The following is a 72,089-nucleotide window of genomic DNA, read 5'->3' on the forward strand; positions in this document are numbered from 1 at the left end:
CTCCATATTAGTTTCTTCATCATTAAGCTATGAATGAGTTGTATGACTTTCAAAACCTCTAGATAAGTTGACTGGCTCTCCATAATATTCTTATTGACAGTATGATGGGGATATTCCATATGTTAATAAATGTCACTCCACAGGCTCTAATAACCCACATTGAATTCACATAATTCTTGCATGGGCATCTTGTTCGCCCGCAATTATTAACATAAAATTTCTTCACCTCTAAAAATTGGGATACTCCTTCTCTATACTTGATCGATAATTTATTTCTAAGTTTGATCCATTCTTTATTCATCCTTAAAAATGAAATTTTTCTGGCCAACTTGTAAATCCAACACAATTTATTACATGTACTATTTTAGTCAAAGAGTTATGGTTAACTTATAGTTTATAAGTAGACAATTTATCGTCAACTGTTTGAGTCTAGAGTTGATAACAATTCTAAGGTTGCTCGAAGTAATTGATAGTTTTATATGGTAATATTTAGGGGGTTGAACTCATAAGTAATAGAAACATGCAATAGAAAGATACAAATAAAAAACCATCCGAAAAATGAATAATATTGCATAAACAATTTGCTAACTTTCTTGTGTGTGTGCGTGTTTTTTAAACAACAAATGGGACACAAACAAATTTAAACCTTCAAGTCAAAATGAAGGTATTTCATTTTGACTCAAAATGAACCAAGTTTGATAATAAATAAATCAAAAGAGTCTTCAAGTCAAAAGGAGTATTATGGTAAACAAATATATTATATGGAATCATTTAAATACACAAAAGTAAATTGAAGTAACACGAATAATAAAGTTGAATATCAGGGGATCGAATCCCAAGCAGAAGCGTTTGATCGCCTTGCAATTTTGTTTTCGATTTTACGTAAATCAAATACGGTATAACAATAATAACATAATAGATTAACAATCAAGATTAGCATGCATTTAAGATAAGAAAAGAGGGAAGAGCTAAAACTTAAAGAAAAGAGGGAAGAGCTAAAACTTACCTTTGTAGATATCCAAATTCTTTACGATTCCCTCCGCATCTTCTCTGAAATGTCTCTTCAATGATCAAGGGACACCACCATGAGTGAAATCTTGTTATTTTCTAGGATCCCAAGAATTGGATGTGTGGTCTCCAAAACTTGGAAAAGGAAGGAGAAATGGTAGAGAAAAGAAGAAAGATTTTGAGAAAAGTAGTAGGAGACTAGGATTCAAAAATTTCAATTTAACTGTGTCACAAATAAGAACCATGAAGAGCTATTTATAGAGAGGAAGGGTGACCTCATTCTCCTAGTCCTTTCCTATTCCTACTCTAATTCTAATTTAATTAAATAACTTTTAATTAATTAATTAGTCCAATAACTAAATAACCATATATATTAAATCCAATTTAATATATATAATTAATTAATTAATAAATAAATATCACATATTTATTTATATCTACTTATCAAAAATTAATTAACTAATTAACCATTAATTAATCAATTAAACGAATATATTAAATCATGTTTAATATATAATTAATTAACATATAATTATCACATATGTATATGTATACATCTCTTTAATACTTGAATCTTATTCAAATATTTTTCTCTCATAATTATAGACCACATCTATAATTAACCATATTATATTAATCTCATTAACATGCAATTGATTTGAACCATTCAAATTATTTCTCTTATATATCCTTTATTGAGCTAACAATGGGACCTTATGGACCAACAGATTAGAAACTCAAATAATATAAGATTAATAATTAAACTCTTTAATTAAATTAATCAATTTTCATTAATTACCGATCACTCCACTAAAAAAGAATAGTTGCACTCTTCGCATTGTAGATTTATTTCTGTGTCCATGGATATAACCAATCAATAGTGAGTCAACTCTCCACAAATTGCTCATAACTATAGCTGGGTTAAAATACCGTTTTACCCTTGTAGTTACATTTAACTCCTTAAATATCAATGATCTCTCTAATGAACAAATAATTTATAGTCCAACTATAAACTAACATCTCGGGTTAGTGAAAGGTCGAGACCTCAATGTTCAAGATCTGGAATCAACTATTAAGGGAGCAATTTAACTACTTTCCCTAAGGTCAGGAAATGAGTGATGTATAGCTGTGTTCCCAGCTCCCTACTCGAACAAGTCCCCAAAATGGTAGGCTTGTTGAGTCGGCTAACAAGGTCACTCTCACCCATATAAATTAAAGGCTTGCCCTCACAGGCAAGAGTTCAAAACTCACTAAGATCAAGTCATCTATGGTCATCCTAGTGAAATGTAAGTCTCTTCTAGTAACGGTGTTATATAAAGAGATTATTCATTTCGCAGTTTGATCTTATACAAACTCTTTGTATAGAATACCCTCGCTCGCATGTCTCCACATGAACAATCATGATCAAATCATTTATAACATTTTACAACACTTGTGACATCTATAAAGCATGTCATATTCATAGTGTCACAAGGATAAGGTACCCAACCTTATCCATCTACTATATACCGTTTAAGTTATCACTTAAATGTGATCCACCTGTATGTCTCCACATACATGTTTAAGTTTCATAAAATAACCTTGGATCTTAGTTTATTGGATTAAATTAATGCAATCTAAACATTAATAAAATACTTCTTATTTTATTAGATATATAATTTGTCTTTACAAACTACAATATACACTCGATTTAGGACATTAACTCCAACAGAATATGTGATGCAACAGTTTTAAAGTTGGGTAAAATAATCCTAAATGGAAAAAACAACTCTCCTAAAGTTGAGAAAACACTCTTTAATTAAGTAAGAACATACGAACATCTAAGGGGGAGTTTGGCACGGAGGTTTGGAATCTTAAACCTAGGAATGTTAAGCCTGAGGGATTAGGTTGGGAGGTTTAGGTAGCCTTCTGTGTTTGGAGTGCAAGTTCTAGAAGTCTGGGTTTAAGAAACATGTGTTTGGAGTGCAGGCTTAAGTAGTCTGGAATGAAGTGCAAATTTATAAATATTTAGTTTGTGAAATATTTTCTTATATGTAATCACCATTTACATTTTAGATTAGTTTAAATTTGTCATCTTAATTATTTTAATATAGTTAAGTTTTAAATAAACTAAAAAATTTAGAATGATATTAAAAAAAATTGAAATAGAGATTTTGACTAAAATTATAAGTTTATTTGATCTATTGTTTTAATAATTTGATATATTAATCTTACTAGATTTTGAAATAAAATTTCATAGACTTTTGTCACTTTAACTAATTTAAAAATGATCAATCTTTTTTTTTACCATAATACGTTGACTTAAAATTTAAATAAACTAGTATTTTAATATTAAATTTAATGATTGAAAAACTTTACTTTTTTTCTTATCAAGTTACATTTGAGGAATAAAAAATCATAAATTTTAAGTTTTAGTTTTTATTTGGTCGTTAAGTTATTTTAAACAATTTTAATCTTTACGTTTAGAAAATAATACTAAGTCTTCGAGCTATTTAAATTGATCAACAAAAAAATTAAAATGTTATTAAATTAATTTAGAACTTTCAATAATATATAGTTCTACACATATAACCTAAATAAATATAATTATACAATTGCAGTCTATTGGCGTGTTTGGAATGACTTAGAAAAAAAATCTTTTAAAAATTCATTTTTAATTATTATTATTATTATTTTTAATAAAAGCTCATTAAAATAAAAAACCATACTTGTATTGCATTTCTTTCTTAAAAGTGTTTTTATATACAAATTTATCTAGTTTGTTATATACTAAGAGTATTTTTATTAATGTTTTTCAAGGTTGGTTGGTGGCAGTCGCCAGAGGTGGTCAATGGAATTGGTGGCTGGAATTTTGCTAGTGTGGGGGAAGGGGGATTGTCAAAGGTTGATCAATAGTGGTCGGAATTGGCCAATGGCGACTGGAGATTGGCCGACGACGATCATCAAGGTGGCGGCCAGAGTTGGCCGGTGGCGGTCAGAGTTAGCCGATGACGATCGCAGGAGGTGGCGACCAGAGTTGGCCGGTGGTAGTCATCGGAGGTGACAGCTGGAGTTGGTCGGCATCGGTCGTTGGAGGTGGTGCCAATGTTGGCCGACGGCATTCGCCAGAGTTGGCTCGCGACGGTGGTCGGAGGGTGGTAGCCGGAGTTGGCCGACGGTGATCGTTGGAGGGAGGTGGTCGGAGTTGGCTGACGTACTTTCTAGATTAAATTAGAGGGAAAAAAAAAAAGAAAAAAGAAAAAGGGAGGGGGGCACTAACCCATGGGTAAGAATGTAGGAAGCTTCCTAAATCCATGTCCTAAACAAGTGTTGGGCTTACGATGCCTAACTCATCCAATCCCAACTCTTGAAACAAACACCCCTTTAAAGGCTTCTTACAATTCTCACAAGTGGCTATAAATGAATGACTAGTTAGATTCCAAATGACTAAATGAAATACTAATTAAATAAAAATTAGCAACTAAATATCAATACAAGGTACAAGATAATTAAACAAAACCTTTACAAGAAACAAGATAATTAGACTAAATTTCAAAACAAGAAACAAGATAACTATAGCTATGAATAGTAAAAAAAATCACAAGGAAACAAATTCTAAACAAGAAACAAGGTAATGTTTTAAACATTAAACGAATCGGCGAAAGGATCGGAGAGCTACCAGAGATTACGACAATGACGACTTCGATACCAAACGGTCGGAGATGATCACGATGGGAGTGGAGAATAACAGATGTTTGGGGCGACGAAGACAGTAGGGACCATAGAGAGACGACGGCAGTGACAGGTCTGCAAAGTGAGTTTTGGGAGAAAAATGAACCCTAAATCGAGTTGAAGAAAATGGAGACTATCTCCCGATGGGTACACTGACTCTTCGAGAGTTAACACCAGCTCGAGTCAGACATCTAATTTCTTTGATTTGAATTATCCGAATGATGTCTTATATTATATAAAAAAAAGATGAACAATCAAATCGATTTCTCGATTCAATAGAAGCCCAAAGAAATGAATAGGATCCCAAATAACGAGAGATATGTAAAAAACAGGTCTGATCACGCCTATTCTCAATCCTAAATGGAATAGTTGGACGTAGGCATCCATATGTTAACATAGTATCTATTTAAATACGCTCGGATGAACCCTTCTCATAATTTGAATGTATATAACCTCAGCGAATAAATTAAATCGTCGAGAGAAAATAATCTCAGATGCACATTTCAAAACAAACTCCTAATGGTACCTATACAGCGTTGGGAGTTAGACATAACTCCCGATGCTTATTGTACACCATCGGGAAGGACTCTCTCTGCCGACCCTCTATCTCCCAAGGCCCAATTTTTTCTTCTCTTTTTCTTGTACTGTTTGATGACCACCTTCAAGTAAGCAACTCTGATGATCAACTCCGGACTTTGACAACCGCCTCCGATGAAAAACTCTGGCAACCAACTCCAATACCACCTTTATGTGACCAATTTAAGGCTTCGATAGTCGTATCCGACTACAAACTCCAGTAAAAATTATCTTCGAGAATCACTTTTGACTATTATAAGATTGACGACGGTTAAATTATGTTGTAGGATTAGGTAAATAATAGTATTTGGTCTTATATTAAGTGCGATATTTATTCATAGAAATTTGTAAAATATATTTTTATTTAATTGAATTCACATATCAAATTAGTGTTAAGAATATTTGAAAAAGTATGTATGTAGTTGAAAAGTAGGTAACACATAACAAAAGGAAACCATAAAATGGAGATTTTTTCCTTGAACATTTTTAGCAAGAATTATTGAAAAATGAATATTTGTTCTCTAACAATCTTCCAAATTTGGAGGAATTGAAAGTGAAATTGTTGAAGAAATGTGGTGACATTCCATGCTAAGATGATGGGGTCATTCAATTAAAAAAACAAATATGACAGAATAAAAATACAAAGTAACAACAGAAAGAAGGATAAAGAGTAGAAGAAGATGATGAAATTCATAGAGAAAAATTAAGAATCAAAAGTTTTAATTTCTTTTTGGTTTCTTGTTTTATTTAACCCTGGTTCTACAAGAAAGGTAATGGATCAATTGTTGTTCGCTAAAAAAACATGTAAAGGAAAAAAATTGTCATCCATATTTTATTCAAATAAAGATGGGTAGAATTATTGGAAAAAAAAAGTTTTAAAACAAAAATAGTAATAAAAAAAAGAGATTATTTAGAATTAAAAAAAATTACACTAGATAGTCAGACATATAAATTTAACTTTGCATTTCAAACAAAGATATGTGAACTAAGAGGTGGTTTTATCTTTTATAAAACACTTTGATACAGTAAAATAATGTATTGTTTTGAAACAAAATGTTGTGTGGAATATAAAATCGAATAAACTATCTAAAAGTCGTGGCATGTTCAATACAATTAGTCGACTATTTTCTCGTGTTCAATAGTTAATTTTCAATAGTTGATGATGAAAAGATAAATTTCTCTCTCTCTCTCTTTTTTCCCAAGGTATCTAGCACGTTGATGATTATAAAATTTGAAGGATTTAACATTAACTATTGGATTTAGAGTAAAAAGAATGGATAGTTGAGATTAAATGGAGAGAGAAAGTAAAGAAGATTAAATTTAGGGGAAAAAAGGGGAATAAAAATTTGGTTAGGATTGGGAATCACTTCTTTTTTCCATATTTTTATTTTTTTCCCATTTATTATATATAAAAAAATCAATTATTTGAAATGCCATGTGTTGCAACCTCATTTGATTGTGAATGTTCTCACAATTCTCATTTTCTCTTTGTTTTTCTTTTCATCTCTCATCAACAATATTGCCACATGTCATCTTAGGGATGGACCACTCTTGCCATGTCACTGCCATATCATCGACCACATTGAACTTTCTACCAATTTTTTTTTAAGCCTCATATATTTTTCGTTTGAACTCCAATTCGAGCAATTCAAGATGCATTGTTATCCGTCGAACTCTACAACAGAACACTTTGAAATACTTAAATCATCAATAAATAAAGGTTTGTTATTATCAAAATATATAATAAGATTGAAGCTCATAAAATTAGCTAAATCAACTTTTTTTCATTATTTTTTTTATATGAACACTTACCACGAAAGCTTAAAATCATCAAATCAGACTCACTATCTTATTACTAACATGTATTTATATACACAAAATTAGTAAATACTAGAAAAAGAATTGCACAATCTACTTCTAAATTATGGGTTTATTGCAATTACATTCTAAAATTTTAAGTTGATCTTGACTTTACGTGGTTTATTGAATTTTTTATTAAAAAAATATTATATATCTTGAAAGACCTTTATATTTAAAACTTTAGGGGCTCAACTTCAAAATTAAAAAAATAAAAATAAGAAGGAGTTGATTTCTTAATAGCTAAGATATGCTATTAGACAATTTCTCTAAAATGTTAGGATAAATTTTGTAATTTAAGGGGCATACTTGGTTTTGGAAATGAAACTTAAATGGAAGAAAAAAAAATAATTTATAAATCTAATATCTGTGATTGTATTAATTAAAATTACAAATTGATATTCTATCCATTTAAATTCTGATTTTTTATAAATAAATTAATTTAGACTATTTATTAGGGATTGAAAAATAATTATATTTGATTTTATTTAAAATAAACTCAAATCAAAATTAGGTAATCCTTTTTAAATAAGTAAAGAAAATAGAAGAAAATAAGCAAATGAAAGTTATGCATCAACCATTTTAAAATTTTAATAGGTAGTCTAAACCACAATATTAAATTTATGTTAATATGTCAACATTCCTTCAATATTTCCATTACATCATAAAAAAAAAAATATGAAACATAAAAAAATAATAATGTAAACAATAAACATGTTAATTTATTTAAAAATCGTAAAATATTTATTTGTTAATTTAATCTATTTTTTATATAACTTTTCACGATATTTTTTAAAATAAAAAATAATAATAATAACTATTTATACAAAATAGTAAAATTTAATTATAGATTTTTATTCGTTTCTATATATATATATATATATATTTTTTTTTTTTTTTTACTATTTTGATAAAGAGTTTGATATTTTTCAATCTTGAAAATTTTTCTAATTTTTTTATCCACCAACCTTGATAATTTTCATAAAATTAAGAGGGAAAAAGAAGAGTGAGGGGGGATGCACCAAACATGTTCATGTGAAGCAGGATAGTCCCTACAGTTGGAGGGATGGGGCCCATTTAATGGACAATCATTGTGGTGATGGGACAATGATTGAGGATACTTACCCCTTACTTTGGGGTCCCTTTTATCACTTTGTGGGCCCTTGGTTTGGTTATGTTCAATAAATGGGAGCAACTATTTTGGAATTTTAGGGCTTCCATTTTCATATTTATATATCAATATCTCTGTGCCAACTCTTTGATATTTTTAGGATGATTAGGTTTTAAGTAAGTCTTTCCAAATGAAAAATGGAGTTTGAGTCGGTTCGGTTTAGTTCGATTTTGATATATTAAATAAATAAAAGAAAAGTAGTTTATTTTTATTAATTCATCTTTAATAGAAATGTTAAAGTCTAGTTCACGAGTATTCTAGTTTGTATCTAAAAGATTTTTAAGGACATATTTGATAGACAAATTTAGATTTTGTTTTCGAATTTTTTTTTTTGGATTTTTATGTTTTCAGTGTGTAAAAATTTAAAATATGGAACTATATTAAAAAAGATACAAATATTAACAAATATAGTATTTCATATTGTAAATTCTATTGTTGTAGTTAAATTAAAATATATATTATAAATTATATGATTTTATTTAATAATAATTATACAAAATTTTCAACATAAAACAAGTTTATAAATAAATTATCAATAGTTTATGTTCAACTTAATTTTTAGTTAGTAACTACAATTAATTTTAAGATTTATAAATATATTGTCAAACACATTTTGAACAATCGTTTAAATTGGAATTTAATTTATGAATATGATAACAAACATATATTTGAAAATATGAAATACAACTCTGTTTTTATTAAATTTCCTATTAGGGTCGGCAAAAATTACCGTGGGTTGGATCCCTGATCGGGGTGGGGAATCTTCAATTTGACCGAAGATGAGGTCAAATTAAGGACACAAAACGGGTCCCTAACTGGGGACAGGAAGGGTATCATTTTCTCGTCTTTGTCCTCGACCTCATCCCGAATTTTATTATTTTATACACACTCATATATAACATAATTAACTTTTTTTAAAACTTTTTTTTTAATTTCATTTTATAATATAATTAACTTTTAATATATATATATAATATATATATTAAAAGTTATATATATATATATATATATATATATATATATATATAATATAATTAGCTTTATATAAATATAAAACAGTAGCTAAGCCATTGTTTCTATTTTTTTAACTTTGTTTAATTTTATTTAAATAAATAAAACAACAATAATATTTTTTTTTGTCTAAAATATGTACACTTTTAATATAAATATAAAATTTTAATTGATTTTAAATAAACAAATAATTTAAAATTAAAACATAAAAGGAGAATTTTTTTCCATGGGACTCGATCCCTGAACGGTGATTCCCTGACCCCGACTCCCCTAAATAGGGAATGGGGTGAGGATGGGGATTACAAATCCCTATGGGATGGGGACGGGGGTGCATCCCCGACCCTATTTCATATTTCAAATTTTCTATCAAACAGACCTTAAACTTTAGAAAGTTTTCTATAAATCTCTTTAATTTTGGGTTTAGTATGTCATTGATATATTAAAATATATATATATATATATATAGTTATCTAATCTATTAAATATAAAATTAATTTTTATGTCAACTAGAATCCTAAATTCTTAATTTTGTATCTCGGAGATATATAGGTTTTTTAATAAAAATATTGAATGGGTCAATGACTTATTAAATACAAAATTTAAAGACACTTATTAGACACAAAATCGAAAGTATATTAACCAATTAAATGTTATACGAGCATAATTCAATAAACATAAATAATATTCCTTTGATCAAAAGGTCCAAGATTTAAATCTTCCATAAATACAAGACTTATTGAAATTCAATAACTTACTAAATTGTAAATTCAAAACTTATTATAAGTCATTTAAAATGGACTAAAATTGACACAAATTTAGAGGTTCATACATTAAGCATGTAATTTAACCTAAATTATTTAGGTTAATCTATTGTTTAAATAATTTTCTCTTATTTATCATACTATTTTTTTTCTAGGTTAACCTAAACCCCCTAGCATTGAAAGATTTTTTTTATACCAAAAGCTAGGAGGTAAAATTTGTTCGATTTTACAATAGAATTCCTAAATTTGCCTTTAGGTCTGATTTTATTTATTTATTCTCTTTAATTCAAAAATTGATGTCAAATTTTCTTATTTGATTTTTTTTTTACTACAACAATTGAGAATATGAAGATTTAAACCTCCAATTTAAAATAAAGAGTATTTATAGAATATAAAGATTTAAATCTCGAAACATTTCAATTAATTAAAAAACTTTTTTTTTTTTTTTTAAATTTAGCGCAAGGAACACATAATTGATGTTGGAATTAGTTTGTTAGTTTTTTTTTTTTTTTTTTTTTTTGTCTCGATAAGTTCTCAAAATCATTTAAAATAAATACTCAAGTAACCTAAATTTGTTGGTGCACAGGCCTCGAATATTCACTTGACTCATTCCTTTGGTTCAAACACATTGCTAGAGTTGATATGCAAGAACACTTATATCACTATGGACCGAGCTAAGTACATTTTGATGCTAAGTTAGTACGTGAAGTATTTAGTTCGGATAAACATATAGAAAATTGTGTACTCCTTGAAGATGTTGGTATGAGGCTAAAGTCTCACTCCAACTTTTGCTTGGGGATATGTGCAATATCCACAGTGTCATAATAGATATTGTTCTCAAGTTTGTAGAGTATCAAGGCGAGCTCGATTCAATTATTTTTCTTTTGGTGAAACTTCATGAGCTCGACTGGTCGATCTGGATTATGAGGGATTGGACTTTCCCATTCGAGATGCGTCAACCATGATGTCGGGTTCGATATCCTTTTAGGCTTGGGCATTACCTGTAGCAACCCTCAACAAAAATATTAATTCAATCAAATAAAAATTTAATATCAAAATATGTTCGAACAATCAACTTGAGCATGTTAAGGTGAGTTTAGCTCAATAATAATTAGATGACCTTTATCTCTGGAGATTGAATATCGATGCCACATCTCCACTATTGTTCTACTATAAAACTTGAGCATGCCCTACACAATAATTTAAACAAAATCAAATTATTTAAATCATGAAATATGTATCAGACCTAATAATTATCTTGCACATGGTTCAAATAGAAAATTAAAAGAAAAAAAAAAAAAGCAAATAGAGACATGAAATTGATTGAGATAAGTTTGATATGATTTAATCCGTTTGAACGCTCATTAAGGATATCAAATCGGAAAAACAATTTTCTTTTCCTTCTCACCGATCTCACTCTTGTCAGTCTCGTTCTTCCTTTTCCTCACTGGTTTCACTCTTCCTTTCCTCAAGGTCTTGTTAGATGCCTAAAATCAACAATCGCTTTCCTCGGAGTTGCTCGTTTGAATTCATCGTGTCGGAGAAGAAGAAGATGCAATGGAAGAAATAGAAGAAGAAGTCGGGAGAAAGGAAGAGGAAAAAGAAACAGAAAAAAGAGGAAAAAAACATGGAGAAGAAAATGAGAAAGCAAGGTAATGTTGTAATTTCACGTGATCATGACATCATCAAATGGTCATTTTACATTTTTTTCCAAATTTGGGTCATTTGGCATTTTGGGCCTTTAAAATGAACCTTTTGGGCAATTATCTCAAACATCAAACATGGGAGACTGGAGATTTGACAATCTTTATTAGATATACGGGACAATGTGTTATTTTCCTAATTGCCATTGTTTTTTTCTTTTTTAAGAAACACTCGTCATTAATTTTGAGATGAAATTTTATGTTTATCTAATATTGTATTAGAATCTATGAAGTTCAAAAGGGTATTCAACCCAAAAGAAAGAAATCCAATATTGTACTGTCACATTGGGAAGATGGAAAGTGTTGGAGTTAATGCCCTAAATCTCGTGAGTCCTGTAATTTGTATTTGTAATATACAAATGATTTATTTATTTAATAAAATATGAGATATTTTTATTCGACATTTAGTGGCATTAACTCACAAAGCCAATAAACTAACATCCAAGGTTATCTTCTATAGCTTAAATATGTATGTAGAGACATACAGGTGAATCATGTTTAAGTGATAACCGAAATAGTCTGTAGTAGATGGATAATGTTGGATACCTTATCCTGGTGACACTACGAATACGACCCGTTTTGTAGATGTTACTATTATTGTAGAGTACTACAAATGATCTGATCCTGATCATTCATGTAGAGACATGTGAGCGGAGTGTTTTATAAAAAAAGGGTTTGTATAAGACCAGACCACGAAATGAATAGTCTCATTATATAACATCGTTAATAATAGAGACTTACATTTCACTAAGATGACCATAGGTGACATGACTTCAATCCTGAGTAAGTTGTGAACTCCTGCCTATGAAGGCGGTCCTTTCATTTTCATGGGTGAGAGTGGCCAGATCGTCAACTAAATATGGCTACTATTTTGGGGATTCGTCTAATTGAGGAGCTAGGAACACAGCTGAATAAGACGGAATTCACTCCTTCCCTAAGTCTGGATAAGTAGATAAATTACTCCCTAAAGCATTGATTCCGAGGCTTGAACAATGTAGCATTGAACCCTTTCTTTGCCCAAGAGAAGTTTGGTCATAGTTGAACTATGACTTATTGTTCATTTAATAGATCAATGGTACTTAAGGAATTAGATGTAACTACAGAGGCAAAACAGTAATTTTGGTCCAGTTGTACTTATGAGCAATTTGTGAAGGATCATCACACTATTGACTAGTTATATCCAATGGACACAGAAATATATCTGTAGTGTAAAGAGTGCAGCTGTCGGTCTTTAGTGCAGTGACCAGCAATTAATCGATGTTGGATAATTTAATTAAATGAGTTTTATTAATTATTCAAGTACCATTAGAGCTTCAATCTACAGGTCCATGAAGTCCCCTCTGTAGCTCAACAGGGATTATTGAGAATTAATTTTGAATTAATTTGAATTGTTCAAATTAATTTAAGGAATTAATTATATATGATATAATTAGTTTAACTTAATTATATGTGATATAATTAGTATATGTATTTGATACATCATAATATAAAGTTTATTTGAGATGAATTAAATATTTGAATATGATTCAAGTACGAATTATATGGATGAGATTTATATAATTAAAATTAGTATAAATGTAATTTACATTAAATATCATACATTATTGAGAGAAATGCAAACTATAGGTTATATTGTATTTGATACATTATAAAAACTATAGGTTATGTATTATATTTGATATAACGTGTATATATATATTAAAAATAAATTAATGTTTCAAAATTATTTTTAGGAGGGAGTTGTAACTCTCTCTTCCCTTGTTCTCTAAATTTATCGTGCTAGTAGGAGATCAACTTTACAATCCAATTCATCTTCTTCATGGAGAGGGTCTCTATGAGTTTTACTGTTTGATCTCCCCTGAAAAATCCACTTCTCAATACTCTCTCTCTCAAAAGAACACAAAGCCCTCACCTTATGTGATTCTCATCCCCTACAGAGAATATAGAGGTCTCACTTGTGGTGGTGTCTTCATTTTGGTTTGATTTTCGAGGAAGGTTTATGACCGGATCGAGAAGGAATTTCGTGAAGACTTTTAGTTTCAAGGGTAAGTAATTGTTTCTAACACTAACTATTCTCTTTTCTTTGCATGTTGTAAAATTATTTAATGTTGATGCATTTTTTTTGTTCTATAAATTTTGCACTTCTGTGAAAATTGGAAACTAGGACCAATCCCGCTTCCGCAGTGGACCTCACGATTCCTTCAGAAAGACCTCACAGTTTTATGTTTTCATTATATCAAATAAAATGCATATATATATATATATTTAAAAATATATAATATTCTATAAATTATATGATAATGCAAAACTATACTGATGTAATATTTTGACGTAAAAATTTGTTAAATAAATAAATTTTTTTTATATTTAACATAATATTTATTGGATAACCACAACTAGTTTTATATAGCTTATAAATATATTATATAAAATACATTTTAAACCATTGTTTAAATTGATATTCTTTTCTTTTCTTTTTTTGCAAAGATATTGAATATCGTCAAAATGAACATATCTCAAATGACATAGTGACTGTACTATCAACCTCAATATCATATATATGAAAATATGAAATACAACTTGAATTTCATTAAATATCTTGTTTTGAAATTTTTGTTTTCTAGATTGCCTACCAAACAAGTTTTAAATATTAAATTTATACAATCCTAATGGTTCTTAAATCTACTATAACTTCGGTAAGAACTAGCTTGAAACCACGTGTTGAACGTGTTTAATAAATTTTAAAATATAATTTTAATTCTATTAAAAAGTTTGAAATGCGACTTTATTGAATAATTTGATTTAGATGTGAATTTACGAGTATTGCATGAATTGTTATTATAAATGTCATTAGAAGTTGGGAGTTTTTTCAAGGAAAATTAAACTTATCCTTTCCTTATACGAATTTTATCACTTTGCAAATGCATTTTGGAAATAGTTATTATTGTTGTAAATTCGATGAGCACAACTGAAATACAGATATCGATAAAATATAATATTAAAATAGAATATAATATAATAATAAAATAAATAAATATTAACATAATATATAAATAAATAAATATGAAATAAGATATTTCTCTAAAATCTCCACTTCCTCCAATTTTCATGGATTTTACCGACTGTGTGTCTTTCAAAACCCACCAAATGTCACTATTTATAGGCAATTTAACAAATAAGAGGTAGATTACATGGACACTAAGAATGAGATTTTACAAGATATGTGACTATATGTATGGAGTGTAGAGAGAGTGAATTGGGCTTTTTTATACTAAGAATGAGTATCTATTTTACACATAATTTGTGATATTTATAATACTCCCCCTTAGATACCCATTATAGATACATATGAAATATGCTTTGTTAAAATCTTACTAAGAAAAGAAACTCATTGGGAAAAGAATCCTAGTGAAAGAAAATGAATACATATTTCATATAATCTATTTTTTTTTAAAACAAAAAATACAATATATTTACTCCCTCATGAAAATATTACTTGAGATCTCTGAGTCGCTGCATTCTAAAATTATGCACTAATTTTTCAAAGGTTGCGATACGTAATGCCTTTATAAATAAGTCTGTCAGATTATCTTTCAAATAAATTTGTTGTACAGAGATATCATCATTTTCTTCAATATCACGAGTGTAGTTAGCTTTGGTGAAATATGTTTTGTTCTATCTCCTTTAATATATCCTCCTTTAATTTGGGATATGCATGTTGTGTTGTCTTCGTATAATATTGTTGGAGGATTTTTATTACAAGACAAACTACGTGGTTCATGAATATGTTGAATCATTGATCTTAGCCATACAAATTCTCGTCTAGCCTCGTGAATTTCAAGAATTTCAGCATGATTTGAGGAAGTGGCCATCATTGTTTGTTTCACCAATCGTCATGATATGGTAGTTCCTCCACATTTGAACAGATAACCTCTTTGAGATCTAGCTTTTTCTTGATCAGATAAATATCCAGAATTAGCATAACCAACTAGATCAAAATTCAATTTATTTGAATAAAACAAACTCATGTCGATCGTTCCTCGGAAATAACGAAGTATATGCTTAATTTCGTTCCAATGTCTTTTTGTTGGAGAATAACTATTTCTAACTAATAAATTTACTAAAAATGCAATATCTGTTCTTATATTATTAGTAAAATACATAAGTGCACCAATTGCACTAATATATGGTACTTATGGACTAAGAAATTCTTCATTATCATCTCGAGGTCGAAATATATCTTTCTTCACATCTGAACAAACTTCCATTGGTATGTTTAATGAATGTGCTTTGTCCATATAAATTCTTCTCAAAAATTTTTTTGTATTAGTTAACTGATGAACAAATATCCCATCTGCTAAATGTTTAATTTGCAAACCTAGGCAAAACTTTGTTTTTTAAAGATATTTCATCTCAAATTCTTTCTTAAAATATTCTATTGCCTTTGAAAGCTCTTCAGGAGTCAAATTATATTTAAATCATCAACATATACGGTAATAATAGCAAATCCTGACTATGATTTCTTTATAAAAACATATAGACATATTGGATTGTTTTGATATCCTTCTTTCAATAAATATCTACTCAAGCGATTGTACCACATTCATCCTTATTGTTTTATTCCATATAGAGATCTCTTTAACTTTATTGAATACAATTTTCGTTAATTTGATTTATATGTTTCAGATACCTTAAATCCTTCTGGGATTCTCATATGAATATCATTATCAAGAGATTCATATAAATCTGTCATGACTACATCCATAAGATGCATGTCCAGATTTTCATACACATCTAGAACAATTAAATATCTTAATGGAATTGCATCTACCACGGAGAATACGTTTCATCATAATCAATACCAGGTCTTTGTGAAAAACCTTGTGCAACTGGTCTTGCTTTATATCCTGTGACTACATTATTTTCATTTCTTTTCCTCACAAATACCCATTTGTATCCCATAAGTTTGACACCTTCTGGTGTTCAGACTATTAGTCCAAAAACTTGACATTTTGAAAGTGAGTTTAATTTTGTCTCGATTGCTTCTTCCCGTTGAAGCCAATTTTTTCGATGTCGACATTCTTCAATAGATTTTGGTTCAGGATCTTCACTTTCATATATAATATAAAGAGCAACATTATACGTAAAAATGTTGTCAACAACTACATTAGTTTGATTCCATTTTTTTTCTGTCATAACATAGTTTATTGAAATCTAATTATTATTTTTAGGTATTTCACCTTCCTCGTTAATTATATCAAGGATTTCTTTGACTATTTATTAGTTTTCTTTTTCGAGGATTTCCATCTTTGGAACCATTGGTCTACCAAGCTTTTGATGTGTTTAGGACTCATTAGTGACAACTTGCTGTGTTGGGATGTCAATTTTCGATGGAACATTTGCGGCTGGTATATGCGACTTAATTATTTTCTCTGCATCCTATAAATGCATCTGATAACTGATTTGTTATATTTTGTAAATGAATTATCTTCTAAACTTCAAGTTCACATTGATCTATATGGAGATCCAAATGAGACAATAACGACGCATTCCATGTAATTTCTTTTTCCAACTTCTTAATTCTTTCCCCTAATGTTGGAAAAATTATCTCATTAAAATGACAATCAATAAATCGTGCAGTAAATATATCATCTGTCAGGGGTTCCAAGATATTTGATAATCGATGGGGAATCATATCTAATATATATTCATAACCTCCTTTGAGAACCCATCTTAATGAAGGGAAACTCAACAAAAGGAGTTCCTTGAGCGGAAGCGGATCATCCAAATTTCATTGTGACTAAATGCATACATTTATAGTCATTCAAACAAATTATGTAATCAAAGTAAATTACAACATGCTTTTAAAATAAAACAAAGGGTTGAGAGATTATACCTTTGAAGAACTATCTTCAAGTAATCCCTCGATCCAACTTATCCATGAACGCTCTGAACAAGTCACGAACATTCCTCTCAAACAAACATGAAACAGCAACTCGATCCTCGAACTAATAGGGACACTACTACTCGGATTCCTCAATATGCTTAGGGTGAGAACCCAAGAGTGGTGGGCTCTGACTATTTTGGATAAGAGGATGTTGGTGAGTTTGAAGGAGGAGGACAATCGAAGAAGTACTATCGCATAGGAACTTCTCGATCGTTTAGGCTATCACATAACTAAAGACTTCCAATCATGTAGACTATCGTTTAGATAACTCTATCATCACATAGACAAAAAGCCTATCGTATAGTAACTGTGTTTGCCAAAATGTGAAGCGGGCCTTCGAATTAGCCTTCATCCACACCTTATATGCATTACGAACATTTCACGATGCATCAGGGGTTGAGACTTAAGGACAATTCTCAAACATGACAATTTTGAGGTCGTTTACCATGAAAAATGTTTTAATAGATTCTTTCCAAGTCATGTAATTAAAATCGGTCAAAGTAGAAAAGGCAACTAATGGAAAATCAATGTTTGACATTTTTCTTAAAAAAACAAACATATTGATCTATGTTAGATTTTAGCATAACTCTTAAAAAAAAAACAAATCCAATCAGGTTTAGAAAAATCTAAATGAACCTCATATTATATCTAATCTTGCAATGATGCTTCAGTAATTTAGGACAAAAGCCACCGAAGGGTAGTCAATTTCTCCCTTCACTGAATTGAGACACTCTCAACTAATCATTACACTAGAATACTTTTTTCCTATAACGATCAGTCATAATTGATTTGGTCAAGAAATCATTAACTTGCTTAACAATTTCCCGTATTAGCCAACCTAAGAGAAAAACCGATTGGAGCAAAAACTAAAGCAACCCTATCCATTTCTAGAGTTTGCCTTGATATTGACCAATTGCACAAACCATCCGAAACGGGACACTCCTAGGACGCCTCGAGGCCGTGCAAGAAGGTCTCATGGTGCAAACCAATGAAAGAGACCACAGGACATGTTGACATACATCCTTCTCCCACTTACTACAAATACTCTCTCCATTCACCTTGATATTGACCCATGCAAACACCATCCGAGGGGAACGCTCCCAGGGTGCCACGAGGCCAAGCATGAGTCTCACGGTGTGAACATTAAGGGAGAAATATGAGTGGAAAAATGACATATCATATATATCTTTTCCTCCCACTGAGTATTTTAACAATCTAGGCTTTAATTTACTTAGAAAAATACGGCTAAATTATTTTTACTAAGTGATTATTTAAGTTTGTCCAAAAGTCACACTTACTTTGGAAAGTTAAATAATTTTTTTTTTTATTAACATTCATTAAACACTTTAACAAATATTAATCAACAATTGCATGCTTGTAGCAAATCTATCTAATTCACATTTCTAGGTAGGTTTCCAGGTAGGGGTGTTCCATTTCTGACAGCTTAAATATCCCAGCCTAACCAAAACCCGCCTTAGACAAAAGGTCCTTTATAGATACAAATTTAACCTTTTATTGAAATCAATTTAATCCTATAAACCGATTTAAAATATTAGTCTAATTTTTAATCTCATTAGAAATTTGTGAGCTTAGGTTTATCTCAATCATATTTTAAAACTATTTTTAAAAATGATTTTACCTAAGTTTGCAAGTAACTCTTGGTTATTGATTTTAATTCTAATTTCATTAATTATAACTCTTATAAAGAATGAAACAATTAAAACCATTCACATTGCTAGCTAGATATACATAAGGTATTTATAACTTTTATAAATAAACCTAAATGTCATGCTTCATGCAATGTTCATTCATTACTAATATATATAACTTTTATATAACAAGTAATGAACTAAGCATATATTCCATGCTAACATACAAACTTATATTATAACATTTATAATAAAGATGATACAAGGATATGCTTTAATGCATGCATATATTCTATGATGCATGAGCAAGCTTTAAATAATTTAAATCATGCAAACTAATATATTATAACACTTATAATATAAAGATGATGCATAAAAATAAATACAAAACCTATGGTGGGTTATAAAACTATATGACATACATTATGGCATATAATAATTAAAGTTGATGGACCGGGACAATTTGTCTCAAAACCAAAAGGAGTCAACCGGTTCATGAACCGCCCGCCTTGAAGCCTCATCACTTGATCGTGTAGTAAATCCTTTGATCTTCGAGTAACGCATGTCGAGTATAAATGATCGTGTAGCAATGATCGCATGGCTTAGGACTATGTGATGAGCATGAAAGTCCACACAATCATGCAACGCGCTTCAAACAAACATATGTCATGCGATGAGCATGATAGCCTACACAATTGTTTAGCAAGCGTCGAGTATCGTATGTCATGCAATCGTGTAGCTACTGACTATGTGATGAGCATGATGGCCTACACGATCAAGTAAACTCTTTACACAATCGCATAACATTAGTTATGTGATCTTCAGCAAATACTACACGATTGAGTAGAACATTTCTACATGATCACATAGCCAAATTAAACGATCGTCTAGCTTGAGTTATAGGATGCAACCATCGTTTCGTCTTCTCCCTCGAAGCGAACATCAACTCTTTGTGTCTGAAACTTCTTCACGATTGACTCAAAACACAAATAAATACAGACTCGATTGCAAGATTAATGCCCAAAATGCAAGGACCCTTACAATTAACTTTTGTAAAAGTAAAGGAAAGCAATAAACAGAGAAAATTATCCTGAAACATCCATCAACTACATCCACAAAACAGTTAACACTTAAACGCATTGCAGAAGGTTAAAACTCACCAAAACTATAAACAAAATTCAATACAGCAATGGAATTTGGAAATCAGAATAACCCAACTCTGATACCAATTGAAGGGAAACTCGATATGAGGAGTTCCTTGAGTGAAAGCAGATCGTCCAAATTTCATTGTGATTGAACACATACATTTACAGTCATTCAAACAGATTATGCAATCAAAGTAAATTACAACATGCTTTTCAAATAAAACAAAGGGTTGAGAAATTATACCTTTGAAGACCGTTCTTCAAGTAATCCCTTGATCCAACTGGTTCACGAACGCTTCGAACAAGTCACGAACATTCCTCTTGAACAAAAAGCAAACAGCAACTCAGTCCTCGAACTAACAGGGACACTACCACTCGGATTCCTCAGTATGCTCAGGATGAGAACCTAGAAGTGGTGGGCTCTGACTATTTTGGATAAAAGAATGCTGGTGAGTTGGGAGGAGGACGACGATCGAAGAAGCACTATCGCATAGGAACTTCTCGATCGTTTAGGCTATCACATAGCTAAAGACTTCCAATCGTGTAGACTATCGTTTAGATAAGTCTATTATCACATAGACAAAAAGGCTATCGTATAGGAACTGTGCTTCTCGTGTAGACTATCGTATAGTATTCTTTGCATTCTTTTGTCTTTGTTGTCTCTTCGTTGTCTTAATCCTTTTTTTTAAAATGCAAAACTCGTTTTCATTTTATTCCAATTACCAGAAAATTTCCATAACCACCCACTAAGATAGTTTTTGAGAAAAAGGATTATTATCCAAAATAATAAATAATATAAATAAATATGATAACTAACTTATCATATTATATTTATAACCTATAACTTTAATATTGCATCACATACAATAGAAACTATAGTTCATTTTCTCTATTTTATGACATTTAATATAAATCATATTTATATTAATTAACAACTATTTGAATCTCATTCAAATATTTATTCCTCCAATTAATGCATCAAATACATTATATCAATTACATCATATATAATTAAATTTTCTTTTATTAATTTGAACAATTCAAATTAACCCAAAAATTGATTCTCAACGTAATTCTTTTGAGCTACTAAGGGGACCTTATGGATCTGTAGCTTGAAGCTCCAACTGTACGTGAATAACTAATTAAACTCTTTAATTACATTATGCACCATCCGTTAACTATTGGACACTCCATTAAAGACCGACAGTTGCACTCTTCGCACTACATATATATTTCTGTGTCTATTGGATATAACCAATCAACAGTGTGACAACCCTTCACAAATTGCTCGTAAGTACAGCTGCCCCGTAGTTACATCTAACTCCTTAAGTACCATTAATTCCTCAGATGAACAATAAGTCATAGTCTCACTATGACTGAGTCCTCTCTTATCAAGAGAGGGTGTGGCCACTATGTTCAAGACCCGGAATCAGCGCTCAAGGGAGCAATTTATCTACTTACCCTTGCATCAGGGAATGAGTGAATTTCGTCTTGTGAAATTGAGTTCCCAGCTCCCCAATCAGACGAATCCCCAAAATGGTAGGCTTATTGAGTTGGCAATCTGGTCACTCTCACTCATACAAATCAAAGGACCGCCTTGATGAGCATGAGTTCACAATTCATTCAGGATTCAGATCATGTCACCTATGGTCATCCTAGTGAAATGTAAGTTTCTATTATCAACAGTGTTATATAAAGAGACTAATCATTTCGTGGTTCGGTCTTATACAAACTCTTTGTAGAGGATACCCCCGCTCGTATGTCTCCACATGAATGATCAGGATCAGATCATTTGTAGCATTTTATAACATTTGTAACACCTACAAAGCGGGTCGTATCCGTAGTGTCACTAGGATAAGGTACCCAACCTTATCCATCTACTACAGACCATTTAGGTTATTGTTTAAACAAGATCCACATGTATGTCTCTACATACTTGTTTAAATTTATATAAAATAACCTTGGATCTTAGTTTATTGGATTGAGTATATGCTTATAAAATAACACTTATTTTATTAATAACAATATGTTTATACAGAGTTTACAAACTACGAGATTACAAGGAGATTTAGGACACCATTTCCAACACTTAGTGCATTGTGTGGAACAATTGGAACATATACTATATATCCAAAAATTCTCATATGAGAAATATTTGGCTCATGGCCATAAGCTAATTGTAATGGCGAGTACTTATTATAAACTATTGGCCTAATGCGTACAAGTGATGCTGCATGCAAAATAGCATGTCCCCATACAAATGTAGGAAGCTTAGCTCTCATAAGTAATGGTCAAGTAATTAACTGCAAAGGTTTTATGAATGATTCTGCTAAACCGATTTGTGTATGAACATGAGCTACAAGATGTTCAACACTTATGCCAATAGACGTACAATAATTATTCAAAAGCTTTGAATACAAATTCACCAGCATTATCAAGACAAATGGTCTTAATTGTATAATCAGAAAATTGTGGTTTTAACTTAATTATTTGAGCAAGTAATCTTGCAAATGCAAGATTTCGATTTGATAATAAGTAAGCGTGTGACCTTGTTGGATGCGTAATATCATAAAATATCTAAGTGGTCCACTTGGCAGGTTAATAGATCCATATAATCACAATGAATTCGTTGTAAAAATGTAGGTGATTCAGTCCCCATTTTAGCTGATGATGGTCTAATGATTATTTTGCCTTGAGAGCAAGCATCACATGATAATTCATTAGATTGAAGAATCGTTTGGCTCTTCAATTGATGTCCATTTGAATTCTCAATAATTCTTCTAATCATTATAGACCTTGTATGACCTAATCTGACATGTCAAGTTGTAAATATGTCTGAATTCATGAACTCCAGGTTCATTGTTGCATATGTTTCAATTACTCGTATATGAGTATAATATAATCCAAAAGATAAAGCAGACAACTCTTCTAGTATATATTTTTCCTATGAGACAATAGATATGATATAAAGATACTCCATATTACTCTTTCTATTAGTCTCAATATGATAACTATTGCAATGTATATCTTTAAAACTAAGTAGATTTCTCTTTGGTTGACTAGAGAACAATGTATTGTCAATTGTAAATTTTGTTCCTCTAGGCAAAATAATATTTGCTTTTCCAAAACCTTAAATCAGGTTTGCAAAACCTGATATCGTATTGACTTTTGCTTCTAGCATTGTCAGTTTGGAAAATTATTTTATACTTGTAAGTATTGTATGTGTGGCTGCATTGTCTACCAGACATAGATCTTCTTTACCCAATTCATAGTCATCCAACATATGAAAATGATCTAGGTTTCTTTATTTGGGATATACAAAGGTTAACATCTACTAAGAGGAAAAAAACATGAAGATGAATAAAAAAAATTAAATCTAGATATTTTCAATGTCAAAGGAAACACTTGATGTTCCATCAATTATGACGATTTTCTCTTTAAGGGATTCAAAGAAATCCGCCACATCCAAATTTTTCATATGGGATGGGTCAAATATGTCATTATCCTGTTATGCAAAATTTGCTTCCATATTTTTTCTTTCTTTTTCATTCAGGGAGGCTTGATAAAGATTAACTAAATGTTTTGACGTACGACAAGTATATGACCAATGCCCAGTCATTCCGCTTCGGAAGCATTTATTTTCAATAATTTTTGAACTTTTATCTTGTGGAGTTTTTCCTTTGTGATCATCATTTTGTGTGGTTCTTTTGAAATTTGAATGATTCGAACGACCACGACGAAAATAATAATTATTTCTTCCTCTGTCACGTGACTATATATATGGAGTGTAAAGGGAATGACATTTAGCTTTTTGACACTAAAAATGGACATCTATTTACACTTAATTTGTGGTATTTATAACAATCAGGTATTTATAAGAAATGAAGTAGCCTAATTTTGTAAATGAATGTAAAAAACTTATATACTTCTTTCACTTATAATCCACAATTATTAGTACATGTAGATTTCCATTACCTTTTTTAGTTTAATATTTAAATGTTAATTAATCGTTTTTTTGATAATTTGTAAATTAAGAAATTAAATAATGACAACAAATAGTAGTTCGAAAATGAATTAGGGGACAAACTATATTAGAATAACGTACGGATATAATAGTTCAAAAACAATTCTAAATAAATAATTGGAAAAAAAATAATTTTAGTCCCTGAGTTTCTAAGAATAGGTGCAGTTGGTCTTTATAGTTTCAATTTAGCCAATTTAGTCCTCCAATTTTGAAAAATAGGTTTAAGAGGTCCCTATTATAATAATTAAGTATTTTTATATTATTAAAATATTTTTAAATTAGAAAAAAATGGAAAAAAAAAAGTCTCTCTCGCCTCGATTCCCTCCCTCAGCCTCCATTATTATAGTAAGGTGAGAGAGATTTTTCTTTTCTTTTTCAATTTTTCTAATTCAAAAATATTTTAATAATATAAAAAAATACTTAATCATTATTGTAGGGGCCTTTTAAATCTATTTTTTTAAAAAAATGGAGAGTTTAAATTGGCTAAATTAAAACTATAATGATCAATCGCACATATTCTTAAAAATTTAAAGACTAAAAAGGTATTTTTTTTCCTAAATAATTTAGTAAAATGATAAATAAAACAATAGAAATAGCATTTCTCATTGTTGTGATTTTAATATATTAAAACTTAAAAATTAGGTACATTTTTAAGAGAGTATCATCTCCAAACTCTTTTTTCTTTTTTTCGGTATCTTCATGTTTTTTTTTTCTTAAACTATAAATGATCAATGTTACATGAAGATGAAGTTCAGGTTAATAAGTAATTCAATAAAAAAAAAATTAAAAAAAAAAAAGATAGACAATGGATAATAAAGAGGAGAAATTAATCTCAACCCAATAAAACTCAAATGTTTGTTAAGAAAAGGTTGAAGTATATTTGTAATACATAGTAGAATAAGAGACAAAATCTAAGAATATATTACATCTTTAAAATATTTGCAAATATGGATGAGTTGACTAGTCAATTTTTGAGTTTTTTTTTTAATTTCCAATTTCCCTTTTCTTATTTTGTTGTACACATTTTTTTAATCTTTTTATTTTATTTCTCTTCGATTTTTGCTTCTTCCCAGCCTATTTTTCGTTTTTTCATTTTATTTTCTTTCTCAGTTTTTGCTTCTTCTCTTTTTTTTTATTCTTTCCTTTATTCGATTTTTGTTTCTTTCCTTTGTTTTCATTTTCTTTCATTTCCTTCTTTTTCCCTTTCTTTTTTTTTTTTTTTTTTTTTTAAATTTTCTTTCATTTCTTTATTTTTTCCTTTATTTTTTCTTTTTTTTAATTTTCTTTTCTTCCTTCGATTTTTGCTTATTTCTTTTTTCTATTTTCTTTCTTCAACTCTTGCTTATTCCTTTTTTAATTTTTATTTTCTTCCCTTTCTCCGATTTTTGCTTCTTCCCTTATCTTTTTTCATTATTTATTTTCTTTTCTTTCTTCGATTTTTTGCTTCTTCCCTTTCTTTTTCTTTTTTTAGTTTTTCTTTCATTTGTCCAGTTTTTGCTCCCTTTTTCTATTTAATTTTCTTTTTTCTTTTTTTTTTTTTTTCAGTTTTTGCTTCTTCTCTTTCTCTTATTTTTTAAAATTTTCTTTCCTTTATTTGAATTTTTTCTTCTTCCCCTTTTTTTTCACAAGAATTATGAGGTTGAGTTCCATAAACATGACTTGAAAAAGTACTCAATTCGTAAGTGACTTAACACCAACAAGCCAATCATCAAATTTGATTATTATAACAAATAATAAATATAAATAGAAAATGAAAGTCTATCGGTGATAACCACTAATATTTTCTATCATTGATAGCTTAATCTTTTATTATATATTCATAGTTAATAGGCAATTATAGAAATCTATCCTTGATAGCAAACTTAGTGAATTTAATTAATAAAGTTGAATATCGAACTAAAATGTAAGTGGAATGCCTAGAAGTTATCATTAATAGCATATTTATCAATGATAGAAGCTATCATAAAAAAGAAAAGAGACTTATAAATGTTTGGAAAGGACAAGAAAGGGGCAAAAAGGTGTTCAGTGGCTATGATTGATAGAAGTTACTACTGACAACATGTTACCAATGATAGAAGCTAATACAAAAAGCATGATATCGATGATAGAAGTTATCTGGTAGCACGTTATCGGTGATAGAGAACTATCACCGATAACATGATATCAGTGAGATCATTGATAGCATCTTATTAGTGATGTTATCAGTAAAATAAGCTATCACTCATAACCACAATATGAGTGATGTTAGTAATATCGGTGATAAAACTTAGGTGATATCTATATATTGAGTTTCTTTCAAAGGTGATAACCAGTTATAGAAGTCTATCATTCATAGCCTTAAGTATTAATATTTCAAGGTTGATTCTAATCGATGAAAGTCTATCAGTGATAGCCACGATAAAAGATTATTAGTGATAACTACTATGGTAATCAAAGTTGTTGGTTTTCTTTTAAAGTTGATCACTATTTATAAATCTATCATTGATAGCCACTGATAGCCTTAATTAGTAATATTTCAACGTTGATTCCAATTGATGAAAGAAAATCAAGGATAGCTACTAATAATTGATAGCAAATTGAAAGCTAATATTTCAAGATTGTATTAATTTTTCTCAAATTGAAAGCTATCGCTGATAACAACTATCATCGATAACAATTGATAGAAGCTATCAGTGGTTATCACTGATAGTTGCTATCAGTGATAGCTTTTAATTTGAGAAAACCGGGAAGAAGCGAACAGAATGGTGGCTAGGCATGAGTTTTTTAGTCTTTTACCATTTTTTGATCTATATATGCAATTAGTTTATCTTGCACTGGGTTGAATTCTATTTATGCAACTAGCCCAAGGTTGAATGAAAGCTCTATATATATAGTTGTAGAGTAAGATAAATTACAAAATCTTTAAAATTTCACTATAAAACATAATTAAAAAGTTAAACTCATAAATCTTAGAAACTAAATTATGGAATAAAGTGTTTTAATTATAGCAATAAAGTGTTGTAACTTTTTATTTCAAATATTCTCACTCTCAAATATATAAATTGGGTATTCATTAAAAAATAATTATTCATGTATTCGTTATATATGTTTTCCACACGAGATTTCCGGAGAAACGTGTTTTGTGGAGTTGAACTCGAGTCCGTGTTGATGTTGAAGTTGATTTGATGCGATGTGGTTCGATCTCTAATACTTGATCCTCTGATTCTCTCTCAGTTGGGTGAATGTGCTTGACTTGGAGAAGAAAAGCATTGAACGTTCTTGAAGTAGAAATCTTAGAGTAGAAGTTTTTTGTGTCTTCAAGGGTCTTCTGTCTTATAGGAGTGCAACTTCAAGAGTCTTGGGAGTCTTCTGATTGTTGATGAATTCTCTCTGGGTCCTCTGAATGTAGAAAATGCTGCCCCTACAAATGAAGATAACTTCTCTATTTATAGAGTTCTCAGGAAGGCTTCGTGGGCTTGTTTGGTCCATGGGCCTGGTCTTTGGGCCCAATTATTGGTTTTGTGCCTGATCTGAGATTTAGGTCCAATTCAACTTTTTTGTTTATAGTTTGGACTTTAAAACCAAATAATAATATCAAATTGGGCCAATTTAATCTCATCTGATTCAACCGCGTGACGTCATCGAAACTGGTCTTCAATTCAATTCGGAACATGTGTGAACTTCTAATTGGACCCAAAGTTAATGATTTAGAAATTCGTCATTAATTTAGCAAATGACGTGGTGACTTGTGATTGGTCCAAAATTTTATCCTTCAATATATGTCAGAATGTTAAAAGATGTTAAACAATTACCAATATTATTTTTCAAAAAAAAAAACAATTACCGATATTAATTTTGTTTTAAAGAAATATTAATTTAATTGAACATTTTTATTAAATATAATATGTGATTAAAAAAACATAACAAATTTTAAGTATGTATAGAATAATTTTTTTTTAATAATCAATTGTATTTTAAAATTTTCAAACAATTTTATAAGTACATTATTTTTAATAATTAATTATAATTTTAATCTTGTCCAATGCACGATTTTTTTTTCTTCATATTCTTACTTTTTCAAATTTCAAATTAAATAATTATTATTAATGGCATATTTTGTAAATTTATGGTTTTATAAAGGAGTAAATTGGTCCGAAAATGATTCTCCCTCCAGCCACTTTTTAATATAAAATAAGAATTACAAAGATATAATTCTAACCATTCATAAATAAGATATAAAAATTTTTTATATACATCCTTAGGCCTCGTTTGGTAATCCTTTGGTTCTTTTTATTTTTGCTTTTAAAATTAAGCGTATATTATCTATATTTCTTACAATGGTTTGCATCTTTCTTAATCAAATTCAAAAAACAAAAACACTTTTTTCGAAGCTACTTTTTTTAGTTGTCAAAATTTGACTTGATTTTTTAAACAATTGGTGAAAAGTAGATAACAAAAGAATAAATTTGGAAGTGAAAGTAGTGTTTATAGGTTTAATTTTCAAAAACAAAAATAAAAAATAAAATGATTATTGAACAAGACCTTAATGTTATTAGACTACAAATGCACGAATATTCAATATACACAAATAAATATATGATAAGAACGGTAAAAGGGGATTTGCAAAGTCCACATCCTTTGGATAGCTTTACACCAAGGGAGCTGATTTTATGAATGACTTAGGCATACATATTTATTCTCATTTCATGTGGAATGATTATAGCTAGGGCCCTCCCAATGACAAAAATATGGGACCTGTTATTATTATTTTCTTTTTTGAGTTTGATATAATAATTTTAAATTCATAAAGTGTAGTCATTAATATGCAAAAAAATTTAAATAGAATGATATGATTGGTCTAATAGACTAACTACATACATTGTAGTGTAAAGTATAAATATTCCTTACTTTGAACTATATTTTTTAATAATAAAAAAAGATAAATAAAACATGACCCTAAATATGTCAAGTTGTATAATTTTAACCCTAAATTTTTTTCATTACATCAAATCGTAAGTTGCAACAACTTCAATTGATGTTAAAATCTTAATCTTAAACTTTAAATAAATGGGTGTAATTTTAATCTTCGAATAAGTTCTCACTTCAAATATTGATAAATCATTTTTTTTTATTATCTATTATGCATTCAATGAACTCGACAATATAAAATTGATGCATTTTAGAAAAAACGACGTTATAACTAAATTTATTGATGAGATTATTTATATGTATTATGCAAATGATTCAATGGTTAACCTATGGCATTAGTCAACCGTCTTTTTGTGTAAAACTTTTTATTGGAATCAATGAATTTATGGAGATTCTTATACTTTTTTTGCGATAAACTTAGGGAGCAAATTAGTGGGAATTGAATCTAGGATAAAAACTAACATGTATTTTAAGCATATGGTCCAATTTGATAAAATCGATATTTTATAATTTAAATTGATACGACCTAAGAACTTTATAGTCAAAATCTACTATTTTTTTTTTTCAAAAATACAAACACAAAATTCTTTTTTTTTTCCCTTTTTTAGTACAATATGAGTGAGAAATTTGAATCACAAACCTCATGATTGCTGAATGATAAATGTCTAAAAAATGTTTATTTTCACTATCTATTCACCACATTTCTCCTATAAAAACATTACTTCATATGATATTTCGACTCCAAAATGACCTAAAATAAGAAAAATGAGTAAACACGTAACTTTGAACTACTTTAAATTAGTTTTTACTATTTTAAACCAATTATATGAGATTTACCAGGCTTTTAATCATTTTTGTATAATTTAACAGTTATTTGCACCGGATCATGCCCTAGTTTTGGTTAGATCGCGCCAAATCGTTCAAATTTGTTGGTTTTTGTCTAATGCCATTTTTGAGTTCCAAAACTACTTAGGGAATATTCGAGGTCTGGGTTTCAACCATTCTTTACCTACCTTGGCCTATATAAAGAGACGGAAACTCCATGATTCAACAAGCTCCATTTTTTGGAATAATTCCCACAAATTACAACAAGAGATTCTTAAAGGACGAGAGTTCCTCTGGAGAAAAGTAGTTTCTAGGTCACTCTTTACATGTTAGAATGTGTGTAAATTGAGGATTCACCCTTGAAATAGATTGAATCCATTCAAAGGAGCCATTCAGAGTGGGGATTTGACTCGATGAGGTTTGTTCTATTGTTTTTCCATTTGTTTTTTGTTCTTTCTTTTCTATTTTTGTGTTATGTTGTTTTTTTAGTATTTGAATTTAACACTTGTAATTCGTTATTTTTGTCCCAATGAAGTATATTCATTTTTCTCTATCCATGAGCTAATTTTCCAAGGCATTCGATTACATGGATACCTTAAGATAATATGGTTTGAGTCTGAAGGACTGTGAGGTCCGATGTGAAAGCAAGGATCGGTCCCAATTTACAATTTCATAGTGAATTAAAATTCAGAAACAAAAAATATGCATTCTAACCAAATTTTATACCATGCATAAAACAAAATAGAGAAGAAAAATAGTATTTAGATTTATTAACCCTTGAAATCACAAAGCCTTCACGAAATCCTCTCCAATGATCAGGAACTCTTCTCTTGAAACTCGATCTTAATGAACAAGAAAATAGTAATACACAATGTGGACGCTGCCACAATAGAACCTTATATATTCTCCTCAGGATTAAAAATCACAGGAGTTTATGGGAGAGCCAAAACCTTACAAACACTCTATCTTTTTGGGAGGAAGAAGACGATCATCATCGTAACCTCTCTATCTTCCACGTCCCTAAGAGAGAAACAAGGGGAGAGAGTTATAACTCCCTCATTAATTAAATTCAAAATTGATTTAATAAATTATTTAATATATATATAATAACCACCTTATCATATAGTATATATTAAACATATGTTATATCGAATATAACACATAATCTATAGTTTTTATATTGTATCAAATACAAACAATATAATCTATAATTTGAATTCTCTTAATCATTTACGATATTTAATATAAATCAAATTTATGTTAAATTTAATCATATGAATCTAATCCATATTATTAATATTTAAGTCATATTCAATTATTTATTTCCTCTCAAAATAAATTTTATTTTATAATGTATAAAATATATTATACTAATTATATCATATATAATTAAGTTAAGTTAATTATATCATATATAATTAATTTCCTCAATTAATTTGAACAATTCATATTAATCCAAATTAAATTGATTCTCAATTATCTCAGTTGAGCTACAAAGGCGACCTTATAGACCTATAATTTGAACATCCAATTGTACTTGATCAATTAATTAAACCCCTTTAACTAAATTAATCAACTTCCATTAACTATTAGTCATTCCACTAAAGATCGACCGTTGCACTATTTGCACTATAAATATATTTCTATGTCCATTGGATATAATCAATCAACAACGCGATGACCCTTCACAAATAAATCGTAAGTACATGATGCGTTATTTTATTAAGTGTGGAATATGGATGATATACGTTGATGAAATTACGTTCTGCACTCAAGTTTCTCCAGCGGAATTCAAGTGTAAATTCCTCTAAGTTTCCTGGTAAGTCCAGGGTCGATCACAAGGACTTGTGAAAATAGTTTGCGTTGATAATTTTCTTATGAAAACTTTGTGGTAACCGGTAAAATAAATAAGGTGGTTGGTTTGTTGGTTGCGTTGATTGAAAATAAATGAAATAGGGCTCGTCTCATTCTATAATGGCGTGGTAACAAGAGAAAAGAGATTGTTGCGGCGGATTTGAGAAATGAAAGTTGCGTTGATAGATGCAATGAGTATGCGATGAACGGGTTAAGAAGATCTTTAGTTAGTGTTACTTGGGAATGCGTCAGACTATGCGATCATGTTACTACCATGCACAGCAAATCATTTTCCAATGTAAATGCGATGCTCCTATATCTAGGACGCAAGTGTTGCATGCAAAATGTCCATAGAGCTTATTCCTAAGTCTCTACTCTTGTCCTATGCGTTGATGCAAAATTCACGAAAGCAAGGTGACCGCATACAATCATATTTTATTACTAAGATGCATGTGATACGTTGATAACAAATAGTGCTCATCCCTAAGCGCCTATCTCCTGTTTATGCGTTCTAATCTGGTTTTCCCAAACCTAGATTCTGACCTGACCTTCCCAAGTCTAGATCCTGTCCTTAGACTATCCTCCCGAGTATCTCTATAGATGAATGAAGCATACATAAACAAGATAACCACAAAGAATGAAGATTCCCTCGTTGTGCTAGCTAAATGCTTCTCAACTCATTTAACTAATTTAGCTACTCATGCGTGAATCACAAAGAGTGAACAGATATAGGGAAAAAATTCCATTCTTATAAATAAGTTAAGTACAAAATACTAATGGAAGTTAAAGTAGAGAGCCTGATAGCAATTTTTTGCTAACCGAGGCTTTTTACATTGGGATCTCTATTCTGAACTAAAGATATTCCCGCTTCTGCAAGAGTCGGCCCTCTCTCTGTCTTGGAGCTTCCAGTGCCTTCCCAAGCTCGCCGGAACGATCTATCGGCACACCTTCTTCCTCGCGTCCACCTTAAAAATGGAAGAAAACTATGGACAGAGGCGAGAACTTGTAAAATAATGAAAATAATCGATTGCTTCACCCCTCCTCTGAAGAATGCACTTGGTATTTATAGGGCATCAAAGGTGAAAAGCGGCTTCTCTCTCGTGGCTATACAGATGGGATAGCTTTAATTCCTGACTGATGCGCTAGATACTTGTCACTGATAAAGCTAGATGTACTTTGTGACCATTATCGACTGTCAACTTAATTTGGATCCGACTGCCATTGGCTTTTTGTCCCATCGATCTTAATTGTCCTTTCGTCCGGATGTGTCCATCATGTTGCGGTGATTCTTCTTGGGTGGATGTTTGCAAGCACGATCAACGCAAAGTCTTGCAGTGAAGTTGCGCTCGACCGATGTATTCCTATGATCGCATTCTTTACATTACGTTAACGCATTATTCTGTACAAAAATATAGAGATCAACTGCCCTAATGCGTTGGACGCATACGACCGCAATATTGTAGAATTTATGCTTAATGGACGCAATTTAACATATTCTATCAATGCAATTCAACATTGTTTAAGAACTTAGCACTATGATAACGTGCATTTCTACCCGTTATCACACCCCCAAAATTTAACAAATGCTTGTCCTCAAGCATAAGCTAAAGATTCCTTTAGCAAGTTAACCGCAAAGTTTTCTTTCCTAGATTTCTCAAGGATACTTCGTCCAGATCCTATATGCTAGAATTTTCTTAAGTCTTATTCAAATCTCTTCCTAAAATATTACTAAGACTTAGGGATTGCAAGCTTAACTTCTAAAAGGACTTTATTGAATTTTGGAACATCGCATGATTATTTCAAAAAGAAAATTTTCTACTGGGGTGTCAAATGATTTATCCTTGCACAAAAAATTTCTTCATTTCTATATTTTTTCTGACCTTGTGCTAAACCGAGTGTCTTGCCTTCGTTTTGGCTTGCGCACACGGGTGTCATGTGGGCATCCAACAACGAGCAATGCACTATTTCTCAGACTAAACTCATACTAATTTGGCAGTGGAGTTGCGGTCATTTATTTATGCGTTGATCCTGGTAACTTACTTTCATTTTGGCTTGCCCCCACATGTGTCATACGGACATCCAACTACGGGTAAGTGCCTTTTACAACTTAACTCTTATCAATCATGGGTTTCCCATTGTGTTGACAATGGAGTTATTATTCTCAAAAATCATTTTTTTTCTTTTTTTGTAGCAAGATCGAAAATAGATACCCGGTCGGAAACAGATACCCTACCTCCAAATTTAAAATGTGGCAATGTCCTCATTGCCTAAAGATTAAAATAAGTTATGCGATGTTCTAGAATGCGTTGTAAAGAGAGTTGGAAAGAAAGCTAGCAAACCCTTAACTTCTAGAAATATTTTATAAGGTGACTATCTTAAGATTAAGTTGACTTTAATATATACGAAAGAAATACAAGCATATTTTTCATCATTGAAATCATACTTGGTGAAGATATAACATGCGGTAAACTACTAAATTTATCTACTCGGAAAATAATTGCGGCAATAAGGGAGGATGCGGTGATAAAACTCTGAAAATTAAAATACAATGATAGCACAAAATTTGAAATAAAGATAAGGAAGAGTACACCTCCAAATTTTGCGTTGTGGCACGCATTGAGTATTGATGCATCCATCCCTGCGGCGATCTTTGCTTATGTGGATTGCGGTGATGGAATCAGAATATTTGCTTCTTTTTGTAGTCTCTCCGCAATCCTGTGCCTGAATCATTGTAAACAGACAAAGAGAGGGTCAAATGATTTCAAAACAAAACAACAAGTTTTTTTTTCTTTAGAGAAAAATAAATAAAATACAGATAGTAATCGCGTGACGAAGATTTAAATGTTCAAGAGTTGAGTAAGGGATAGTCTGGGTTTTTCAACTTTGCGGAGGCTATTTTTGGCTGAAAATCTCCTCCGCAATATGCTTTGATCCGTTGTCCATTAACTTTAAATGTTCGACTGCCATCCTCAGTGATTAATTCCACCGCACCATGTGGAAATACCTCTTTGATGATGAAAGGACCGGACCAGCGTGATTTTAATTTTCCTGGGAAGAGCCGCAATCTTGAGTTGAAGAGTAAGACCTTCTGCCTGATTTGGAGGTTTCTAGCGCATATGCGTTTATCATGCCAACGCTTGGTGCGCTCTTTATAAATCTTCGCATTCTCATATGTGTTGATCCTTCATTCTTCTAGCTCGACCAGTTGCAGTTTTCACGCTTCTCCTGGTTTCTTTAGATCGAAATTCAGTTTCTTGACTGCCCACAATGCTTTATATTCCAACTCCAACGGCAAGTGACACATTTTGTCGAATACCAACGCATAAGGGGACATAATTATAGGTGTTTTAAATGCGTTCCGGTATGCCCATAACGCTTCATCAAGCTTCATTGCCCAATCCTTTCGTGAAGTTGTGACTACCTTCTCAAGTATTAATTTAATTTCCCGATTGGACACTTCAGCTTGGCCATTTGTTTGCGGATGATATGCAGTGGCCACTTTGTGGAGGATATTGTACTTGCGCAGCAACTCCTTTATATTGTGGTTGACAAAGTGTGATCCTTCAACAATTATGATGGCACAGGGAGTGCCAAAATGCGTGAAAATATTTTTCTTCAGGAATTGGGAGACTACTACCGCATCACTTACAGTGCATGCAATTGCCTCTACCCACTTGGAGACATAGTCAACGGCTAATAAAATATAGTGCTTGCTGTTTGAAGGAGGGAATGGTCCCATGACATCAATCCCCCATACGTCGAATAGTTCCAGCTCCAGGATAGTATTCTTCAACATTGCGTTCTTCCATAAAATGTTGCCAGTGTGTTGACACCGATCACATTTCATTGCGTAGTCAGCAGCATCCTTGAATAATGAAGGCCAAAAGAATCTACTTTGCAAAACTTTAGCTGCAGTACGTTGTCCATCAAAGTCTCCTCCATATGGCGAATCGTGGCACTATGACAATATGCGTTATTGAGCAGCATCTGGGATGCATAATCGAATGATTTGGTCTGCATCTCTTTTATACAGATTCGGCTCAGCCCAAAAATAGTGTCTGCATTCATTCTTCAGCTTCTTCTGTTGATGGTAGGTGTAATCTTCAAGAAATTGTTCACAGATCAAATAATTAACGATGTCCGCATACCAGGGCAGTTCTTCTATGCGAAATAGCTGCTTGTCTGGGAACACGACACTCACTTCAGATTCATCGCAGTCAACCTCAGGATTTTTCAGTCTGGACAAGTGATCCGCAACTTGATTCTCTGTCCCCTTTCGATCAATTATCTCGATATCAAATTCTTGAAGGAGAAGAACCCATCTGATCAATCTCGGCTTTGTGTCCTTCTTTGTCATCAAATATTTGATTGTCAAGTGATCAGTATGAATGAGTACCTTGGTTCCCAACAAGTATGCCCGAAATTTTTCCAACGCAAAGATCACAGCCAGGAGCTCTTTTTCGGTGGTGGTATAATTAAGTTAGGCAGGGTTCAGGGTTTTGCTCACATATGCGATGGGGTGCAAAATTGTTTTCTTCTTTTGTGCTAGTGCGGCTCCCATCGCATACCTGCTTGCGTCGCACATAATTTCAAACAATAGTGTCTAATCTGGCGCAATAAAGACGGGTGCAGTAATTAGCGCATCCTTTAAAATTCGAAATGCGTTGAGGTAATTATTGTTAAATTCAAACTTTCTGTCTGCCTCTAGTAACACATTCAATGGTCTTACTATCTTAGAAAAGTCTTTAACGAATCGTCTGTAGAATCTGGCATGCCCTAGGAAGCTTCGTACTGCCTTCACGTTGGTTGGAGGGGGAAGCTTTTCAATTACGTCGATCTTTGCTTTGCCCACCTCCAACCTTTCTCGAGAGACCTTGTGTCCCAACACTATATCCTCTGTCACCATGAAGTGACATTTTTTCAAGTTAAGCACCAGGTTCATCTCTTCACATCTTTTCAGAATTTTCTCCAAATTGGCCAGGCAGGCTTCATAAGTGTTTCTATAAACAGAGAATTCATCCATAAATATTTCTACTGAGTCCTCGAGATAATCTGAAAAGATTGCCATCATGCACCTTTGGAACGTGCTTGGCGCATTGCAGAGGCCAAACGGCATGCGACGAAAAGCGAATGTCCCATATGGGCAGGTGAATGTGGTCTTGTCTTGGTCTTTAGGAGCTATCATGATCTGGTTGTACCCGGCGTATCCATCCAAGAAACAGTTAAAATCATTCCCTGCCAATCTAGCCAGCATTTGATCGATGAATGGCAGAGAGAAGTGATTTTTCTTTGTGGTTGCATTCAATTTGCGGTAATCCATACATATGCGCCATCCAGTGATGGTTATTTGCTGTATTAATTCATTGTTCTCATTAGGGACTACTATCATGCCACCCTTCTTCGGCACACATTGCACGGGGCTGACCCACGTACTATCTGCAATGGGATAAATAATGCCTGCATCCAACCATTTGATAATCTCCTTTTTGACGACCTCTTTCATCGCAGGGTTAAGTCTGTGTTGATTCTCAATTGTTGCTTTGTGGTCGTCTTCGAGACGAATGTGGTGCATGCAGTACGCGGGCTAATTCCTCTGATATCAGCGAGCGTCCAGCCAATTGCTCGCACATGCTTTTTGAGAATGCTCATCAACGCATTTTCTTGATCTGCGTTAAGTGCGGAGGAAATTATCACTAACAACTTCTCATTCTGCCCCAGAAATGCATACTTCAGATGTGTTGGTAGGGTTTTTAGTTCAAGGGTTGATGGCTCCACGAGAAACGGTTGCGTTATTTTTCTTTCCTCCTTCGGCTCTTATTCTTGCATTGTGATTGATCCTTCTTCTTTGTTTGTTTTTTCTATGATCGCATTGCAGGCAGCTACGGATGTGTTGGCATCATCTTCTTCGTACTCTTCATCAGACTTTTCTTCTTCAATCAAATTTATGTCATCATCAGAATCTTGCAGGTCTTCCTCATTAAGAAATTTCATGGCACGAATTATATTAAATTTGAGCTTCTTTTCGTTTATGCTCAAAGTGATCTTGCCCTTGTGCACATCAATTTGAGCACGAACCGTTGATAGGAAAGGTCCCCTCAAAATGATGGGCACATCTTTATCGGCCTCATAATCTAGGATGATGAAGTCAGCTGGCAAAATAAATTTATCAATCGTGATCAGCACGTCCTTCACCTTACCCTCTGAATAAACCAGAGATCTGTCGGCCAATTGTAGAGTCACGGATGTGGGCATAAGTTGCCCCACATTTAGTTGTCGAAAGATTGATAGCGGCATCAAATTTATGCTGGCCCTCAAGTCACACAGGGTTTGCCCAATATAAAGTCCTCCTATGGAGCAAGGAATAGTGAAGCTCCCAAGATCGCTCATCTTCGGTGGGATAATAGATTTGGAACTTTGCATTTGTGCCACCATGGCAAATTTTCCAGCGCCTCTTTTCTTGGTTACCATGTCCTTCAGAAACTTAGCATAGGCAGGCATTTCCTCAATCGTTTCACTGAAAGGAATGTTAACATGTAATTGCTTTAACATAGATAAGAAGCGTTGGTATTGTATCTCTTCGGTTTTCTTTTTCTTTAGCCTCTGAGGGAAAGGTGGTAACTGAACTTTCACGATTCCCGTTTCATTTGACTTTGAGGTTGATGCAGGTTCTACTACTTCATTTTCCTTTTCTTCTTCTTGCATTGCTGCAATCTCAGATTCAGTTGCGATGGAAGTTGATTTGTTTTGCTCCTTCTTTTCTCCCTCCACAGTCTTTCCACTGCGCAATGTCACAACCTGACATTGCTCCTTACCTAAACCCTCTGGGTTGAGTGGAAGCTCGGTTGAACTTGACAGCGCCCCTTGCGGTCTACTTTTAAGCTCATTTGCAATTCAAGGTTGCGAATGGACGTAGCCTAGCTTTGAAGCACCGTCTCATTTTTCTCTATATATTGCTTCAATAGGCCTTCTAGGGAAGAAGATTGTAGTGGTTGTTGTGAGCTACTTGCTAGGTGCTCTGTTGATCGTTGCTGCGTTGAAAGAACCCTGGTGGCCCTTCTTTTTGTAGCACAGATTGAAAATTTTGTTGTTTATTCTTCCAAGAAAAGTTTGGGTGGTTTTTTCACCCGGGATTGTAGGTATTCGAAAAGGGGTTGTTCTTTACAAAATATACAAACTGTGGGTTTTGTGAACAATCCTACATCGCATGCCCATCACCGCAAGTCGCACACCTTGCGGTGTTTTGACTTATTGCTTTGATTTACCCACCTTGCGGTGTTGGGCTGCTGATCGTCATTCCTTGAATCAAATTCATCATTGCGGTCATTTAGTTTTGCAATGAAACAATAGCACCGTTATTTGTGTAAGAATCTTTAAGTCTTAATCTCTGGTCGCTCTCCCTTAAGTCTTCATGATTTTTGGAGATACGATCCAGGATATTCTTCGCCTCATCATAAGTCTTGTCAAGCAGACCACCAGTTGCTGCCGCATTGGCAGCAGTCTGTGAAGCAGGATTCAAACCGTGGTAGAAAATTTCCATTTGAAGGTAGTCTGACAGCCCATTATGCGGACAATCTCGGACCAACCTTTTAAACCTCGCCCAGGCATCGTTGAACGATTCGTCCATATCTTGTTCAAAATTAGTAATAAGCTTTCTCCGTCTCGCGTTCTCTATAGGTGGGAAATACTTCTTCATAAACTTCTCCACTACCTGCTCCCAATAAGTGATCTCTCCTGGTTCGAGCGAGTAGGCCCATTTCCTAGCCTGATCACAGAGAAAATGGAAACAGTGTTAGTCGAACCTCCTCAGCAGAGATGTTCGGGAATACAAAAGTATTGCAGATTTGAATAAAACTTTGGAGATGGGCGTGCGGATCCTCACCACGCCTTCCTCCAAATTGACCTGCAGCCTGGATCATCTGTAGCATCACCGGTTTCATTTCAAATCTACTTCCGTCTAAGGCAGGCCTTATGATTCCTGGATAGAAATCATAGAGGTTTGGCGATGCATAATCCCTAATGGGTCTATTGCGATCGTTGGCCAACAGAATTGGATTTGCCATGATATTGTTGTTGTTTGGTGCTTCATTCCTAGGTTGCTTCGCCATCTCTTCTTTATCGGATTGTGGTTTCTGTTGGCGGTCTCTTAGTCTCCTTTGAAATCTTCTCTCAATCTCCGGGTCGTAGTTCGCCAGAGATTGAGAGTTCTGGAAAGAATTCACAAAAATTACCGTTAACAACTATTTTGCCAAAGTCCCCGGCAACGACGCCAAAAACTTGATGCGTTATTTTATTAAATGTGGAATATAGATGATATGCGTTGATGGAATTACGTTCTGCACTCAAGTTTCCCCAGTGAAATTCAAGTGTAAATTCCTCTTAGTTTCCTGGTAAGTCCAGGGTCGATCACTAGGACTTGTGAAAATAGTTTGCGTTGATAATTTTCTTATGAAAACTTTGTGGTAACCGATAAAATAAATAAGGTGGTTGGTTTGTTGGTTGCATTGATTAAAATAAATGAAATAAATGCGGCAGATTTGAGAAACGAAAGTTGTGTTGATAGATGCAATGAGTATACGATGAACGGGTTGAGAAGATCTTTAGCTAGCGTTACTTGAGAATGCATCAGACTATGCGATCATGTTACTACCATGCACAGCAAGTCATTTTCCAATGTAAATGCAATGCTCCTAAATCTAGGACACAAGTGTTGCATGCAAAATGTCCATAGAGCTTATTCCTAAGTCTCTACTCTTATCCTATGCGTTGATACAAAATGCATGAAAGCAAGGTGACCACATACAATCATATTTTATTGCTAAGATGCATGCGATGCGTTGATAACAAATAGTGCTCATCCCTAAGCGCCTATCTCCCGTTTATGCATTCTAATCTGATTTTCCCAAACCTAAGTTCTGACTTGACCTTCCCAAGTCTAGATCCTGTACTTAGACTACCCTCCCGAGTATCTCTATAGACAAATGAAGCATACATAAACAAGATAATCACAAAGAATGAAGATTCCCTCGTTGTGCTAGCTAAATGCTTCTCAACCCATTCAACTAATTTAGCTACTCATGCGTGAATCACAGAGAGTGAACAGATATAGAGAAAGAAATTCCATTCTTATAAATAAGTTAAATACAAAATGCTAATGGAAGTTAAGGTATAAAGCCTGGTAGCAATTCCTTGCTGACCGAGGCTTTTTACACTGGGATCTCTATTCTTAACTAAAGATATTCCCGCTTCCGCAGAAGTCGACCCTCTCTCTGTCTTGGAGCTTCTGGTGCCTTCCCAAGCTCGCTGGAACAATCTACCGACGCACCTTCTTCCTCGTATCTGCCTTAAAAATCGAAGAAAACTATGGACAGAGGCGCGAACTTGTAAAATAATGAAAATAATCGATTGTTTCACCCCTCCTCTGAAGAATGCACTTTGTATTTATAGGGAATCAAAGGTGAAAGGCGGTTTCTCTCTCCTGGCTGTATAGATGGGACAACTTTAATTCCTGACTCATGCGCCGGATAATTGTCACCGATAAAGTTGGATGTACTTTGTGGCCATTATCGGCTTTCAACTTAATTTGGATCTGACTGTCGTTAGCTTTCTATCCCATCGATCTTAATTGTCCTTTCGTTCGAATGTGTCCACCATGTTGCGGTGATTCTTCTTGGGTGGATGTTTGCGAGCACGATCAAGCAAAGTCTTGCGATGAAGTTGCGCTCGACCGATATATTCCTATGATCGCATTCTTTGCATTGCGTTAACGCATTATTCTGCACAAAAAATATAGAGATCAACTACCCTCATGTGTTGGACGCATGCGACCGCAATATTGTAGAATTTATGCTTAATGGACGCAATTTAACATATTCTATCAACGCAATCCAATATTGTTTAAGAACTTAGCACTATGATAACGTGCATTTCTGCCCGTTATCAGTACACCTGGGCCAAAATTATCGTTTTAACCCGATAGTTACATCTAACTCCTTAAGTACCACTGTGTTGGGGTTGATGCCCTAAATCTCATAGGATCCTATAGTTTGTAATTGTTATGTACAAACAATTTATTTATAGAATGAAATATGTGATGTTTTATTTCATTTTGAGTTGCATTAACCACAAACCAATCAACTAAGATCCAAGGTTATCTTGTAGCTTAAACTTGTATATAGAGACATACGGGTGGATAATGTTTAAGTGATAAACTAAATGGTCTACAGTAGATGGATAAGGCTAGATACCTTATCCTGGTAACATTATGAGTATGACCTGATTCATAGATGTTATAATTGTTGTAAAGTGCTACAAATGATCTAGTTCTGATAATTCATGTGGAGACATGTGAACGAGGATATTCAATACAATGAAGATTGTATAAAACCGGACCACAAAATATTTAGTCTCATTATATAATGTCGTTCATAATAGAGACTTACATTTCACTAGGATGACCATAGGTAACATGACTTGAATCCAAAGTGAGTTGTGAATGAATCTATGAAGGTGGTCTTTTGATTTATATGTGTGAGAGTGGTCAGATTGCCGACTCAACAAGCATACCATTTTGGGGATTCGTCTGATTGGGGAGTTGAGAACATAGATACACAAAAAGAAATTCACTCATTCCCCAATGTCACGGTAAGTAGATAAGTTGCTCCTTAAGGGTTGATTTTGGGGCTTAAACAATGTGGTGCCACACCCTATCCCAATCGAGAGAGGTTTAATCATAGTTGGACTATGATTTATTGTTCATTAGAGGGATCAGTGATACTTAAGGAGTTAGATGGAACTACAGGGGCAAAACGGTAATTTTGGTCCAGCTGTACTTACAAGTAATTTATGAATGGTCATCGTACTGTTGATTGGTTATATCCAATGGACACAAAAATATATATGTAGTGCGAAAAGTGCAGCCGACGATCTTTACTAGAGTGCTAGTCAGTTAATGGATGGTGAATATTTTAATTAAAGAAGTTTAATTAATTGTTCACGTACCGTTCGAGCTTCAAGCTATAGGTCCATGCGGTCACCTCGATAGCTCAACAGAATGAATGGGAATCAGTTTTGGATTAATTTGAATTTTTCAAATTAATTGAGGAAATTAATTATATATGATATCATTAATTTAATTTTAATTATATATGATATAATTATTATAATGTATTTGATACATTATAATACAAAGTATTTGAATATGATTCAAATGTTAATTATATGAATTGGTTTCATATAGTTAAATTTAATATAAATATGATTTATATTAAATGACATTGATGAGAGAATAGAAACTATATGTTATATTGTATATGATACAATATTGAGATTATAGGTTATGTGTTATATTTGATATAACATCTAGTTTTATATATATATATATATAATATGATAAGGTAGTTGTCATATGAATTTATATTAATTAATTTATGAAGTAAATTAATTGATTTAACTTAATTAATTAATTTTTTAAAAATAATTTTTTGGGGGGGAGACAACTCCCTCCCCCTCTTTTCTCTCCATCACATTAGTGGCATAGGAGTGTGTCAATCATCTTCTTCCTCTGATGTGGTGTACAGAGAGACAACTCTACAGAAATGTTCTGTAAAAAGAAAAAAAAATGCCTACCTTCTCCTATCCACTCCTCTCTTTTTTCCCCACTAAAATAGTCAGAGCCCTACTCCTCCTGGATTCTCATCTAGAGAATATCGAGGTAGTCGTTCGTTGTGGTGTTTCGTTCAAAGGATTCATTTGAAGAATCGTTCTCCAAAGGTATGGGTTTTGAACCCTTTTTCTTCTTCCCTTTTTTTTTTTAATATATTTTACAAGCATGTTGTTTTATAATTGTTAAATGCATATTTTTTGTTCTGTTTACCTAAAAGTTTACATTTTGCAAAATTTGAAAAATTGGGACGATCCGCTTCCAATCAAGGACCCTTAATCAGTTCCTTCACATTGATCCTTCTAATGAACAATAAGTCATAGTCCAACTATGACTAAACCCCTCTCAAGACAAGAGAGGGTGTGACGTCACATTGTTGAAGCCTCAGAATCAGCCCTTAAGGGAGCAATTTATCTACTTATCCAAGCATTAGGGAATGAGTGAATTCTGTTTTGTGCAATTGTATTTCAAGCTCCTCAATTAGACGAATTCCCAAAATGGTAGGCATAATAAGTAGGCGAGCTAGCCACTCTCACCCATGCAAATCAAAGGACTGCCTTCATATGAATGAGTTTACAACTCATTCAGGATTCAAGTCATGTCACCTATGGTCATCCTGGTGAAATGCAAGTCTCTACTATTAACAGTGTTATATAATGAGACTATTCATTTCATGGTTTTATCTTCATAGGTTAAGCTTGTCATTTAAGTTATCATGTTAGCAAAGTTTTAATGCTTAAAAGGTTAAGACATAACAGATTTCACAAAAGAATATGAGACTAAAAACCTAGACATAGGCCATCATGTAACCGTAAACATAAGGTGCGCCATAAAGATTTAGAAATTGCATGAATGGATCTAAATTTCAGTTAGACATAGAGATATAGGACTAGCCACTTAGGCTCCTAATGGAACTTGTGAAACAAGACTGAATAAGAGTAGTTTTCTATCCATAGTTGATTGATGTCAACTTCATGCGGCCATATAGTTGAAGGTATAAAGTTTGCAGATTAAAATTGGTTTGTTATGCCTTGTTGTCATCTGCTCTTTACTTCAATAAACCCACTTATTTCTATTAGGTACCACCAATTTGCATTATTATTATTATCCCCAAGGAATTGAACCACGATTAGTCTTTTGGTATATGATATTTGGAATATTACAAAGTTTGTTACTTTTTGACAGTGTATGCTTTCACTAGACCACCTTCAATTACATTTTTTAACACCGATATATATTTGGTCGATCATTAACACATGCTATATTACACGTTGGTTTTCACTTGATTACCTTTTTCAAATATTTAATAGTAATACACTACAAGAAAAATGAGTTCTCCTGACGCCTAAATAGAGCGTCGAGAGAGACCGTCTCTCCCAACGTCGTTACGGCATCGGAAGTTTCTCGAGAATTCTTGATGACTAAAACCGGCGTCAAGAGTTTCTGAAAACTCCCAACGCCTTATGTTATCCGTCAAGAGTTCCCGAGGAACTCCCGACGGCTCTCTCAACGCCCGTCGGGTGGCGTCGGGAGAGGGGTCTGGTTTAAACCAAACCCCTTCTTCCCCATCTTCCCCATTTTCTTTTCCCCCTTTTCCCTAAAACCCTAACCGCCGCTCCCTTTCTTCCTCATCTTCTCCCTTTCTTCCGCCTCTCCTTCTCCCATTTCCCCTCACCATCGTTCCTTCTCCCATTTTCCCCATTCTTCTCCAATATTCTCCCTCCCTCTCCCATTTTCCCATCTTTTAACCGCCACCGCCACCGCCGCCGCCTCTCTCCTCTCCTTCCCTCTCCCATTTTTCCACTCCTTCCCCGCCGCCGTTCGCCCTCCCCCCACTCCTCTCCCTCCTTCTCCCATTTTCCATCTTTTTTCGCCGCCGCCACCGCCGCTCCTCCCTTCGGTCAGCAGCTGCAATCAACTGTCCACCGCCGTTGTCGTCTCCTCGTCTCGTTCAGCCACTGTCGCCACCGGTAATCTTCTCATTTTATTTTATCTTGTATATTTATTTAAATCATTATTTCACATCCTTTTGTACAAATCATGCCCATTCAAATGTGTGTACATATTGTCTTCACTTTTGTTAAGATCTCGTCAATTTTGCATCATATATTTGTTTTATAATTCTCTGAAATTCTATAGAGTAATTTTATAACGAATATGTCATAATTCGTTAGAGATAAACATTATTACATTCTTTTAAGTTTCAAGTTGATTATAACACTATCTTTATGTCTAAAAAATGATATGATGTTGATTATTTGGAGCCTAAGCATACATGATTTAACATTTCGAACTTTCCTAGAAAGGAGAAAGAAAATTAGTACATAGATGCTATGTGCTATTTTTAGTATATGAACTTTTTTAGGCTTATATGTTTGTGTCTAATAAATCTATAAATCTAAAAAATATAAAATAAATCTTTAAACCTCCAATTTGGTACTTAATAGGTCCCTAACACATTTAATATTTTAAAAAAGTTTAAAGAATCTACTAGACATAAAACTAAATTTTGTGTCTAATAGAAAATTGAACTTTAAATCTTGTGTAATTATGAATGTTTACGAAGTTTAATGTGTTGTGGTGGGGGTTGAGATTGGGTTAAACCATTTTGGGGAAAAAGTTTGAGTTTTATATGTGTTGGTCATTGTTTACTCGTTTGGTGTGTTTTTTTATGTTCGGGAGGTTTCAGTTTGTCGTGGGGGGTGGGTAGAGTTTCATTACACCCATCTTGTCCTTGAACTTGGAGTTCTTGTGTATTTATGAATGTTTACGAAGTTTAATGTGTTGTGGTGGGGGGGGGTTCAGATTGGGTTAAACCATTTTAGGGACAAAGTTTGAGTTTTATGTGTATTGGTCATTGTTTACTCGTTTTGTGTGTTTTTTATGTTCGAGAGGTTCCATGTTTTTCGTGGGGGGTAGGTAGAGTTTCATTACACCCGTCTTGTCCTTGAACTCGAAGTTCTTGTGTATTTATGAATGTTTACGAAGTTTAATGTGTTGTGGTGGGGAGGGGGAGTTGAGATTGGGTTAAACCATTTTGGGGACAAAGTTTGAGTTTTATGTGTGTTGGTCATTGTTTACTCGTTTTGTGTATTTTTTATGTTCGGGAGGTTCCATGTTTGTCGTGGGGGGTGGGTAGAGTTTCATTACACCCGTCTTGTCCTTGAACTCGGAGTGTATTTATGAATGTTTACGAAGTTTAATGTGTTGTGGTGGGGGAGGGGGAGGGGGTTGAGATTGGGTTAAACCATTTTGGGGACAAAGTTTGAGTTTTATGTGTGTTGGTCATTGTTTACTCGTTTTGTGTGTTTTTTATGTTCGGGAGGTTCCATGTTTGTCGTGGGGGGTGGGTAGAGTTTCATTACACCCGTCTTTGTCCTTGAACTCGAGTTCTTATGTATTTATGAATGTTTACAAAGTTTAATATGTTGTGGTGGGGGAGGGGGGGTTGAGATTGGGTTAAACAATTTTGGGGACAAAGTTTGAGTTTTATGTGTGTTGGTCATTGTTTACTCGTTTTGTGTGTTTTTTATGTTCGGGAGGTTCCATGTTTGTCGTGGGGGGTGGGTAGAGTTTCATTACACCCGTCTTTTCCTTGAACTCAGAGTTCTTGTGTATTTATGAATGTTTACGAAGTTTAATGTGTTGTGGTGGGGGAGGGGGGGTTGAGATTGGGTTAAACCATTTTGGGGACAAAGTTTGAGTTTTATGTGTGTTGGTTATTGTTTACTCGTTTTGTGTGTTTTTGATATTCGGGAGGTTCCATGTTTGTCGTGGGGGGTGGGTAGAGTTTCATTACACCCGTCTTGTCCTTGAACTCATAGTGTGTACGAAGTTTAATGTGTTGTGGTGGGGAAGGAAGGGGGGTTAAGATTGGGTTAAACGATTTTGGGGACAAAGTTTGAGTTTTATGTATGTTGGTCATTGTTTACTCGTTTTGTGTATTTTTTATGTTCGGGAGTTTACATGTTTGTCGTGGGGGGTGGGTAGAGTTTCATTACCACCCGTATTGAAGTTTGAACGTGTTGTGGATGTTTATCGATATAACATTTGAATGTTTTTGTTTTATTGTAGAATGCTGTCGGAGATGAGCTGGGACAATTGTTGAAGATGCTTGTTCGAGACGTGTTCTAGACGTTGTTTTGATTTTATTTCTTTTATGTATTAATGATATGAATGTTTATGAACTTCTAGTATCGACTTGTTTGAATATTGTAATTTTTTATTTATTATAATATGGACTTCATTTTCGTTTTTTAATTATGTGAATCTTTATTTGGTTTACTATGTTTTACAGGTTTTCAAATCAAAATTTAAAAAATTACAAACAATAGATTAAAAATAATTTTCAACTAATGAATTAACTCCCCATGCATATATTACTGCGTCGGGAGTTCTTGTATCTCTCGACACATTAAATAAAACCGTTGGGAGTTCTGGAACTCCGGATGCATAGAGCAACCGTCGGGAGTTCCCCGAATAACTTTCGACGCCGTTTTAAAGTGGGTCGGGAGATCCTCTCCCGACGGGTTTCTCCCGACCAAACTTCTGACGACCTTTTATTTGTTGGGAAAGGCTCTCTCGACGCGTTTTTCACACTTTTCCGACGAAATATGACATCGGAGAAGTCAGATTTCTTGTAGTGATGATGATAATGATAATAATAATAATAATAATGCTTTCTAAACAAAACAATCCACATCTTGAAAAATGCACCAATGTCTATTAAATGAGTTTGAAATGACTTTTATAATGGAAAGTATTTTTAATCAAAGTGAAATTATAGTTCCATTTACCGATCGAGAACTAGTTGAAATCGTTACGAGAATCCATTGAAATGAAAATAGTAGGAACCTTCGGTTGTGTTTACTTCCACCTTCCACCCATAATTGTATTAAAGTTTGGATTATTACAATATGCCTTTTTATATTTCTAATTAGTTTATAACGTCATTTTCTATATTCAATTTATTTACTTAATAAATTTTTTATACTTGCACGAGTTTTAATACCTGAACTAAAAAAACATAGGATTTAGAAAAAAAAATAGTAATTATCTTAAATTTCACTCCCAATTCAAATTTTAATTTAATTGTAGTTTTAATTCAAAATACATAATTTTGATATAAATACTCTTAAAAGACTTTGAGATTATGCTTTCCATCGTAAGCATGAGATTCAAAATCTACAAGATGAACAAAGAAATAGTTGATTTCTTCCTTTTCTTAAAAAAAAAAAAAAAAAGAGCCCGAGCGAGAATATGATTTAAGAATATGTGTAAGTGATAGCAAGAACAAGATAAGAAAATCAACATAAGGAAGAAAATCATTGTTTTTTAAAAAAATTTTAAAAAAAATCAACTAGGTACTCATCCTACTCTTTGAACAACTGATTTGATTTTTTCAAGCTTTTTCTCTAATAGAAGTATTTTATTATCTTAGTTTGAGAAGAAAAATATATATATCGTAAAGAATTCTTACGTGTGTATAAAAGGGAGAGAGAAAAGAAAGACTAAAAAAACTCCGAGATAAGTTAAATGGTGAGAAGTGGAAAAAAATGGAGCGGGTTTCACATAATCAAAAATGGTAATCAAATCAATACCTATATTGGATGTAATTTGATTATGAGATTTGTTGCATTAGTAACTTGTGGGGACATTGCCTCATTTTCATAGTAGATATTGGTAAACACATTCAATTGAAATTAAGTGGGTGTCTCACAATTATTTATTTTCAATTTCTAACTATTATAGTGTTTGTCTGTTCTTTAAACTTTTAAATTATTTAGTAGATCACTGAACTTTTAATTATTTGTTTATTAAATCCATCAACTTTAAAAATATTTAATAGATCCATGAATCATAAATTTTATGTTTAATAATAATTCAAAATTTTTAAAAATTAATTAATCTGATAGACATGATTTGAATTTGTGTCTAAGAAAACTCTTGGATTTTTAATTTTGTATATAATAGAACATGAATTTTTAAAATAATTGAGTAGATCAAATACATTTTAGAGGAAAATTAAAAATCCAAAAATCTATTAAACACAAAATTAAAAATTTATAAATCTATTAATACATTTTAAACGAAATATTAGAAGATCAAACCAGCTTAAAACTTGTAGTTTAACCATTAGTCAATTAAAGGTATTTTTTTAAAAAAATTATATTTTGCAGTGCTTGATTTGATAATATAGAAATGATTTTGATTTTTTTTTTAAGAAAATGATTTTGAAAATTTAAGGAAACATAACAACTTTTAAGATATGATTTGGATAGATTCTCAACTAAAATTATTATTATTATTATTATGACAACATATGGTGTATGAGATTGTCAAACCTTGATATGGATAGTACATGCGTGATGACAATTAAGCTATGCTATTTTTGAAAAAAATTGCTTATAAATTAGTTATTTTATACTACTCGCACCCTTTTTTCATTCTCAATTAAGACTTTTCTTTTGGAAAATATTAATTTGTACCTCTAAACTCCGATTTGTATTCATTTAAACCTTGAACTAATAATTATATCAATTTAATCTTGGAAAAACCTCTCGATTCTAGTGAAGGAATAAGCAAAAATAAATTAATTAATTAAAGAAAAACATTAAAACTAAGAAGCAAAATAAATTTACGTGGAAAACTCTAAACCCGGAGAAAAACCATAGGCCAACAGATAGAAATCGACCATGTGAAAAATTATTACAATCACATGAATAATTCTTTCCCCGATCCCAATTATAAAATACTCTCTCAAAACTTTTATACTACTCACACCCTTTTTTCACTTTCAAACTAAAGACTACATAAAGGTAATTTAACTAGAGTTAACACATTCAAGCTTAAAGTGTTTCTAATAGGGACGACTTGAAACCAAAAGTAGAGGCTCTTTTTATAGTGGTTGAAACCCATGACTTCCTTGAACTTTTTTTATGTGAGACAATTACACTTTTAATATTTTTTTCAAGGCCTAACAAATTCCACTTTGGCCAGATGTTTGAAGTATCCACAACTTTTACAATATCCATTGTCTTCACCAACAATCATAATATTTTCAACTCAGTGAATTATAACTCACTCCATCATAAAGAGTAATCCACTTGCAATACCACCTTCCATGATTTTCATTTTTGTCACATATCGTTAAACCTTATTGAAATGTATGGTGCAAGTTTCCACCTACTTGGCTCACCTAGAAGTTCTTCAACCATCGACACAACTTCCACCACACACCTTGCATGATCAAAGTCAATGTCCCATATGTAAACTTGTGGAACTGCTAACATCCTTTATCATGGTAAGCAAACTACCATAAGGATGAATTTTATCTTCTTCGGAGGAAGTGACTATCTACCCTGACGAAAAAGACAACATCAACATCCAATTCAGAGTCATCTTAAAAACTTGCTTTTTTTTTTTTCACGTGCTCAGACTATATGCATTCTCAACAACCTATTTTTTGTTCGAAGACTATTTTTTTTGAACCCCTGCTGGAATCACTCTAGAACTGCACCAGAACATCATCACTGCTTAGCTTGCACTTAAGATTGTATTAACACATGCTTGACTTGCTTTTTCCTAAAGTTGAAGTTGATCCTTCCATCAAATTTTCCCACACCAAAATTTACTGGACTCATAAAACTTGACATATCTGCTTCTCTTCCTAGCAAATTCCATTGTTCACAATTCGCAACCCATTTCAAAAATTTCTTTATGATGTGGAAGGTCAGACTATGCTCCAACCATAGAGCATACTTAAAATTCATGAAACTATGAACCTAAAGCTCCGATACCACTTGTTGGAAAAAACCTCAAACTTTTATCACAAGAATATGTAAAAATATAACAAATAAATTAAAGGAAAACAATAAAACTGAAATACACAAATTTTTACATGACATACTCAAAACTCGGAGAAAAATCATACCCTAACTGAAAGGATTCCACTATGTAAAAAAATATATTATAATAACACAGAATAATTCTCTCTAATCCCAACTACAAGTACACTCTTTTAAAGTTTTTATACTACTTACACACTTTTCTCATTCTCGAACTAAAAAATACATAAAGAGAATTTAACTAGAGTTAACATACTCAAGCTCAAAGTGTTTCTAATTAAGACGACTTGAAACCAAAGGTAGAGGCTCATTTTAATGGTGGTGCCAAGATTTTGGGTTAAAAGGGGCACAATGCATGTAATGCTCAAATTAAAGTAATATTATTTTAGGTAGCTTAGGTTTAAGAAATTTGTGTTCGGAGTGCAAGTTATGGAAGTTTTGGTTTAATAAGCTTGTGTTTGAAATGTAAGCTTAGGAAGTCTGAGAATGAAATGCAGATTTATAAATCTTTAGTTTTCGAAATATTTTCTTGTGTTCAATCAATGGTATGATTTTAGACTAGTTCAAAATTGTCATCTTAATTATTTTAATATAGTTAAGTTTAAAATAAACTAAAAAATTTAGAAGAATATTTGTTTTTTTTAAAAAAAAAAATAGAGATGTGACCAAATTTATAATTTTATTTAATTTATTATTTTAGTAATTTGGTATTTTGATTTTCCTAGGTTTTGAGATAAAACTTCATAAACTTTTGTCATTTTTACTAATTTGAAAATGATCGATTTTTTTACCATGGCATGCTAACTTCAAATTGATCAAATAAACTAGTATTTTAGTCTTAAATTCATTTTTTTTAATCAAATTACATTTGAGGAAAGAAAAAATCATAAAGTTTGATTTTTAATTTTTATTTGGCATTAAGTTGTTACCATTTTAATAATTTATGTTTAAAAAATAATCCTAAATCTTCGAGCTAGTTAAATTGACCAATGAAAAAAATGAAATGTTAAATTAATTAAATTAGGGCTTTTTGTATATATAGTCTAAATAAATATACATAATTATACAACTGAAGTCTAGTGAACTATTATTTTACACAAAATTTGACCAGATTTACTTTTTTTAGCTTTCAACATGTAAGGAAAATTTATTGTGGTTATGAACTTTCCAAAGCAGTTTTCTTTTCAGAACCCATACATGTAGGGAAAATATCTCCAAAAATTTGAAAATTGTTACTCTTATAAATGAAAGCAAGAATCAACGAGAAGCTTTGAAGGAGAAAACGGGGTAAATTTAATATATATAACACTATATATTTGAATATTCTATAAACAAATCAATGTATATTTGATAAGTGCATGGACAATACAATTTGTATAATATATTATTTTATATACCAAACCATATAGTCGATGTATATTTATATTTTAAGTAAAATTGTAAACACACCAAAAAACTAACAATGATATATGCGATGTATATTTACATTTCCCATTATATTATTAGTATATTCAACTTATATTTGAGACCTCAATAAATAGGTGATCGTTTTTTTACTAATAAGAATAGAAAATGAATTAAATCTTCTAAAATGAAGGAAACATTAATTTTTTTTTAAAAAAAAAAAGGAAGAGAGGGAATTAAAAAAGATAATCGAATAACAACAATGATTAAAAAAACTCCAAAAGAACAAATAATTAGAAGAAAGGAAAAGCGTATTTTAAAAAATATTATTATAATTAACTAAGTGCCTCTTTGGAATGACTTGGAAAAAAAATGTTCGTCGGAAGTGGTGACCGAAGGTGGTTGCCATAGTTGGTGGTCGAGGGTTGGCCGACAACGATCAGCGAAGGTGACAATCAAACTTCTCATTGTTATAAGTGAATTTTCATAATTATATTAATTTACACCCTCATTCAGACTTTCCATGGTTATAAGTGGATCAATTTAGACTCTTCATTATGGTTACATTTGAAAATCGTCCATGCATTCAATTCTGATATGTGTGTAGGCTTCTTCAAATATCATACTAATAAAATGAATGATTATAATTGATGCACATAGAATATTCAAGAAAAAACTTAATAGAGAGTTTGAATTAATTAGTTTATAGCAATTTAAGTGTTTAATTTATAAAATTATAAGTTTCACATGATGTTTATCCAACATAATATAACGAAAAGTGTAAATTGATACAGTTATGAAAATTAAATATTTAAGTGCATACAAACTCCAAAGTTTATTGGTGTAAATTAATTTTCCAAGTTTCTTTTGTTAGGAATTCAACAATTAAAGAATACAAATGAACATAAAAGAATAGAGAAAATCGACAAACAAATATATGTGGTTCATTAATAGTGTGTTAGCCGAAACCCGTACTTAGTTATTCAAAGTACCAACAAACAAATTAAAGGTATGCCGACAATTTTTTTTTTCAAAAGATATCCATTGACACTTAATTGAAAATCTCAAAACAACTTTTAAGAATCATACCAATGAGATATTTTTTAAATAAGTACTAAGCATAAAAATAGTTTTTTTTTAAAAAAAAGTTTAGGTTGTTTCGAAACCTAACATTTTTTTATATTTGAAAGTATTCATAGCAGTTTTGTCATTTAAAATAAATACTCTAAAAAGTTTAAAAGAAATTAAATGTAAAAATAAATCATACAGATCTGAAAACAATCTATATTTGGTAAACTACAAATAAGCTTCTAGAAGATTATAAAAAGATTAATAAAAATAAAATTGAAACTATAAATTTTTACTCTTATATATATATGGCAAGTCCAAAAAAACAAATCACACCATTAAATTTTACAACTAACAAAAATAATTTAATTTTGAGTTATCAAGAAAACCCATTTCCTAGGGAAGGAGTATCATTTTGCCCTTTTAAACAAGAAAAATTGAAGAGAGAACCCCACCTAATTTACATCAATTGAAAATATTATTATGAATTTATTAAATTGGGTTTGATTTAAAAAGATTGATATTGTGGAGCTCAAAATTTATAATGTAGAAATGAAAGTCCATTTTTGGGTAGTGTGGAATTTTTAATTTATGGTTTATCTTGAGTGTAATTCAATTAATGGACCAAATTCAATAAAATACTTGAATGTGGCCATATTTTTCCTATTTTATCTTATTTATTTTAGCTTGGTTACATTGATTGAATTGCTTTTTTGTCCCCCTTTTCCCCCTCTTTTAATTGTCTTAAAAAGCCTCTGCCCAATGGCCAATGCTATATTTATGAACTAGAGTGGGTTGGCCTGCAAATACTTTTCCAAAAAGTCATCAAAAGAATTGTGGGGGATTTTTTTTTTCTTTTTCAAATTTCAAATAATATAGATCCAAATTTTTAATTCAAACTTTGGTACTCATTTTGTTTTGATATCAAGATTTTTGGATATTCTGTTTTTGAATTTCATTTTAGTTTTAATTATATATATGTAGAAAAAATAAGAAAATGTTTTAAATGACAGAACGGTTGAAAGTATTAATAAATAATAGTAAAATATCATAATCTATCCGTATAGACAGAGATAGTAGTCTATCATCGTCTATTGCAAATAGACAATGAAATTTTGTTATATTTATAAATATTTTGGTTCATTTTTCCTATATTTAAAAATAGTCCTAGAAAAATACTCCTTATTTTGTATTTAGTTTTAAAAAAATACTTAAACTTCAAAAGTTTTAAAGATACTTTTAAACTTAAAAAAAAAAAAAAAATATCCTGAAATTAGTTTTGGAGGTAAAATGTTAGTATTTTTTTAAAAAAAAAAATACTCCTTAAACTTTTACAAGTTTTTTAATATCATTAAGCTAAAAAAATAGTTAAAAAAAAAAAAAAACTTTTACCTGTAAACTCTGTACTAATATATGTTCTTTTTTCTTTTTAAAACAGCAGGTTTAAAGGGTATGAGAAATATTCTTGAAATAAAGTATTGATATGGTTTCCATTCAAAAACGAACAAAAAAAAAAAAAGATATTATTGAAATTTTTGAAAGTGAAAGTGTATTTTTGTAATAAATTACAAAGTTTAGAAGTATTTTCTATAATTTAGAATTTTGATAACTTAAAATTTAGTCCCTATAATTAGTAAGATTTCATAACTAGTCCCTCGAGGATTTTATCAAAATATATATATATTAAATTCTAATTATAAACTATATAGACTGAATTCTAAAATTTTTTCAACCTATACACGAATTATTTGTATACACGGATTGGATTAATGGAAGATGAGGACTAACAATTTCAATTAATTAATTTTTAAAAAATGAAATTGATGGTAAAAATATGATATTTTATTGCAAACCATATACTACAAAATAATATTTACAATTTCAAAGGATGAAAATAAAATAAGCACAAAAACTTAGAGACGAGAGTAAGATAATTTTATTTTTATTTTTTTTTATGAGTTTGACAAACATAAAAGAACTTTTAACTTTTTATATTTAGAATATATACTTAAATTAATAAAACTATGCTCAAGTTTAAAAAACTCGATTATATTATACTATATATCTTAAATCATATATGTCTCATTACATACAAAAATAGATAATAGATTTGTATATACAATTTGGAGATAAAAATATACGATTTGAAAATACATTAGTTAAAATAAACTAAAATAAGTGTGTTAGTTTATGTTCGTGAGTGTCAAAATGTTAGTTTTTTCTTTTATGTTAAATTACAAGTTTAGTCGATAAATTTTTATCTTTTATCTATTTGGTCTGTGAATTTGTATAGGTGTCGAATAAGTTTCTAATAGATTCTTAAACTTCCAATTTTATGTCCATTAAGTTTTTAAACTTTAAAAAGTATAAATTAGATTTTTAAACTTTCAATTTTAGTTTGTATCAAAGAAATCATAAAATTTTTCAATATCGTATCTAATAGGTCACTTGACCTATTTGACACATTTTTTAAAAAATTCACGAAAATATTAAACATAAAATTGAAATTTAAGTTTCATTAGACATAAAATTCAATTTTATATCTAATAAAAAATCAATTAATTTCTTCCATACAAAATTGAAAGTTTTAAAGATTTATTAGACACAAATTTTAAAATTTAGAAATTTATTAGACACAACATTAAAAATTCAGAGACATATTTGACAACTTTTAAAAATAAAATATACTCAAATTTCAAAGTTTTAACTTTTAATATGACTGAACTTATATTTTAACCTTGTTTTATTGGGTTATGCATGTATCTACACATAAGTTGTTAGTTGGTTTGTTCTATTGTGATGTGAAATTGATTTTGTCCCATATAATTATAATGACCTAAAATATTGTTAAATTTATATCATTGAAGATAATATTTTTAAATTTTACAATGTCATGCTTGTGATTGGATAACATTTATTGAATTTATGTGAAAATGAGGTTACAAGATGGAACACTTTTTTTCTCCTCCAACCTAATTTCTTATACATACAAGTACATATAAACATCAACATTTGATTATTTAAATTAACTTATATTACCTATATTTAAATTAAAAAACTTTAAAATTTCACACTCATGGTATTTTATATATGTCTATTAGATTTAACTAAAGTAGATATTTAGATCATCTTATCTCTACTTGTCGTTAAAACTAAAAATAATTCTATATATTTTTTAACTTAAAATTTCTATGAAAATGATATATTATTTAATAATAGTTTCTTTTAACTTCTCTGATTTTTTTTACACCCCTAATAAAAATAAAAATAATGGAATTGAGCACAAAGTTATCATATAACACAATATGTATGAATAAATAAATAAATAACTTAATCTAATTTTAAAAGTTCAAAAAATCCAAGCAAGTGGTTTATATAAAAGTATTTTTTTTCTTTCATACCTTGAACCATACCTTTGTGATTTGTCCTTATTCCATAATTAATATGCTCTACTAAAAAAAGGCATCCATGGGGTATTTTTATTATGATGGAAAAAAAAGGAGAAATAAATAAATAAAGAAGGGAATAAATTAAAGCTTTTTTTTTTATTATTGGAAATCTGACTCCACAAGGCATCATCAAGACAAAAATAATTCTTTATTTTTATTTTAGGTTTTTTTACAAAGGACAACAAAAATACTATACTATAATGGAAAAGACACCAATTCAAACACAACCATCCATATCTTATGCTTTAATTCTAATGGGAAAATATGCATTAAGAGGTATTTTACATGCTTAACCAATTTGGGATAGAAACCATATTAAAAGGAAAAAAAATTTAAAATATATCTTATAAAAGATTTCTTTAAAAGATTTGATAGATCGGTTTTGGAAATGATTCCATTATGTCATATATCGACAATAAAAAAATTTATTTAGATAAGAAGTGAATATGTCAATTGGATGATGTTCTATCCATATTATATATCTGAATAGTTAAAAGAATGTGTTCTATAAACTTTAGTTTTCATACAAAGTTACGACAGTTTGAATTAAATTATAGGGTAATTGCAATAGATATTATTTTTAATGATAATAATTAAGTGTACAACAACATTCTAAAAGAATTGTAAATATAGCAAATTTTATCAATTATTTGGTTTATTGTCATAGACTATCTAAATTTTCTATATCTACATTTTTTTTTACATTCTGTTATATATGCTAATACTTTAGGCTTGATTGCTATATCTGTCGCTGACCCTAAATTATAATAGGTATATAATTTAATTTTTATATCTTAGGAGAAATATGTATGGAGCTTGAGAGGTGTATAGCAATGACATAAGCATAATACACTATTTTTTTTTTTGTTAGTTTAGGTTAAGGTTTTTAGACAATATGGTTTTGAAATATGAACCTCTAAGAATATGTTTTTTTTTCCCCTTTTATATTTCTTTTTTAAAATAATAATAATAATAATTTTTTTAAAAAAAAAACCTAGAAGAGTTATTATTATACAATTGTTGAACCATGTTGAAGTGTGATGAGTTTATATATAATTAACAAATCCATAACTAAGAATAAAATGAGCACAAAAACTCAATTTCACATACACCTTTTTGGAATTTGTATTACATTTAAGATTATAATTAATAAGATATCTAATGAACTATGTTCATATTATTAATTTCTACATTATACATTAAGTATTATTATAGTCAACATATTATTATCTTTGAAGAATTCAAAAACAATACGGTTGATCAAGATAGACAATTGTTTTTCGATTTTTCTTAAAAAAAATATTATTGGTAAGCTTTATTAATGACCTAATAGGGTTTAATGGTTCTTTAGAAAACATCATGTTATCATCAAAGACTTGATCAATATTACTAATAATAAAATATATAAACAACATCCTAATGCATTTCCATTAACTCTCCTTCCATAATAGATAAAATCAAAGTTTAATAAGTGATCTAAAAACATAAATTTGAAATAAAAAATAAAGTTGGCTTCTTTTGTTTTTGTTTTTAGTATTTTTGGCATGTGTTTGACAATAGATTTAGGAACTACGTGCCAATTTAAAAAATGGGTGACCAACGTTTAGAGTGATCCATCCTTAAACTTCAGTTATGCTAGTATTTTGGGATGCATTACAAATTATTCTTTTAATGTTTGATTTAGTTATTTGGTAGATTTTGAAGCATTTGAAGCAAAATTAAAGTTTTGGGTGCAATCGATGAGCTGATTGAGCTTAAATGGTCAAGAAGTGGAGAGTTCATGACAAGAGAATAGTTGAAGAGAGAAGAAAAGTCGAAGCAAAATGGAAAGTTGCAACGTTTTAAATCATTTTGTTTAGGGATAGTATCAAAAACGTTGCAGGTAGTGTCTTAACACTACAATTGCAGATGAAAAAACTACAATTTTAAGATGCATGAGCATAACTCAACTCATATAAGATATACATTCTTGACCAAAAGATCTGGATTCCAATCACCTTATTTCAAATTATTGTACTAAAAAAAACTTTATTATTAAGGGATTGATGTACCTTTTTTCGGACTTTATGTTTATTTAATTGAAATACCTTTTATATTGCAAAAATTCATTCATGTATATGTTCACATCCTTAATGCTTTTAGTTTTCTGATCAAAGAATAATTGTTTACTTGATTTAAACTTTAACCCGAGGGATGAAATCTAGATTAGGCATGTTCTTTTCTTACTAAATTTTTGCATGAGAGTGAAGATTGAATAATAATAATAATTATTATTATTATTTTGAAAACGATTCATTTAGAAGTTATTAAAAGAATGATCGTTAATGTCTTGCTTGTTCTTAAAAACTATATAGACGTGTTGGATTTTATTACTAAGCAAGGGAGTTAGTTGAATAACAAAATTACCTTTTTACCTTATGATTGTTTGAATGATATTTATTTGGTAAATCAATTAAGCAAAAGTCTAATTCATGAAGTAAATTCTCCAAGGTGTTTTTGTCTATGTGAAATTTTTGGTATTTTATTCTGTATGTATTGCAAAATATAAAACTGGTAAAATATATACAAAGTAAAGATATGGAAGATTCTAAACTACCTTAAATTAAGGAGTATAATTTGCTAATTTACAAAATAAGATATGTATATATGGTAACACCCTCCCTCAAACTGAAGGTGGTAGAGTAGAGACCAACTTGAGTTTGTGAAGCAACTGAGTGAAATGTTCATATGACAATACTTTGGTGAAGATATCAACAAGCTGCTGTAGTGGAGACGGATCGAGGAGGAGAGTGTTGCTCAAAAGATGATGACAAACGAAGTGACAGTTATTTTCAATGTGTTTGGTGCATTCATGGAATACATCATTATGAGCAATATGGATAGCAATATGATTGTCACAATGAATCAGTGTAGTAAACTATTGAGGAACACCTATATCAGCAAGAAGCCAATGAAGCCATAGTAACTCAGAAGTAACATCGGCAAGAGCACGATATTTAGATTATGTGCTGGAACGAGAAACTACAATTTGTTTCTTATTTCGAATGAGAGAATATCCTAAGTAAAAGCGATAACCAAAGGTGGAACGTTGATCAGTGGGATCACCAGCCCAATCAACATTAGAGTATTAAGATAATACTAAAGATGATTATGAAAAAAATTGAAGTCTATGGCTAAGAGTACTTTTGACATATCGGAGAATACGAATAACAACAGTAGAATATATAGACTTGGGAATGACCATGAATTGACTAATAATGTGAACAACATATGCAATATCTGAAGGGGTCACAGTAAGATAAAATGAGAGTGCCAACTAGTTGCCGATAAAGAATGGCATCTTGGAAAGGAACACCATCAAGTGGAGTCAAATAGACATTTGGATCCAGTGGTGTTGATGATGTGGTCGAGTCAGTAATGCCAGATTAAGCAAGGAGATCAAAAGCATATTCTTAGCTTAAGACAAATAGTAACCGTCAGAGAGGAATGAGACCTTAAGGCAAAGGAAGTAACTCAGTGGTCTCAAATCTTTCATCTCAAAATGTTTCCCAAGATAGAATTGCAAGTCAGATATAGCCAGAGGATCATCACCTGTAATGATCATATCGTCAACATAGAGAATGAGAAGAATAACACCGTGAGGGGTCTTCGTGTAAAAAAAGTTGTATCATGGTGACTGGAAGTAAACCCAAGTTAAGTGATGGTGGAACTGAAGGTGGTAAACCAAGCCCGTGAGGCTTGTTTCGGACCATATAAGGACAGAGAAGACATAATTTCGGAGGTGGATGAGTCGTGTCAGACAAAAGTTTCATATACACCTTTTCAGATATAATGCCATTGAGAAACACATTTTTAACATCCATCTGTAGAAGAGGTCACTGTTTCGAGGCTGCAACAACTAAAAGATTGCGAACAAATGTCATTCAAGCTACTAAAGCAAATGTCTTTTCATAGTTAATGTTGTATTCCTAATAATAGCCTTTTGTAACAAGGCAAGCTTTATAGCGTTCAATGGAGCCATGGAATGTGTTTTGATTTTATAATTCCACTTACAGCCAATAGGTCTTTTGCTCAGGGGAAGATCAACATAATTTCAAGTATAAGTCTTTTCTAACGCCTGGAGATCCTCATTCATTGCTACCAGATATGGTAAGTGTGAAGGAATCAAATTTCCACGAAAGCGTGTGAACACCTTGTATTTAGACATTCGATTTTTATGGAAATAAAAACAGTAAAATAAACACATGCATTTGTAGGATAAACATTCAAACAAAACTATAAGCATGTTAGAAAAGATGAAGAAAAGAAGAAATCAAAACTCACATTTGTTGATTCTTCTAGCTTTCCTCTTCCATTGTTATCAATGATCTCGAACTGCTCCAATGAATAAGGACACCACCAACAAAGTTGCCTTGCTATTATCTAGGATCCTGTAGAATTTAGGAGAGTGGTCTCCAAGAACTTTTGAGGAGGAAAAGTAGAGAATTTTTAGAGATAAGTTAGAGAGAAGGTGGAGACTTAGAGGCTAGGTTTTATGTAATAAAAACTCTTTTCCAAATTGGGCTATAAGGATATATTTATATGGAGAAGGGTTAACCACTTCTCCAAATATTTCGTTACAAATGTATCCTGTCACAAATTTTGAAACATTCGTTAATATATGCGATGACCGTGCATCCTTGTCACAAGTTTTCTTGCGCTCACGCCAAGTATAATGCGAACGCAAATTTCTCGGATGATCCGAGGTCGAACTCAGGGACTTGTAGCTAGATGTATGCAGTAATGTGCATGCGGCGGTTGAATAAAAGAATGATTGAGGGGTTGTTAAGCTAACACTACTCCTACTCCTAACTAATAGACAACGCAATGAGAATATGAATGAGAGGTAGAGACACGAAAACTATTGATGTGAAGTAAATGGATGGAAAAATAGATAAAATGTGGAGATGTCTTCATTGCAACCCTTAAGAGTGACCGTAAGGGCAACCTTAATCAACGCAAAGTATACAATCATGACACACACACTTGAGCCTAATTCTAGGACGTATGCGATGTATATGTGATAGTGTCGAGAAGCCTATGCTTGCCTAAACCTCCATAACCCGCTCACGTGCTCTCGCTGTATGAGTATGATGGCCGCATACCACCGTATCCTACTTCTGGACGCATGTAATATCCTATCCATAGGGTGCATACGCTGTGTGATGGCAAACGGAGCTTATTTTTAAGTTCCCCATTCTTGCTTATGCAAACTTAATCTAGCTTTCTCGAGCATTGATTCTAACCTAGCTCTCTCGAGTCTTAGGTTCTTTCTTTAGACTCTCTCTCGAGTAGCTCTAAAGGTGTGATGGACGCATACATAAGACAAGGTAACCGCATAAACTCGGCTGACATAAAATTATTCCTATCTCTAGTGAACAATAGCTTACATTGCTTAATGCGACCAACCACTTACCCTCCCGGGCAGTTAGTTGTTGCTGACTTTACTCATAGACAAGCACAACATTAGCTTCACACTAATCAAATAAGGTTTTCTCACACACTCACGAAACGCATACCTCGCGGTGGTTTGCTACATGCTTCATATCTCTAATCCAAATGACTAAGTATGCGATACTCTAGCAATCTCACTAAGTGATGCAATGAAAGTTAGGGATGCTAAGGAAAGAAGATAGAGATGGAATTAGAGGAAACACAGAAATGCATTGAATACATAATGTATTAATTCCTTAGTCACAAAATGCAATACAATACAATATAAGAAAAGAAGAGAAAATGAAATGACCGGCTGGAAGCAATGACTTGCTTCCAGCAGATGTGCGTCAAGGCTGCCGGTGGTGCCATGGATGAGCGGTGAAGCTGACTCTCTCGAGATCTAACTATGGTCGAAGGCTCTGATCGTCACTCCGAATGGATGAGGGAAATGAAGAACTCTTAAGCTTTCTTCTCACGCATTAGTCTGGATCGCAGGGAAGACCCTGAATCAGTTGAAATTCTGCTCATTGGCTTCTTTATATAGAGCTTAGATCGTCGACAGCATTAATGGACTACTCTGATTCTGACATTCGCGGTGCGTTAGTCCTTTTCTGAATCTCTACTGCTAATGGCGTGGTAGGTGAAATGTCAACATCATCTTTTGATTTTTTTCGAGAGAGATGCATTGATGCGTTCATTCCACCAACCTTGTATTGATCCCTCTATTATGCGTTATCGTGTAGCCGCAATCGTGGAGTGACTGCATTCGCTTAATACCACAACTTCTACATGATAACCCGCAATCGCTCGACGATCGCAAATCCTATGCAATGGACGCATGCGGCTGATTACCGCAACACCCATGTATTGATCGAATGCTTTCGCCTTTGCGATGGATATTTTCTCCATATGCGGTAGCCGGTTTTCGCGTTTGCGTCCACTTCCTGCGTTAACTACAAAAATAGAAAATTGAACGCATAATAATGCATAATAATGAATTAGCCGAAATTCTCAATGTTGAACGCTGCAAGCTCATTTTCTCATGAATTCCTAACATAATTGTTGCATATTCTGCTTAACAGCCCTCATAATTCTAAATAAAATGTCTAAGATGACATGCATTTCTGCATGTCATCAGTCATCAATGAATATAATGAAGTATCGATAGCAATTGATAGTGGGAGTGGGAGCAAGACCCCAAATATCATAATGAATTAAGACAAAAGGTATATCACAAGAAAAATGATAAATGGGAAAAAGATAAAGTAGGCTATTTCGCAAGTTTACAATTTAAACAGTCAAAATGGAGCAAATTTTGAAACATTATTTAAATTGCCAATAGAAACTAACTTGCGAAGTTTTTCCAAGGACACATGACCAATACGGAGGTGCCATTGATATATAGCAGAGTCAATGACTAGCACGGAGATAGACTATAAAACAAGAAGTTGAAGGGTAGTTAGTTCAAACAATCGTCCTACCTTGTGCTTTATACCAACTATTTGTCTCATTTGCGGATCTTGAACCTGACAACCATTGGAAGAAAAATAAATAGTTAAACCAATATCACGTAATTGACCAATAGAGGCAAGATTGAAATTCATATTATGAACATAATAGGTATTTAGAAGATTTAAGATTGGGCTGACAACAGTACCAATATGGGAAATAGACATGGAATTTCCATTAGCAGCATAAATGGAGGGTAGAGATGGAGTAGGAGTGGGGGAAGACATAAGTGAACAAGCAGAACCAAGAAGCCAAGAATTACCTGGTTTGGTCGTAAGAGGCAGAAGAATTTGAGAAAATTACATTTTTAATTGATCTAGGATATTATTAATTGGAAACTTAAGAAGAGAAGGATCATTAAAGAAGGAGGCAACATCAGCCACAAATGATGAACTGGCGTTAGATAAGTTACTTAGTTTGGTGGATCAATTTGGTCGAGTAGGACAATTGTCCAAAATATGATCGCGTTTGTGACAATATATGCACTCAATTGTAGAACAATTAATAAATTTATGACCATATAATGAATAGTTGGTGCAAGGAAGCGCCTCAATATTTCACCATTATAAAAAATGAAGAAATAATTGAATCAACCAAAGTGGGTGAACCAATGCAGTCAAACCAAACCAGGTGAACCAAACTAAGTAAGACCAAATCGAATTGAGTGAACAGGACCGGGCTGCCTAGTTGAACCGGATTTCTGAAGTGAGCCCAATAAAGAACCGATTTAAATATGCAACTAGTCAAATCTGAACCAGATTTCTGAAATCGCTTGAAAAGAGAAACGTGAAGCTTGAACTGGATATGCTCATTCTCTTCAACGGGCTAGGCATAAATTGTTAGATCTTTGCGCAAAGCAAGTAAAAGTCGTCGGATATAACAGTGCTGGATCTAAGCAGAGTTTGTCGGATCTGAGTAGAAGTCGTTGGATTGGTTGAACATGTGTGCAGGGTTTTGCACGATATCAGTAGTGCGCGATCTGAGGTCACCGGGTTTGAACACGGTTGTGCGCGATGGGGAGGATCCGACGAAGATCTCGTCGAAGAAGTCTGCATGACCGCGAGCAGATGGTGTGACGGTTCTGAGCGAAGTGTCTAAACAGATGGTCCAGCGACGATAAAACCTAAATATGGGGCTCTTGTACCATATGAAATTTATGGTATTTTATTTAGTATGTATACAAAGTATGAAATGGGTAAATATATACAAAGTAAATATATGGAAGATTTTAAATTAGCCTAAATTAAGGAGTATAATCTGCTCATTTGCAAAATAAGATATGTATATATATAACAGTCTAAATGACTCCACCTAAAAGTTTAGTTTTAGTTTAATTTCAATTTTCCATTTGTAACTTCTAGATAAAATTAAGCGCATTAGTATTTATATTACTCAATTGAACTAGAAAACTCAATCTTAATCCAACATAAGTATAGCTTAACTGACATAGAGAATGAACTATCGACCAAAAGGTTAGAGGTTTGAATCCGACCTCATCCCAAGTTGAGAGAGAGACCTCTACGAGAATAGAGGTCACTAATCAATATTTGACACATTGTTAAAAAACGTAGTTCTACATAGTTGAAAAGATTAAAAAAAAAAAAAAAAAAAACCTTTAGTACGGTATCACTTAACTAGTTGGTTGAATTTCTAGTATGATTGATTTGTGAATATGTTCCAACTCTAAATCGTGACGAGAGTTTTCAAACCGTGATTAGGATTTGAATCTTTTATATTATTTGAGATATTTCCATGTTCCATTTTTCAAGACCCACTTTGATTGGAGAGAAATTATCGGATAAAATAATTGGTTTAGAGTTTGATTAAGGAGTTTACCTTTTTGGTTTTCTTGTTTAACATTTTTTTTAGTACAATAGGGGTAGAGCCTAGGATAGGACATCAGAACTACAAACCTCTTAGTCACTATCACATCAGTGTGCTAGTTGAGCTATGATTACTTTGACAAAATTTGATTGTAACAATCGTAACCATCACTACCCTCCTTTTCTTTGATTAATATAAGTTTCTTCTTTTCTTTTCTTTTTTTTTTCTTTTTTTTCTTTTTTTAATTATTCATTTAATTATTATTTTACCATATTATATAATTTTTAACATAATTTTGTTACACGAAGTTAAAAACGAAATGAGTTTACGATGTGAAATAGCATATCAATCAAAGTATTATGTTTTTTTCTTTAAAAAAAAAATGTAATCCTGCATTTTTTATGTTGGAATTTCAATTTTGGACACACACATATAAAAGAATTGGTTAAGAACGTTGACTGTTTAATAAAAAAATATAGTCCATTTCAATGAATTGAAAACAAAAGAAACGTCAAATAAACTATTTTTTTTTTCGGGCAAATGGTAAAATCCACCTTTGAGGTAGGTATTAATTGTAATTATATTATGAAACTTCATATTTTAAAAAATTGAGCACTCACACTTATACCAGTCTTAAAAATGAATCATCAAACTTACATATTTGTAAAAATTGTAACAATTGTAAAATTTTGAAGGTTTAATTTTTATCATTTGAGGATTAATTTCTACGACTATTATAAGTTTAAGGGTTCAGTTTTAACCTTTGTATAAAATTTTAATAATGGAAAGTTTGAAGAATTATTGTCATATTTTAGTGGGTCGTGCGTTATTTTTAATTAATTTTTCTATCACCACAAAATTACTTATGGTTTGTGGTTTTCGTTTAATTTTGATGGATTTGTTTTGTTTGAATATATAATTTAGATTATATTTGGGCTGAAATAAATATGGTTTTGGATTGGGTGAATCACCTAATTGCATTTATTGTGCTAATTAATTTATTGTATTATTTAGAGAGAGATGCTCATGTTCTTCCATTTTTCATCATTATTTTTTAGTCCCTATTTTGTATTTATATAGAAAAAAAAACGAAATTCCGTTTACCATATAAAAGGTGAATTTTTTAAACCACATATTTTAGCAATATTTTAATAATATATGGTGTTTGCTAAAATACAATTGAATGTACAAAATTGAACTTTTTTTCCTTTTGTATATGTGTTCATATCCCAATAGCAATTATTTTAATTTCAAAATAGCCTATATAGTTCAATTGGCTCAAATTTTGTACAATTGACGATAATTATGAGTGACTTTGACTAGAGGTATAATTAACATCAAATAAAAATAGAAACAATATGGTCAAGAAGATAGCAAGATTCGGGCTAGAAGTGACAACTTAGGATTAAAATAGACCTAAAAAAGTCATAAAATACCTAATAGGGCATGTCTCGTATATGTCCGTCCCAAGAAATCATCTTAGGCCTATAATATGACAAAGAGAAGATGAGATCGAAGCTAACAAAATATCAAATGGGGAGAGTCGAAAGCAAGTTAAGGTCCGAGAAAGGAAAGTGGCATAGGCCTAAGCCCATGCCACGATGCTTGGCCTCGACCCATGCTGAGGCCAACCCATAAAATCCGCCCAAAAAGGGGATGCTACGTATAAAATCTAGCCCAAGATAGATGGATAAGATAAAATTATAATTAAAAATCCTAACAGAAGAGGATTATGGTAACAAACATTATAAATACATGGTAAAACTTCAAGGAAAGTAAGTCCATTATCCACTCACAAACACTTAACTCATTGCACTTATTTGCTCTTTGATTTGTACATTAGAACTTTTGTGGCAAAAATCATATCGGTGTGCAGGGATTTCTATTTTGCAAGTTACTCTCTTCCCCAATAAAAAAAATTTACCGTTGCTGTCATGTGAAAGCCACGTGCATTTACTCTGTTCCAATTTTGGCATCAATAATCAGTTTTAAGAAATTATCCATACCAGTTCTAGAAAATAGTAGTCATAAAGAGGTGAAATATGAGATTTTGAGCATAATTTACTGGTTAAGAAATCTGTCTCTTTGAATTTGAGGAAGGTCATATTAAGGAATCAAATTTCATTATTTTAGGGGGTTTTATACAAATAATCTAAATACATAGGTCTAATTACATATTTGTCTACCTTCTTTCCTATTTTTTAGGCTAATGGACTATTATTTTACATATATACTATAGTACATTTATATTTTAGACATTAAAAAAATAAAGAGAGAAAAATCATAAAAGGCAAAAAGTTTAAAACTACACTCCTAAAATAATAATAATGGACTATTTGTTGTAAATTCCCCATTAGTGGTATAATGCCACAACTAAGAGTCTTACCTCTTCGTTTTGGAAATAAGTATGAAACAAATACAATTAACGTCCTTCTCTAAAGAAAAGACTCCTCAGCATAGGAACATTCCAAAAACCAGCTTCATCAATGAGGTTGCATACTTGCATTCCTTCCTTACCTAGCACAGGAGATGTAACAAGCCTCAAAAAGATGAATCTTAGGAATCCAAGGTGAACCATACATGATAGCTTGTAGAAATACAAGTTATTTTATTTAAAACAATTAGAAAAAAGCTTTGAAAATGTGATAGCTTAATAAGAAATTCATAAAAATAATGATATCATGCAATCACACACACACAAAGTTTATCTATCTACGAAAGATATAAAAATCGTGTTTTTTGGGTGCAGAAAATCTACTTATGCGATTGCAAGGAATTCCCAATGCCAACATTAGAATCACATAGTTGAACAAGTTGTGCGATAGATGATGATATGAAATATGGGTGGTGGAAGTCAAATCAGAGACCAAGTTGGTAGCTGACAAGAAAGCTTCATGGCAAAGCCAATGAATTTCTGACGCGGGGTAGGTGGCGCATCAGGGTATGGAAATTAATGCATCTTATCAACATAATCATTAGTGAGAGAAAAAAAAAAGTTACTCCTTGACACCTTTGAATATCGAACGAGATTTCCATGTAAAAGAATATAAAGAAGAAAAAGAAGATATGATAGCTGATAGCCAAGAGTCAATTCATTGGAGAAAAACTCTACCCAAATTCTTACTTCAAAAACATTTCCTCTTCGAGTCCTCGTGTAATCTTAAACGAAAGTTTAAGATTTCTCTCTGAAGCAATAAGGGAACCTCACCTTCAACACACTCTTTGTGAAGCAGTCGTCTACAAAGCCGGATGGAGCAAGAAATTACATACCACGACTTGGTTCTCTATCTCTCTCTTTCTTCCATGATTGTTATTTGTATTGTGTAAAATATTGAAAGACTCTTGTTTCTCAATATGAATGCATTTACGGTTTATCTTTTATCCATCTCCTCAACTTTTAACATGAAGAACTAATTTCTTTATGGGTTGAGAAACATTACAACTAACATTCAATACTACAAAAACAGTTCACTTTTCTTGACGTTTTAAAAAAGGTAAAGAAAGCTAGTGTCAAGAATGTCGATTTTCTTAATGTTTTAAAAAGGTCAAGAAAAGTGACACTTGACATTTAAAACAGGTCAAGAAACACTGACACTTGACATGTTTGAAATATTAAGAATATCGTTCTTGACAAGGAAAAATGTCAAGAATATCTATAATCTTAACAAGGGAAAAGGTCAAGAAATTTGCTTGTGATTTTTTTTAAAAAAATCTGTAATGTTGATGTTTTACCTATAATTGCTCCTGTGTTTTGATCCAACAACCACATTTGGTATATATATGACATACATTTACCAATCAAATAAACAATACATGCATTTTCAATCTTATATATCAACCAAATTTCCACCAATATCTCTTTGTAAAAACTTCACTTCTTTCACATTGTCAATATTACAACCTCATAAAGTATTTCTAAGTTAAAAAAATATGGAAAACCCCATATGAACAATTCCAACATTATAACCAACCCCACATGAACAATTTCAAAAGTATAACAACTATTAACCCTCATATGAACACATTTCCTATTGTACAACCAACAACCCCATCCCCTATAAGAACAATTAAAAAAATTACACCTATCAATCCCGTATGAAGTAATCCTAGCCAAATCTCGCTCACTATGCTTCTGCCTCCACAAGAATAATGTTGCCTACCTTGAACTCATCGCTTTGAGTACCTACACAATGGAATAATTATATAAAAAAACTATAACATATAGATTGAAACTTTACAACTCCATGAAGGATTTTGTAAGCTAATTAGAAGAATATGGACAGACCTATATGGGCACTTCCAAAACAATATAAGGAACATAATTCTTACAGTCAACCAAATATGAACAGTTTCAAAACATACATTTCCAAACCTTCTATCAAAACTATCCATCTACCCACATAACAACTATCACATGTACCAATCCAAAACTACCTTTGACATTGTATTATGGTACCTAATTTAGATCATACCTCTTGAAGGAAAAACAACTAGACATAATAAAATAAAGCCCAACAGCTCAAACATCCACAAATTACTTTTTACGAAGCTAGAACTTTTCTCATAGCAGCACCTTGACGTCAATAAAGAACCATTTCATATAAAATATCCTACAAATGATACAAACACAAAGTTTCAAACAAATATCCCTAACTTTACTCAACACATCAAGATTAATGTAAAATATCCTACAAAAGGGGAAGTGCAAATGACTTCAAATAAAGCAAGAAAGATGCATTGAAACCAAGAAGGTAAATCAACTTTTGAAATGGTAATCAAGTCATATTTAAATGTGTGACTTTCTAGACAAAATGTATGCAACATACCAATAGCAATGTCAATAACTTTGAAAGTTATAATATCACATGTAGATCAAGAATAGACATGAGAGATTAAGCCCTAACTTTGAAAGCTCAAGCCTCAAACCAAGAAAATCAAGACTTGGCATTGAAAGTTCATGCTTCAAACCAAGAAAAATAAGAATTAAACCTAATCTAAACTAAATCTACTTACCTCAGTGAAGAATCTCTTCAAGATTGATGGAATAAAATCAAGCCCTAACTTTGAAAGTTCATGCCTCAAACCAAGAACATTATGAAAGAAGAACTTATTATGAGATTCAAGAATATACATGAGAGATTAAACCCCAACTTTGAAAGTTCAAGCCTCAAACAAAAAAAAAATCAAGCCCCAACTTTGAAAGTTCATGCCTCAAACCAAGAAAATCAAGAATTAAACCTAATCTAAACTAAATCTACCTACCTCAATGAAGAATCTCTTCAAGATTGATGGAATAAAATCAAGCTCGAACTTTGAAAGTTCATGCCTCAAACCAAGAACAATATTAAAGAAGAATTTATTATGAGATTCAAGAGTATACATATAACGACCCGAGTTTAGGAGGGGTAAATGAATGAACCGATATCACATTTGAATGAGAGGGATCTGAGGACATGAAAGTATGTTTAAGAAAGGCTTAAAAGAATTGAAAGTTAGTACCTATACCAACAAGGTGCACCTTTCTTTTCGGTGGCTCAATCATAAGAACTCCAAAGTTAAGCGTGCTTAGCTTGGAGCAATCCTATATTGAGGACAAAGCATGCTGAAAGGACCCATGTTGGTAAAAAGAAAGTGAAAAACCAAGAAGAATTGCAGAAATTTTGCGAGGAGAAGAAAGAAAAACGAGCAGTTTGACTGGAAAAAT

Source organism: Benincasa hispida, chromosome 11, assembly GCF_027475165.1.
Source record: "Benincasa hispida cultivar pf3 chromosome 11, pf3_genome.v1.1, whole genome shotgun sequence".
Taxonomy (NCBI): Eukaryota; Viridiplantae; Streptophyta; class Magnoliopsida; order Cucurbitales; family Cucurbitaceae; genus Benincasa; species Benincasa hispida.